Source organism: Pelobates fuscus, chromosome 3 (assembly GCF_036172605.1).
Source record: "Pelobates fuscus isolate aPelFus1 chromosome 3, aPelFus1.pri, whole genome shotgun sequence".
NCBI classification, from domain to species: domain Eukaryota; kingdom Metazoa; phylum Chordata; class Amphibia; order Anura; family Pelobatidae; genus Pelobates; species Pelobates fuscus.
This window is the reverse complement of record NC_086319.1, coordinates 133,828,978-133,901,066: the sequence shown is the minus strand read 5'-3', so window position 1 is coordinate 133,901,066 and position 72,089 is coordinate 133,828,978.

Here is a 72,089-nt window from a genome sequence, read left to right as displayed (position 1 = left end):
GATTGCAAGCTGCATCTAGTTTCATTCATTTGCAAACCGTTCACCATTCTTATTTTCTATTTTCAAATTTTTTTGGTTAAATAATTTACTAATGTATATGTAATTGAGTTATTATCCAACAAACAAATGAAATAAATTAATTTGATACAAAGCATCACTTCGAATCAATGTTTGCATCCGAACACGGATTTTACATTCGGTGCATGTAATTCATAGTCCATTGGACATATCCCAATGACATAATCCAATGAAACACAACGTCTAATTTGTTTTTGAATTATTACCATGTTATGTGTTACAGTTGGTGTATTACGCTACAACAATACATTTAGTATGGATTCTACTTTTCCTAAATTAACATTTATCTAAATCCAAACAAAATAAATTACAAACTTTTTAATATTATCCATTGGATCTGACCTCTAATCACATGTTTCTGTTTCTAATTTTTCAAATAATTATCTTATTCAATATTGCGAACAATAGAATAGACTTATGCAGGCACACATACAACTTCCTCAAAACAAAGTTGTTATAGTGCCATGATTTCAATACAGGAAATATTATGTTCCCTCCTGCCCCAGTCTCTGCTCCTCCCTTGATTTCATCCCTATAATGAATTAATAAATAAAAGGACAGTGCAGCATGCTACGGAGCAAGGACAACACAGAATAAAATAGCTGAGAAGGCACATCCACATTTGCATTTTGCTAATGATGTGGAATAGGTAGCTTTACGACAATTAGTAAGATGTTTAGTCACTGATTGCCTAAGGACATGTCTACATTTATTAATTTTTTAGTAATGACAAGTACAAACGTTGTTTTTCAATTTTTTTTTAATCTCAATAGTGTATTTAGTCGACAGGAAATTCAAAACTCGTCAAACACACAATCACTACAGTTTCAATTAGATCGAAAATATTAGTTCATCGATTAAATACAATTTATAGTCTATTTCAAAATGTAAAATTATAATTTTTAAATAGTTCTGAACAAGAGATAAACAGAATTCTAAAGAAGAACTATTGTCTTGCTTGTTGAAAACGAGAAACGTGTTTCGTTACTAATTCAATGGTGGATGGACGAGGGGTTGACGATATGTTAGAGGGTAATAGACATCTCTGGGACTCCCAATTTATTTCTAAGTTATACAAAGCCAGTTTTAGTACGTCTTCCACCATTGGAAAAATATGATCAATAGTCGTTTTCTCAAATAATTTTTTACTTTGCCAAGCTTTGTTTCTTTTTGAAAAGAAATGTTTGAAACGAAAATCTCCAATTTGGCCACTTCCCTCCATGGATTTCTGGATTTTGGCTTGCTTTCTGTCCACATTGGCATTGTGTGCAAGCACAGCCAATTGTGTCCTGGCTACCATGCCGTCCATTGCGAAGTGCACCCTTTTTGGACGATATTTCAACACAAAGCTGTGAAAAACTTCAAGTGAGCCTGTGTGACCAAATTCAACCAAATGTGGGAAGTCTTTCAATAATTTATCATCCTTCACATAACTACGCAGTTTGGCATATGCAACTCCACCGGGTTTGAGCCATTTTTTATTTCTTTGTGCATTGACAATATATTCTCCATGATCACACTTCTTGAAATGTGTTGCGGAGTCCCACTGGTGAATATCTGAGATATGATAAAGGACCGACTGCCATTTCTCCATTAATAATTGAGTACTTCCTTCACAGGATGAACATGCTGCCCACATGTGATTGATTATTGATTTCTGCCAGGGTACCAACTCCTTGTACAGGGATTGTCTGCATATTGCTGACAGTTTCGAACGCATGCTCTTGCAGTAGTGCCAGATGTCAAACTGATGATTAATATTTTTATATTTTTCACGCATTAATTTTCTTATGCTAACATGTCTGTCCGTTACAAGTATTTGTACAATCAGATTTTCATTCAAAATGTGATCCATGCAACGTGTGAATGCCCTTGCTTCCATTGCAACTGAGGAAGTAGTTTCACTTACTTGAATAGTGTTGCACTCAATGATTTTCTGAGTACTCTCCTCTAAAATTGAATAAGTGCAATACTTTGCACTGAAACCAGGGCTATCACATTGGCCGTCTCCGGCAAGGCATAGAACTTTGTCCTTCAAGCTCTCAATCATGAGACGTCTTTGCTGTGTGTAGTGATGACTGATTACTGGAAAAAGAAATTTCTTTTGATAGATATAATGAATGGATTCAGAAATGAATGCAATACCAAATATCTTGAAGAATTCTTGAACCTTAGTGAAATGTGAACCACTGAAGAGAACTGCTGAGCTTGCCAATAAATTTCCGCATGCACGGTTGCCAATCATGGGCTGGCTTCTCCACTGTTCACAACGATGATTATTTTCACAAATTGTATGAAAAACAAATAAAGTACCTGAAATTATCTTTTCTGATCGAATGACAGGTGCATCGCATGCTGGAAAAAGTTTACAGGTATGGAATTTCAATAATAGTTCATCCAGGCATTTTTCAAATACAATAAATTTCTTGTCTGTGACATATTCCTCAGTCGAGGGCTCTTCATCAAAAGATTGATCGCTATTGTCTGTATATTCATCTTCAGGAATGAAATCTGGATCATTTTTGTCCAATGGCGTCAATGTAGAATCTATGAGAGACGCTATTGATATAGTTGAAATTTCTGATAATGGAGTATCCTGTATTCCAGACAAAGTATCATCTTTGGATCTGGTTGGAGACATAAATTTATCCATTCCAGCATTATTCATAATTTTTTTGGGACCGTATTCAGTGATGTCATATGGCTTTTCAACCTCAATTTTGTTTGATATTTTGTCAATTGTATCCAATTGTTCTTGAGGAACAGTCCATGTCCATGCATTGCACTTTTTTATTAAATCCCAACTGGATGTTGAAACAGTTTTCGTATCAATTTGTATATCTGTTTGGATTCCTATGTTTTTTTTACCATGGTGTTTCAAAGTTCCAGTACCTTTGCTACACATTGGCACTTCGGATGTGTTTGTTTGACTATTATAATATTGTTTTTTCAAAGGCAAACTGTATTTGAATCCTTCCGTGTAGTCATGGTCCATGACCATTGTCTTTTCTTCTGCGCCACTTTGTTCATCAACATGTGATGCAATTCCACATTTTGATATTTCATAGTTTTTGTCACCATCATGAAGTATGCGAAGTGTTTTTGGTTTTTTGAAAATAGTTGGTTTGGCCATTAATTTTAATTTCCGACGCTTTACTTCACCGCTGTAAACCATTTCAGGCTCAAAATGGTCAGAACAAATCCTGAAAGTACATTTATCTTTCTTTTCAATTATTAGTGTAATGGCAGCTTCAATATCTTCAAATTCGTCTCCACTTGCTAAAAGCCATTCTTTTATTCTCTCAGGACTCCTTGGGAAACTAAAGAATGTGCAATTTGTTTTTGTTCCTTCATGACTGTTTCTGCAGCCCATGACAAGGCATCTTGCCATTTTTGATCTAATTAAAGATAAGAAGGTGGACTTTAGTTAATTTTATGATTTAATTAAAATTCTAAATACCAAACCCATAAAATATTAAATTGAATTTCAATTCCTAAAGTTCACTGTTGTCCGTGTAATTGAAAACGCACAATTTTCCACAAATAATGTAATTTTTTTGTGAATAACAGAATTTGCCACCAACACTTCAGGCCACCTAATTGGTCCGCTTGTCGTGTCCTTATTGGCCTTCGTAATTCCAATTTTTACTTTGCATTTCACGTAAGAAGACAATGTCTTAATTTCAGCACTAAGTATGGCTCCAGCGGGTGACTACAATACATCCATTAGAACCACAACATGGGTTTAAAAGAATATTTGTTACAATAACTGCTGCTGGATGTCCTTACGCTCTGCCTTTGTATTTCCAAAGTCAGATTTCCACGTCACCTTCCGGCGCCGGTATCATTACGCGGGGCGCAAGGGAGATGAAGAGGAAGCACTCAGGGGAGAGTGCTCCCTCGTGCACCGGCCAGCCTGACTGCCCGCCGGGTGACCGCTCCCCCAGGAGCCCAGCAGCACCACTGGACCCCAGGGAATCCCCTCAGCATTCCAAAAGGTAAGGAGGCTGTGGGGATTAAATTAAAAAAAAAATGTGTTAGTGTGTGTGTGTGTGTGTTAGTGTTACTGTGACTGTTACTGTGTGTGTTAGTGAGTGTGTTAGTGTTACTGTGAGTGTTAGTGTGTGTGTTAGTGTGAGTGTCTGAGTATGTCTGTTGAGTGTGTGTCTGCTAGTGAGTGTCAGTGAGTGTGTTACTGTGTGTGTCTGTTACGGAGTGTCAGTGAGTGTGTTACTGTGTGTGTCTGTTACTGAGTGTGTTTGTGTTACTGTGTTTGAGCCTGTTTGATGTCTGTTAGTGAGTGTGTGTTTGTCAGTGAGAGTGTATGTTTTGTAAGTGAGTGTGTCTCTGTCAGTAAATGTGTGTGTCTGTTAGCTAGTGTGTATGCATCTGTTTGTGAGAGTGTGTGTGTGTGTCTTCAGCACTTACCTTTCTCCAGCGCCGGACTCCCTTGGCGCTGGTGATCCCTCCGCCGCTCAGCTCCGAATGCGCATGCACGTCAAGAGCCGTGCGCGCATTCAAACCGCCCATAGGAAAGCATTACTCAATGCTTTCCTATGGACGTTCAGTGTCTTGGAATCGCGGAAGCTCCTCTAGCGGCTGTCAGTGAGACAGCCACTAGAGGCTGGATTAACCCTCAGTGAAACATAGCAGTTCCTCTGAAACTGCTATGCTTTCAACTGCAGGATTAAAACTAGAGGGACCTGACACCCAGACCACTTAATTGAGCTGATGTGATCTGAGTGTCTGTAGTGGTCCTTTAAGTGTGTTTGCATCTGCATGCACTGGTGTACATACCGTGGTTGCAGCCCTGCAACCCCTGCGACCAGGTGCCCGCCGCCATGTGTTGCAGCCCCGGCCTGCGCAGAGTAAGCATGCGGGGGGGGGCCCACAGATCAATTTTCGCGCCGGGGCCCCATTGGTCATGTGTACGCCACTGATTCCAGCACAGCTGTCTCACACGCACCACAGTGATAACATAGACAAAAGATAATGTATATACTGCTTACATCCCTACAATCTATGGTGAAATGTCAACCAACATAGACATAGGCACGATAACATGTAATCCCTAAAATATATGTTGTTGGTAAAATGACAAAACATCAATCTGATGCATTCCCTGCTCTGGTGCATACGTCTATGTTTGGTGACGTGGACCCGAACATAGACAAATGCACCAGAGAAAGGAATTTCCTTTACTCATCAATTAATGATCAATTTGTTATAAGACCAGGTCATAGAAAGTGAACTCTGTTGAGTAGTGTGGAGTGTCTATTTTATATATGTGTGATGTATTCTAAAAGAAGGAAATCATTTCAATATATATTATACATATATAATGCATTTAAATGATTTAATTCTAAGTGTACTTATGCTGAAATCATAGATGCAATATATATGCATGATATATTCTAAATTTAATTAAATTAAATTAATAGGATCAAAAACACTGAGCTGACCCGCTGCATCCACATTCTCCGCCTCTGCAGGCAGGTAAATTATAGCAGAGTAGGCACTGTTGGGTAAGCAGGTGCCTACTCTGCTATAACAGCAGCATGTACTTGTGGCTTGTCAGTACACAAAGACGGTCCTTGTGTGACGCAACTTTGACATGCTTGTCCTCGTGTGTCTTCTATTCACAAATATATTGTTTGATGGTCTGAAATGATATGGTCCAACTTTGGAAATGTCCCAAATGGGACACGGGTGCATGATGACTAACAGTGTGAAATCAAAATAAGGAACAGTGGAATGTGCATACTCCAAATAATATTTTTTAGCACCCTGACACCCCAACACACCTATACATGTATGTTATCCTTGTGCTCAGGTGATGATGCAGAACACATAGGGCTGTTTTTGGGCAGTAACCCTAAAACTTCTACGTACATTGATACTTTGAAAAGCTATGTGACTTATATGATCACCAATTTTTATTTATATGGTTTAATTTGATGTAGATTGTTGGTATAATGCCTGCATGAAATTATTCATTATAACACATGGTTCAGATCTTCAGTTGTCATTATGTTTAACATATATACTTGTGAAGCTGTTGTTTTGGGTTGATGACAGATGTCGGTGTTACAATGTGACTTTTTATACTTTTCATATATTTATTTTTGGACATATAAAAGTGCTACATGTGCTTATAGCCCTGTAATCTTCCACATGAGGTAAGGAAATACTACTATTGTGCATTTATAAATTGTGGAAACAATTCTAAAAAGTCTTGGCACTTGTGTTTGTGGCAAGTTTATAGTTTTGTAACAGATTTTGTTGTTGATAGTTAGTCAATGTAATTTCTTTTTACATTACTGCATCATATGTGTAAATTATTTTAATTATAAGTTAGGTGAAATCATGGGAAAATATCTATCTTTATAAATTACTTATGAGGGCGAGAAATAAAGTATATGATATGTGTGACTACAGTCAATGAGTGAGAAGGAAATTACATCAAAATAATCAAAAAAACTAGATTAGAAAATAGCCCTGGTCACAATGTTAGGGTAATAGGAAAACGGCCTGATCAAAAAGGGGTTGCAAAGTGTGTGAGTCGCTGACTGTGATTGAATATGTATTTTCATTGTGACTGTGTGTCTGTAAATGAGGGTGAATATGTTTTTTTCTTTGATTGTGTTTATGTATGCGTGTGTCAGTGTGCGTATCCGTGACAGTCAATGTTAGTGTGTGTCTGGAGGTGAATGTTTGTGTCTGCCAGCGAGTGTATGTATGCATGTCAGTGAATATGCATGTGTGTCTACATTGAGTGTATATGTGTGTCTGTCATTGAATGTGAGTGTATATGTAAATGTGAGTGAATTAGTGTGCATGCATTGAGATGTGTTCTCAATCTATCTGTGTGGGAATGTATGTATGTGCAAGCATCATTGAGAGCGTGTGTGTTTCACAATGGCACAATTTGAATGTTTTTTTTGTGTGGGGTTGAGTTGAAGGGTTTGGGCATGCCTCGGGCAGCTGAAAAACATAAGACACATAGTGTTCAGAATCTAATGTTGTTTTTCAAAAACTATATTGTAAGTTCAAAGCATATCTATGTAAATTACAAAAAATAAATCTTTATATTTTTACCTACCGTGGTTCAAAGCACACGTATCAAATATGAAAAGTCGGACACAGGAGAAAGATACACTGTGAAAGAAATAAATAAAAATTAGATCTGTTCTGAATAGTAGATATTCCAAATGTATATATTAATTAAAGGCATGCCACATTTAAAATTATTATTAATAATTAGCTTTTCCAAAAACGACTAAGGAAAAAATTGATTTTGCATTACCAAAGTTTTATTTCTAGATTTCTTATTTATTTCTTGTGAAATATAAGTCAAATATTTTACACATGAAGGGTGCCTTGGTCAACACAGATACACAATCTCAATATTCAAGGAACAATTGAAGTGCACAGGAAATATACCAGCATATCACTGTTGAGTTAATTACCCATGAGGTAATGCTGGTGTGGCCCGCACGGTTTCACGGGTCCACTGGAGCACATAAGTGATCCTCGTCCAGGAGTCCACACTGGATGCTTATTGAGGTTGCTAAGTTTACCTATTCTGAGTGCCAGAGGGAGGGTGTTTATCAATATGGATACATTGTTAATGTTGAAATATCTTGCAATGGTATTTGTTAACAATGTTAATATTATTTCTGCTCTAACACAGGAGAATTATTAAGGAATATTAAAAATATTAACACATAGCCAGTAGTGACAGTTGTCCTGGAAAAGGCTGCGCTGGACTTCTGAGATTCCTGGGCAGCAGTTTTCAAGCACTGAGAAACAGAGTGGCTGATACTTCAAATCCAGCTATGGATTTGTTGCAGCAGTGACATTTTTGGACAATACCTAAGGGCACGCACAGGAGAGGAGCCAGCGGTAGCCTGCTGCACAAGACACCGGCAAGCTATGCTCCTGAGCACCCTTGAGCACTGGAGGTTGGGGGGGGGGGGGGGGGGGGGGAGAGCATGCACAACTACAGAAACGAGAAAAAACATAAATGAATATCAAAATATCAGAACCACAAGAAACAAATTCAATTTTTTGATAGTTAGGACTTTAAAATAAATTTGATGTTAGTAATGCACTCACCAAATATGGAGTATTGAAGAATTTTGCAATCTTCTGATCAATCTTCTGAAAAACAATACATAAATAAGTATTCAGTTTTTATATTGTATAAACTAACAGAGCATGACTTAAGATATATTTAATTAAATATTATATGACCATTCAATACATGACAGTAAACAAAGGTTTTATGTCAGTAAACATACATAATAATAGTTATTTTTTAAATACGCTATAAACATTTGAAAAATTAAATACATTAATCTACATTATCATAATAAATTTGAATGTACAATACATAAGAATAATGATGTTAATTATTAAGAATAACTGCAATAAATTTACTAAATAATATTATTAATATTATTAAGAAAATAATGGATTTATTGTGAAATCAGAGCAATAATATAATAATTACATTTTAAAACTATTTAATGGAAGTTAATTATGATAATAAAAATGGACTTACTGTAAAATAATGCTTGAGATAGGTCCTCTCCAGGTGACAAACGAATCAGTGACCCCAGAAGAACTTCTTCATTCAAATCTTCGTTTCTTCAGCCACAAATGGCCTCCGAGGAGTCTGTGTAAGCTGTGAACGCGCTCTAGCGCGTTCACAACTCTCAGCTGTCTAATGCAGGCGCGCTCACGTCGGAGCTCCCTGCATTAGACCCACGTGATGTGCGACGTCCTCAAACAGTGCGTGGGGGCGTCGCACGTCGTAACTCACCTTTCCTCTCCTATAGTTGCGGAAGCACCATCTAGCGGCTAGAGAAGAGAAGGCAGCTGGAGGTGGGAATTTCAATTTAATCAAAACACTGCGGTTTAGCAAAAACCACAGTGTTTTGACAAACTTGGTTAAGGGTAGAGGGTCAAGGCACCCAGACCACTCAAATGAGATGAAGTGGTCTGGGTGCCTAGAGTGTCCCTTTAAGGGAGATATTCATGATAGGCAATACACTTTCGCTACAATCTACGTCCCGAACAACAATCAAGCCCAATACATACGCAAAACCCTCCTTAAGCTCTCCTCCTTTACAGAAGGAACCCTGATTCTAGGCGGCGACTTTAACGTACCACTACACCCTCTTGCCGACTCGTCTACAGGACACAGCTGCATCACCCAAGGTGCCCTCCGCAACATACTGAATCCTTACGGAACCTTCGGCTAGTGGATTGCTGGCGCGCACTGCATCCCGATGACAGGGAATACACACACTACTCTACGATCCTCAAACGCTACTCGAGAATAGACTATATATTCATGCAACAAGAACAGTTGACGACAATTCAAACAGCGGAGATAGGTGCTGCACAATGGTCAGACCATGGCCCCGTCATTCCCCGAGGATGCGCCCGACCTCATGGGCATGGAGGCTCCAAGATTCGCTACTGCTAGACCCGACAATCAGGGAACAGGTGTCCGAGGAACTCAACACATATTTTACGCTCAACACGACGGAGGACCAACTCGCGGCCACGATCTGGGAGGCGCATAAAAGCGTTATCCGGGGCACACTAATGCACCTGGCCTCCAAAAAGAGAAGGGAATCACAGCGACACATGACCGACCTTGTGGACCGCATATCTACACTCAAGACACAACATAAGAGATCACACCTCGAGTCGACATACGCGGAATTACTGGAAGCTCGGAGACAGCTACAGACACACATGACGACCCGTCACTATCGTTCATTGCAACGCTCGAAGGCATTCTTTTACCAACATGCTAACAAAGGAGGGAGGCTATTGGCCAGGATGCTTAAAGGTCCACAGGGACTAGCCCAGGTCCACAGTATACGGCAGGCTGATGGTACAACTACACAATTCCCGGATAAGATCGCCTCGGAATTTCGGACGTTCTACTCCTCACTGTATAACATCCCGCAACCGACACAGCCACATGAGATAGCGGATAGAAACGAAAAAATGCGGCACTATATTGCAACCTATGTGGGGTCGAGATTGCAACGAGGGGACTTGGAGATACCGATTACAGAGGCGGAAGTAGCAGGAGCGATCAAAGCAGCTAAAACAGGTCGAGCACCAGGTCCGGACGGCTTCACCCTAGACTATTATAAGAAATTCCAACACATCTTGATCCCAAAACTCGCTAATGCATTCAACGCTCTCATCGGAGACACTCAATTCCACCAGGAATCACTGGCAGCTACCATCACGGTTCTCCCGAAGCCGGGGAAGGATCCCGAACTCTGCAGCAGCTATAGACCGATCTCCCTACTCAATGTAGATATAAAACTGCTGACCAAGATACTGTCCACCAGGATCGGAGGCCTACTGCCGACATTGATCCACCCAGACCAGACAGGCTTCATACCCGGACGTGAGGCCAGAGATAGCACTCTCAGGGTCCAATCCATCCAACATCTGGCGAGACGGTCCAATGATAACCTCCTATTGCTCTCCACGGATGCTGAGAAAGCATTCGACCGGGTAAACTGGTCGTTCCTTACAGCTACGCTACGAGAGATGGGCTTTGGGGAGAACATACTGAAGTGGATAGTAGCGCTATATCATTGCCCAAGCGCCAAAGTAAGAGTGAACGGAGCACTCACCGAACCCTTTCAGATCCGGAACGGAACACGTCAGGGATGCCCGCTCTCTCCCATGCTCTTCGCCCTCACCCTTGAACCGTTCCTGGAAGCTGTGCGCAGATCGGATGAGATCCTAGGATTTCCCAACAAGGACGTTACCCACAAAGTGGCTGCGTATGCGGACGATCATTTATTCATTATCAACAATCCCGAGACCACCCTACCTCGCTTGATGTCGGCATTTGAGTCCTACGGGGAGATATCGGGATTTAAACTGAATATACCTAAATGCAAGGCACTTTACATTTCGGTGGCAAATTCCCGGTCAGATGGTGCCCGAACCACATGCAATACCTGGGCATCGCCCTTAATAGGGATCTGGGAGACATGTACCGGACGAACTTCCTACCCTTGCTACAAAGAATAAGCCGGGATTTACAGACGTGGTCGTACCCATATATTTCGTGGTTCGGCCGCATAGCTATCCTGAAAATGAATGTATTGCCCCGGATCCTATACCTCTTCCAAACGATACCTCTGGCCCTACCGACGGCGTACTTTCAATCGCTCCGGACCGCTATGATACGATTTGTGTGGAGCGGAGGACAGGCGAGACTCAGACAGGAGATCCTATGCCTGCCACGAGCGTGGGGTGGAACAGCTCTCCCGGACCTTCGCAAATACCATCATGCTACAGTGCTACAACGGGTTTTGGAATGGCATGGTCATCCAGTACACAAACAACTGGATAAGAACCACATGGGGTCGTCACTTCTCACTACGGTATGGAACTCGAAGAGACCTCCGACGTCGCCCCATGACTGCTCCTCCACAGTGGTACAAACACTAAAAACATGGGACAATATCAGAAGACTACCGCAACTGTCTCCGACGCCGAGCCCGCTGATACAGCTGTCATATAACCCACACATAGGAGGTGGACTACCACCGACATCCTGGAATATCCTGGGAGGGGAAGACTCCCTCTCCATCCATAAATTGCTGAATAACACAGGCATAATACCATTACGGGAATTGATAGACAACGACCAACCGTCCGCAATGCAAATCTTCCGCTACACACAAATAACACACTTTTACCAAACCTTGCCACACAGAGAATCCCTACATAGAGACCTGACGTGGTTTGAGACACTCTGTGACGAAGGACCAACTTAGCCAAATCCACGTCCCTCATTTACCAGCATCTCCTTACAGGCCATCTGGAGAACGCGGACACCTTTCGCCGACGCTGGGAACGCATCCTGGGTACATCATTCACCGCGACTCAATGGGAAAAGATCCTGGTCCTACACCACAAATGCTCCTCTAGCTCCGGCTATCAGGAAACCAATTATAAGCTCCTATCGTTCTGGTAAAGAACGCCCGACAGCCTACACAGGATCTTTCCGGCGGTTCCCGACACATGCTGGAGATGCGGGGAGGGACGCGGAACGATCCTGCATATCTGGTGGGAATGCCCACGCATCACGCCATTCTGGGACGAGATCAAACGGTGAACGGAGGAAATACTGGGGTTGGACGGTAGATTCGATAGAGAGGCGGCCCTACTACACTCGACACCATTGGGGTGTATAGAAAATCTATACTCCGACATCTGTTGAACGCCGCCAAGGCTTTGATCCCATTACACTGGAAGCAAGATGTAACCCCGGCGATTGGTCTATGGATGGAAAGGGTGGAGGAGATATACAGGGCGGAATCGATCCACGCTTCATTGATAGGTATGGAGGAGAAACATGTCGAGAGGTGGCGGCCGTGGCTGTCTTATGTGGCGGGGCGGGGTGGGGAGAACGGACGGGGGCGTGGCCCATGAGGGGTGCCCCTCTACACCTCCCTCCTCATCCATCTGCGCCCCTGGGCGAGTGGCACTTCATTAACATGGAACACCTCGGTTCCGATCTACAATGGGCACGACGAGGGTGCTCCTCTAGATCCCCCACCCCCCCCTTTTTTTTTTCTCCTTCTTCTCTCTCTTCTATATCCCCTTCTGTTATTGTGCTCTCCTTTCTACACCACTGGCTCTCTTTCCCTGACCCCACGCAATAACCTGTCCCCATTGCCCGTACACACTAGTTTCCACAACAGTCTACTAGGAGGGTATGGTGGGCTGGGGCCTCAGGTGCTAGGCGGATGCTCCGCTAAATCGTCGCTGCCCTGTACTATAGACTGAACCTACAGACTTTACCACCCGCACGACAAAACAGGGCCCACGCGAGGCAATGGGACCCAATAGAAACCCACTATTCTTCAATAATATATAGGACGACGAGTCCCCTCTCAGATTTATATCTTCAGGTCAGCCTTACCACAGATGTTATAATAGCCCCTATCCGCTTCAAAGATACTCCTTGGCTGTACACGGCCATTATGATGACTGGCGTATCTTGACCATACACTACACAGTCACTACCTGGCTCACACAGAGTTGATAAACCTACCCCTTCGCAACCGATTATACGATACAGGTGTTTGCATATTTACTACATGTACTGTAACAAAGTTAACAATGTTGCTACTGTACTACCTTCTGATTGTTAATATTGTTTTGGTGTTCATTTCTTTATATTTATATAGCTGCTCCCGCTGTTGCGAGACCTGCGTGTCTCCTATTTTTCTATCCTATCGCATTGTTATACATTTCCGTTGACACAAATAAAAGCCGTTTGAACACCAGAAAAACGCAAAAAAAAACACGGAACACTAACTTTGGCTAGCATTTGTGCCAAAATGGCTACTACAAAAGACTGCCCATACCCAATTTTGAATACCCTGGGATGTCTACTTTTTCAAATGGGATGCCATTAAGGGGTAATTTTCATTTCTTGGCTGCAATACGGTCTCAAAGGCAGCCTAGACACAGCAAACTAATCTGAAAAATTCCATTGTGAAAAAGCATAAATGGATAAGCCTTATATATGACCCTGTAACTTTTGAAAACCCCATAAAACCTATACATGGGGGGTACCGTGGCGCTCGTGAGCCATCACTGAATAGAACTGGTAGTGTTTCAGGGCAGTAACGTATATACTGATGTTAATATTATCAGTAAAAGTACAGTTTTTATGTGAAAAACGCAAAAAAAAACACGGAACACTAACTTTGGCTAGCATTTGTGCCCAAATGGCTACTACAAAAGACTGGCCATACCCAATTTTGAATACCCTGGGATGTCTACTTTTTCAAATGGGATGCCATTAAGGGGTAATTTTCATTTCTTGGCTGCCATACGGTCTCAAAGGCAGCCTAGTCACAGCAAACTAATCTGACAAATTCCATTGTGAAAAAGCATAAATGGATAAGCCATATAAATGACCCTGTAACTTTTGAAAACCCCATAAAACCTATACATGGGGGGTATCGTGGCGCTCGTGAGCCATCACTGAATAGAACTGGGAGTGTTTCAGGGCAGTAAAGTATATACTGATGTTAATATTATCAGTAAAAGTACAGTTTTTATGTGAAAAACGCAAAAAAAAAAACACGGAACACTAACTTTGGCTAGCATTTGTGCCCAAGTGGCTACTACAAAAGACTGTCCATACCCCATTTTGAATACCATACGGTCTCAAAGGCAGCCTAGACACAGTAAACTAATCTGACAAATTCCATTGTGAAAAACATAAATGGATAAGCCGTATATATGAATCTGTAACTTAAAAAAAAAAACATAAAACCTATACATGGGGGGTACCGTGGCGCTCGTGAGACATCACTGAACATTACTGGGAGTGTTTCAGGGCAGTAAACTATATACTGATTATCAGTAAAAGTACAGTTTTTATGTGAAAAATGAAAAAAACAAAAAACTAACACTAACTTTGGCTAGCATTTGTGCCCAAGTGGCTACTACAAAAGATTGGCCATACCCCATTTTGAATACCTTGGGATGTCTACTTTTTCAAATGGTATGCCATTAAGGGGTAATTTTCATTTCTTGGCTTCCATACGGTCTCAAAGGCAGCCTAGACACAGCAAACCAATATGACAAATTTCATTGTGAAAAAGCATATACGGATAAGCCGTAAATATGACCCTGTAACTTTCAAAAAACCCATAAAACCTATACATGGGGGTACCGTGGCGCTTGTGAGACATCACTGAATAGAACTAGGAGTGTTTCAGGGCAGTTAACTATACACTGACAATAATATTATCAGTAAAAGTACAGTTTCTATTTGAAAAATGAAAAAAAAAACGAACACTAACTTTGGCTAGCGTTTTTGCCCAAGTGGCTACTACAAAAGACTGGGCATACCCCATTTTGAATACCCTGTGATGTTTACTTTTTCAAATGGTATGCCATGATGGGGTAACTTACATTTCTTGGCTGCCATACGGTCTCAAAGGCAACCTAGGCCCAGCAAACCAATCTGTGAAATTTCTATGTAAAAAATAAATAAATAGACAAGACGTATATTTTACCCTGTAACTTTCCAAAACATCATAAAACCTATACATGGGGGTTACTGTTTTACTCATGCGACATTTCTGAATACAAATATGTATGTTTTATTGCAGTAAAACCAAACAGTATTGTGACATTAACAGTTAAATTGACATGCAGAAATTGAAAAATATCAAAATTTCTTAATTTTTCAAACTTTTTTAGATTTTATTCATATAAAATGGAGTTCTATATATGAATGTTTGATATGGAATGAAAGCCCTGTTTCCCCTGAACAAACCGATATATAATAAGTGTGGGTGCACTTAGTATGAAAGAGGTAAATTATAGTTGAACAGACATAGAGCCAAATTCTGTGGTTTGTTTACGTTTTGTTTTGATCACAACTTGTACAATTGGCTCCGTCCTTAACCCCTTAACCCCTTAACGCCGTTATGGCGTTCTATGCCGTCGCGGCTTTAAAGGGCTTTAAAGCCGTTGCGGCGGCATAGAACGCCGTAACGGCTGAAGCCCCCAGGAGGTAAGCTATACTTACCTCCGCCGCGATCCTCTTCTGGGGGTCTGCCTGAGAGCCCAGGCAGCCCCCCTCCGGCAAATGAGGCCCCCGGGGGCCATGTGATCGCTCTCAAAGAGCGATCACATGGCCCCCTATAGCTGGCTATGGATCTGCCAGCAGGGGGACTGTCTAAAATATTAGAGAGTCCCCCTGCTGGTAGGTAGTGTAAAAAAAAAATTAAATACACATGTTAAAATAAAATACAAGTATTTATATATATATATAATATATGTATATATATTATATATATAATATATATACATATTATATATATGTAACGTCATACGTAATGTATTTTAATATTAATATTAGTATATATATTAGTATTAAAATACACTTAGAATGACGTTACATATATAATATGTATATATATATTATATATATAATAGATCTACATATATATATTATATATATATATACGTATAATTACAATAATAAATAAATAAAATAATAAAATAAATAAATAAAATATTGAAACAAAATTTAAAATAAATTATATATTCATATGTAATTTCATTCTAACTGTATTTTGTTATTAATATATATATATTGGAAACAGAATACACTTAGAATGACATTCTATATATATCTATCTATATATAAAATACAAATAACCGCAAATATATATAGATAGATAAATACATATAATTACATGAAAGATTACATTAGTATACACGTAGAATTTAAATACCTATAAATGCATATATATTAAAATTCTACGTGTATATTTAAGTAATTTTTTAACATAATTATGTCATTTAATTAATTAAAATTTGATTGACATGCCTGACAACACAGGGAGAAAGTGCAGAGAATTTAATTCGCAAGCACTATATTTGACCCTGTAACTCTCCAAGACACCATAAAACCTGTATATAGGGGGTACTGTTTTACTCGGGAGACTTCGCTGAACTCAAATATTAGTGTTTAAAACTGGTAAATTGTATTACAACGATGATATTTTAAGTAAAAGTGAATTTTTTTGCATTTTTTACAAACAAACGGCACTTTTATGGACTATATTATTGTTGTAATATGTTTTACTGTTTTAAAACACTAATATTTGTGTTTAGTGAAATCTCCCGAGAATAACAGTACCCCCCATGTACAGGTTTTATGGTTTTTTGGAAAGTTAGAGAGTCACATATAAGGCTCGCATTTCATTTTTTTGACATTGAAATTTGCCAGATTAGTTATGTTGCCTTTGAGACCGTATGGTAGCCCAGGAATAAGAATTACCCCCATGATGGCATACCATTTGCAAAAGTAGACAACCCAAGGTATTGCAAATGGGGTATGTCCAGTAATTTTTAGTAGCCACTTAGTCACAAACACTGGCCAAATATTAGTTTTTTGCTTTTTTCACACAAAAACAAATATGAACGCTAACTTTGGCCAGTGTTTGTGACTAAGTGGCTACTAAAAAAGACTAAACATACCCCACGTTCAATACCTTGGGTTGTCTACTTTTTCAAATGGTATGCCATTATGGGGGTAATTCTCATTCCTGGGCTACCACACCGTCTCAAAGGTAACATTACTAATCTGGCAAATTTCAATTTGAAAATGGAACGTTCTATATTTGACCCTGTAACTTTCCAAAACACCATAAAACCTGTTAATGGGGGCTACTGTTGTACTCGTGAGACATCGCTGATTACAAATATGTGCATTTTGTTGCAGTAAAACCTAACAGTATTATGACATTTACAGCTAAAATGTGAGGCGGAACTACGAAAAAAATTCTAATTTCTTACAGTTTTTTTTATTTTATTCATAATAAATTGTTTCATATATAAATATTTTATATGAAATGAAAGCCCTGTTTCTCCTGAACAAAATGATATATAATAAGTGTGGGTGCATTTAATATGAAAGAGGTGAATTACGGTTGAACAGACATATAGCGCAAATTCCAGTTTTTGTTTTGATCAGAACGTGCACTATTGACTCCGTCCTGAAGGGGTTAAGGACGGAGCCAAATGTACAAGTTGTGATCAAAACAAAACGTAAACAAACCACAGAATTTGGCTCTATGTCTGTTCAACTATAATTTACCTCTTTCATACTAAGTGCACCCACACTTATTATATATCGGTTTGTTCAGGGGAAACAGGGCTTTCATTCCATATCAAACATTCATATATAGAACTCCATTTTCTATGAATAAAATCTAAAAAAGTTTGTAAAATTAAGAAATTTTGATATTTTTCAATTTCTGCATGTCAATTTAACTGTTAATGTCACAATACTGTTTGGTTTTACTGCAATAAAATATACATATTTGTATTCAGAAATGTCTCATGAGTAAAACAGTAACCCCCATGTATAGGTTTTATGGTGTTTTGGAAAGTTACAGGGTCAAATATACGTCTTGTCTATTTATTTATTTTTTACATAGAAATTTCACAGATTGGTTTGCTGGGCCTAGGTTGTCTTTGAGACCGTATGGCAGCCAGGAAATGTAAGTTACCCCATCATGGCATACCATTTGAAAAAGTAGACATCCCAGGGTATTCAAAATGGGGTATGCCCAGTCTTTTGTAGTAGCCACTTGGGCAAAAACGCTAGCCAAAGTTAGTGTTCGTTTTTTTTTTTCCATTTTTCAAATAAAAACTGTACTTTTACTGATAATATTATTGTCAGTGTATAGTTAACTGCCCTGAAACACTCCTAGTTCTATTCAGTGATGTCTCACAAGCGCCACGGTACCCCCCATGTATAGGTTTTATGGGGTTTTTCAAAGTTAAAGGGTCATATTTACGGCTTATCCATAAATGCTTTTTCACAATGAAATTTGTCATATTGGTTTGCTGTGTCTAGGCTGCCTTTGAGACCGTATTTGAAGCCAAGAAATGAAAATGACCCCTTAATGGCATACCATTTGAAAAAGTAGACATCCTAAGGTATTCAAAATGGGGTATGGACAGTCTTTTGTAGTAGCCACTTGGGCACAAATGCTAGCCAAAGTTAGTGTTCCGTGTTTTTTTTTTGCGTTTTTCACATAAAAACTGTACTTTTACTGATAATATTAACATCAGTATATAGTTTACTGCCCTGAAACAGTCCCAGTTCTGTTCAGTGATGTCTCACGAGCGCCACGGTACCCCCCATGTATAGGTTTTATGGTTTTTTTTTTAAGTTACAGGGTCATATATACGGCTTATCCATTTATGCTTTTTCACAATGGAATTTATCAGATTAGTTTGCTGTGTCTAGGCTGCCTTTGAGACCGTATGGCAGCCAAGAAATGAAAATTACCCCTTAATGGCATACCATTTGAAAAAGTAGACATCCCAAGGTATTCAAAATGGGGTATGGCCAGTCTTTTGTAGTAGCCACTTGGGCACAAAGGCTAGCCAAAGTTAGTGTTCCGTGTTTTTTTTTGCGTTTTTCACATAAAAACTGTACTTTTACTGATAATATTAACATCAGTATATAGTTTACTGCCCTGAAACACTCCCAGTTCTGTTCAGTGATGTCTCACGAGCAGCACGGTACCCCCCATGTATAGGTTTTATGGGGTTTTCAAAAGTTACAGGGTCATATATAAGGCTTATCCATTTATGCTTTTTCACAATGGAATTTGTCAGATTAGTTTGCTGTGTCTACGCTGCCTTTGAGACCGTATGGCAGCCAAGAAATGAAAATTACCCCTTAATGGCATACCATTTGAAAAAGTAGACATCCCAAGGTATTCAAAATGGGGTATGGTCAATCGTTTGTAGTAGCCACTTGGGCACAAATGCTAGCCAAAGTTAATGTTAGGTTGGTTTTTTTCCATTTTTCACATAAAAACTGTATTTTACTGATAATATTAACATCAGTGTATAGTTTACTGCCCTGAAACACTCCTAGTTCTGTTCAGTGATGTCTGACGAGCGCCACGGTACCCCCCATGTATAGGTTTTATGGGGGTTTCAAAAGTTACAGGGTCATATATAAGGCTTATCCATTTATGCTTTTTCACAATGGAATTTGTCAGATTAGTTTGCTGTGTCTAGGCTGCCTTTGAGACCGTATGGCAGCCAAGAAATCAAAATTACCCCTTAATGGCATACCATTTGAAAAAGTAGACATCCTAAGGTATTCAAAATGGGGTATGGCCAGTCTTTTGTAGTAGCCACTTGGGCACAAAGGCTAGCCAAAGTTAGTGTTCCGTGTTTTTTTTTGCGTTTTTCACATAAAAACTGTACTTTTACTGATAATATTAACATCAGTATATAGTTTACTGCCCTGAAACACTCCCAGTTCTGTTCAGTGATGTCTGACGAGCGCCACGGTACCCCCCATGTATAGGTTTTATGGGGGTTTCAAAAGTTACAGGGTCATATATAAGGCATATCCATTTATGCTTTTTCACAATGGAATTTGTCAGATTAGTTTGCTGTGTCTAGGCTGCCTTTGAGACCGTATGGCAGCCAAGAAATCAAAATTACCCCTTAATGGCATACCATTTGAAAAAGTAGACATCCCAAGGTATTCAAAATGGGGTATGGCCAGTCTTTTGTAGTAGCCACTTGGGCACAAAGGCTAGCCAAATTTAGTGTTCCGTAGTTTTTTTTGTGTTTTTCACATAAAAACTGTACTTTTACTGATAATATTAACATCAGTATATAGTTTACTGCCCTGAAACACTCCCAGTTCTGTTCAGTGATGTCTGACAAAAGCCACGGTACCCCCCATGTATAGGTTTTATGGGGGTTTCAAAAGTTACAGGGTCATATATAAGGCTTATCCATTTATGCTTTTTCACAATGGAATTTGTCAGATTAGTTTGCTGTGTCTAGGCTGCCTTTGAGACCGTATGGCAGCCAAGAAATGAAAATTACCCCTTAATGGCATACCATTTGAAAAAGTAGACATCCCAAGGTATTCAAAATGGGGTATGGTCAATCGTTTGTAGTAGCCACTTGGGCACAAATGCTAGCCAAAGTTAATGTTAGGTTTTTTTTTTTCCATTTTCCACATAAAAACTGTACTTTTACTGATAATATTAACAACAGTATATAGTTTACTGCCCTGAAACACTCCCAGATCTGTTCAGTGATGTCTGACGAGCGCCACGGTACCCCCCATGTATAGGTTTTATGGGGTTTTCAAAAGTTACAGGGTCATATATAAGGCTTATCCATTTATGCTTTTTCACAATGGAATTTGTCAGATTAGTTTGCTGTGTCTAGGCTGCCTTTGAGACCGTATGGCAGCCAAGAAATGAAAATTACCCCTTAATGGCATACCATTTGAAAAAGTAGACATCCCAAGGTATTCAAAATGGGGTATGGTCAATCGTTTGTAGTAGCCACTTGGGCACAAATGCTAGCCAAAGTTAATGTTAGTTTTTTTTTTTTCCATTTTCCACATAAAAACTGTACTTTTACTGATAATATTAACAACAGTATATAGTTTACTGCCCTGAAACACTCCCAGATCTGTTCAGTGATGTCTGACGAGCGCTACGGTACCCCCCATGTATAGGTTTTATGGGGTTTTCAAAAGTTACAGGGTCATATATAAGGCTTATCCATTTATGCTTTTTCACAATGGAATTTGTCAGATTAGTTTGCTGTGTCTAGGCTGCCTTTGAGACCGTATGGCAGCCAAGAAATGAAAATTACCCCTTAATGGCATACCATTTGAAAAAGTAGACATCCCAAGGTATTCAAAATGGGGTATGGTCAATCGTTTGTAGTAGCCACTTGGGCACAAATGCTAGCCAAAGTTAATGTTAGGTTTTTTTTTTTCCATTTTCCACATAAAAACTGTACTTTTACTGATAATATTAACAACAGTATATAGTTTACTGCCCTGAAACACTCCCAGATCTGTTCAGTGATGTCTGACGAGCGCCACGGTACCCCCCATGTATAGGTTTTATGGGGTTTTCAAAAGTTACAGGGTCATATATAAGGCTTATCCATTTATGCTTTTTCACAATGGAATTTGTCAGATTAGTTTGCTGTGTCTAGGCTGCCTTTGAGACCGTATGGCAGCCAAGAAATCAAAATTACCCCTTAATGGCATACCATTTTAAAAAGTAGACATCCCAGGGTATTCAAAATTGGGTATGGCCAGTCTTTTGTAGTAGCCATTTGGGCACAAATGCTAGCCAAATTTAGTGTTCCATGTTTTTTTTTTGCGTTTTTCACATAAAAACTGTACTTTTACTGAGAATATTATTGTCAGTATATAGTTTACTTCCCTGAAACACTCCTAGTTCTGTTCAGTGATGTCTCACGAGCGCTATGGTACCCCCCATGTATAGGTTTTATGGGGTTTTGGAAAGTTACAGGGACACATATATTAGATGTCCATTTCAAAGTTGGAAATTTTACAAGGTTAATTCCTGGGCCTATTTCGCCTTTGAGAGAGCATGGCAGCCTGGGTAATAACATTTCCACTATTATGGCATACCATTTTCAAAAGTAGGCAACCCAGAGTATTTCAAATGGTGCATTTTAAGATGTTTGATCTAACCACTTTATCAGAAATGAAGGCCCCACATAGCGGTAATAGTTTTATTTGTGCTTTTTTCCACACATGAACTCACTTTTCACAGGACATTTCTTATTCCTGGTATGAGTTATTGCAACAAAGCCTCACAATTTTTTTTTAACAACTTCTCCTGAATATAACGGTACCCCCATGTACCAGATTTTCTGTTTTTTGGGGGAAGTCACAGGGACACATATATTAGATGTCCATTTCAAAGTTGGAAATTTTACAAGGTTAATTCCTGGGCCTATTTCGCCTTTGAGAGAGCATGGCAGCCTGGGTAATAACATTTCCACTATTATGGCATACCATTTTCAAAAGTAGGCAACCCAGAGTACAACAAATGGCAGACCTTGAGATGTTTGGTTTAGCCATTTTAACAGAAATGATGGGCCCATGTAGCAATTTCTACTTTTATTTTTTTCTTTTTAATCACATAAATTGCATTTTCAATAGAAATGTCATAATCCTGGTATTAGTTAGTGCACTAAAACCTCAGTATTTTGATTTAACACTGTCTTCTGAATATAACGGTACCCCCACGTATCATTATTTCAGATTCTTTCCGATAAGTACAGAGCGAAATATATTAGATGTCCTTTTAGCTTGTAAGTTTGACAAAGTTATTTGCTGGGCCTATGTGGCTATTTAGAGAGCATGGCAGCCTGGGTAATACCATTTCCACCGTTATGGCATACCATTTTCAAAAGTAGGCAACCCAGAGTACAACAAATGGCAGACCTTGAGATGTTTGGTTTAGCCATTTTAACAGAAATGATGGGCCCATGTAGCAATTTCTACTTTTATTTTTGTCTTTTTAATCACATAAATTGCATTTTCACTAGAAATGTCATAATCCTGGTATTAGTTAGTGCACTAAAACCTCAGTATTTTGATTTAACACTGTCTTCTGAATATAACGGTACCCCCACGTATCATTATTTCAGATTCTTTCCGATAAGTACAGAGCGAAATATATTAGATGTCCTTTTAGCTTGTAAGTTTGACAAAGTTATTTGCTGGGCCTATGTGGCTATTTAGAGAGCATGGCAGCCTGGGTAATAACATTTCCACCGTTATGGCATACCATTTTTCAAAAGTAGGCAACCCAGAGTACAACAAATGGCAGACCTTGAGATGTTTGGTTTAGCCATTTTAACAGAAATGATGGGCCCATGTAGCAATTTCTACTTTTATTTTTGTCTTTTTAATCACATAAATTGCATTTTCACTAGAAATGTCATAATCCTGGTATTAGTTAGTGCACTAAAACCTCAGTATTTTGATTTAACACTGTCTTCTGAATATAACGGTACCTACATGTACAATGTTTCCAGGTTTTTAGTATATCACAGGAATAGTACAGTACACATACACTTTGATCTGAAGGCAGAGAGAGGCAGATAGATATTTGACTCAGATACTGTAGCATTAACCCTGTGATTAGTTTTTTGCTTTTTTTTTTTTTTTTGAGAAGGCACATTTCAAGTACTACAAATGTAGTATTTTGAGTTGTTTGGTGTAGCCACTTTAGAATGGCTAGCATAAACAGGGACGGGCCAAGGTCAGGGGAATCCAGAAATCAGAGTAGTCGGTAAAACAAGCCAATGGGTCGGTACAGGCAGCTAACGAAGCATAGTCAGGACAAGCCGAGGTCAGGGAATCCAGGGAAATCAAGCAAACAAACTGCCAAAGTACCATACAGAGTGATTTAGTAGTTCAGCTCTGTATGGTAGACTTTGAAACAGTCTGTTACGCAGAGGGCGGGTAGGGATGGACAGGAGGGGCAATAATAACTGGAGTCCTTTCGGACTCCTCTTTTCCAGCAAACACGGCATCTTCGTTGGGGTGACCTTTTACAGGATGTCGGGGGGATTCGGGAAGGGAAATGTTTGCTGGTAAGTCGTTGGACATCTTCTGATTCCAAAGGAGGGTTAGGATTTGGGGTCTGGGCAAATATAATTTGGGACAAAATTTGGACCATAAACTCTAGAAATGGGCATGGTCTACCTATGGCTTCCTTTTTATAAAGCACATAGGCATTGAAAATTGCAATCTGGGTTATGTAGACTGCAATTTTCTTGTACCAGGTCCTACTCTTCCGGTTCACCAGATAGGGCTGTATGCACTGATCAGCCAAGTCTACTCCCCCCATAAACTTGCTGTAATCCACAATGCACTTCGGCTTCTCCAGCTGCTCAGTTCCACCTCTCACAGACACTGGCACTGAAGTCTCGTCGTGCATTGTACACATCTTTCCTATCGGTGAAGCGAAGGGCAAGCAACTCATCCTGGCGGAGCGCTGAAAGGGAGCCTCTACTGCGTCTACCTCTTGCCAGGGCTTGGGGGAAACCTCTACGATTCTTGCGCACTGTGCCACAGGCTACGGTCTCAAAGCAAAATAGAGTTTTAAATAACTCTATGCTTGTGTAATAGTTGTCGACCCATAGCCTGTATCCCTTATTTAACAAGGGAAGGATTAGGTCCCATACTATCTTGCCACATGTACCCACAGAATCAGGGCATCCTGGTGGGTCAAGATGGCTATCCTTCCCCTGATAAATACGAAACGCCCATGTATAGCCAGATTTTGATTCACACAATTTATAAAATTTTACACCGTATCGGGACCGTTTAGAAGGGATATACTGTTTAAAAAGTAATCTGCCCTTAAATTTCATTAAGGACTCATCTATACAAATATTTTCTTCGGGGACATAATTTTGGGAGAATTTGTCTGACAGGAGTTCAATTAGGGGCCGAATTTTGTACAGCCTGTCAAACGATGGGTCGTTTCTTGGGGGGCACAGTGTGTTGTCGTTAAAGTGGAGGAAACGCAGCAGCTGCTCATAGCGATCCCTCTTCATAACCCCAGGGAAAAGAGGGGTCGCCAGGATGGGGTGCTTGTACCAGTAGGACCTGATACTCGGTTTTTTGACAATGCCCATAACTAGAGTTAGGGCCCAAAATTTGCGCATTTCTGCGAGATCCGTGGGGTGCCACATATTACGCCGATTGTAATGTGACCCCGGATTCGCAGTCAGATATTGGTTGGCAAATAAATTGGTTTGCTCAACCAATAACTGAAATACGTCCTCTGACATAAACAAATCGAAATATTTGAGGGGCTCCCAAGCATCCACTATAACCGTGATGCCAGGGGTCGCCGTAAATGGGGGAATATCTGGGGCCGTCAGGTTTGGGGGCACCCAGTCTCCATCTGGCATTGGGGTTGCTGAGCGTCCTCTTGGTGGTGGTGGTGGGGCACCATCACTAGAGGAGTCACTCATAGCCTCAATGTCCTCGGCCGAGTAGTGTCGTGCCATTCTAGGGGGGGGACTACTCAATAATTAATTTTAAAAAAAAAAGGGGGAAATTACTAAATTCCTACCTGCCTAACACCCTACTACCCACCCTCAAAAACCCACAAAAAATAAAATAAATGTACTGATCGCAGTTTAGGCTGCTGCGACCAGTACAGAAAGGGTTAATTTTTATTTTATTTTCTGTTTTTTTATAAAAATAAACCCCCCAAAAAAGTCAGCCTGATCAGAGAGCCCTCTGATCACAGTGATCACTGGTACAATGCTGTACAGTAGCGATACTGTACAGTACAGTGATCACGGCAGCGGGGAAAGGGTTAAGGGTGATTTGGGTTGCTGCGGCTGACAAAGGGTCAAAAAAAAATGTAAAAAAAATTTTTGACCCTAAAAAAAAAAATGAATAATAGTACAAATGTACTAAAATCCCTAAACAGGCTGATCACAGTGTAAAATGCTGTGACCAGCACTGGAAGGGTTAAAAAATTATTATTTTTTTAACTTTTACTTTCTTTTTAACAATTTTCAGGACACAGGACTCTCCAGCAACGATCTCTCTGCCTCTCTCTCTCAGATCGAAGTGAGGTGAGAGAAGGGGCAGAGACAATGTGTCAGCCAGTGATTTAAAATCATTGGCTGACACATTGTAACAGTGATCGCAGTGACTGGCTGTCACTGCGATCACAAACTGCAGATCACTGCGGATTGGCCACAGGGGACCTGCCTGGGTTGCCAGGCAGGTCCCCCAACCGCGATCTGCAGTTTGGGAGGGATCGGGAACATGTGGGTGGGCTTAAACGCCGCAACGTGCTATGCCGTCGTGAAGGCGTTTAAGCCCATAAACGCCGTGACGGCATAGCACGTCGTAACGGCGCGAACGGGTTAACCCCTTAACACCGCAGCCAAATGTACAAGTTGTGAACGAAACAAAATGTAAACAAAACCTGGCATTTGCGCTATATGTCTGTCAAACCGTAATTCACCTCTTTCATATTAAATGCACCCCCCCTTATTATATATCATTTTATTCAGGGGAAACAGGGCTTTCATTTAATATCAAATATTTAGCTATGAAACATAATTTAATATGAAAAACATGGGAGAAAATAAGATTTGTTTTGATTTTTTTAGTTCTACATGACATTTTAACTGTCAATGTCATAATACTGTTTGCTTTAACTGCAATAAAATACACATATTTGTATTCAGCAAAGTCTCACGTGTAAAACAGTACCCCCTATGTACAGGTTTTATGGTGTTTTGGGAAGTTACAGGGTCAAATATAGCGTGTTACATTTGAAATTGAAATTTGTCAGATTGGTTACGTTGCCTTTGAGACTGTATAGTAGCCCAGGAAATAAATTTACACCCATAATGGCATACCATTTGCAATAGTAGACGACCCAAGGTATTGCAAATGGGGTATGTCCAGTCTTTTTTAGTAGCCATTTGGTCACAAACACTGGCCAAAGTTAGCGTTAGTATTTGTTTGTGTGTGAAAAATGCAAAAAACGCCAATTTTGGCCAGTGTTTGTGACTAAGTGGCTACTAAAAAAGACTGGACATACCCCATTTGCAATACCTTGGGTTGTCTACTATTGCAAATAGTATGTCATCATAGGGGTAATCTTCATTCTTGGGCTACCATAGGGTCATAAAGGCAACGTAAGCAATCTGGCGAATTTTAATGTGAAAAAAATGAAACACAAGCCTTATATTTGACGCTGTAATTTTTGAAAACACCATAAAACCTGTACATGAGGGGTACTGTTGTACTCGGGAGACTTCGCTGAACACAAATATTTGTGTTTCAAAATAGTAAAAAGTATTGCAGCAGTAATATCGTCCGTGTAAGTGCTGTTTGTGCGTGAAAAATGCAAAAAACGTCACTTTTACTGGCGATATCATGGTTGTAATACATTTTACTGTTTTGAAACACTAATATTTGTGTTCAGCGAAGTCTCCCGAGTAAAACAGTACCCCCCATGTACAGGTTTTATGGTGTCTTGGAAAGTTATAGGGTTAAATATAGTGCTAGCAAATTAAATTCCTTATACTTTCGGCATGGGTTGTCAGGCAGGTCCCGCTAATTGTAATTAATTAGGATACCTAATTATGTAAAATTATTACATAAATATATGTGTAGAATTAATATATGTATATATATACATATGTGTATATATACGTATATATATATATATTTTTTTTTTTAAATATTTGTATTTATATATAGGTATATATATAGTGATATATACGTATATATTTATGTATATAGATATATATATATTATTTCGTTCTACGTGTATTTTGATATAAATATATATATATTAATATCACAATACAATTAGAACGAAATAAAACACATCTATATATTTTTTAATATTTTATTTTTAATTATTTTTTTTATTTAATTTTTTTACGTATTTACATATTTATTTTTTTTATATTATTTATAAATATATATATAACAATAATTATATATATATTTAATCAGTATCAGTCTACGTGTAATTTGATATTAATATATATATATAATTATATATATATATATTAATATTAAAATACACCTAGACGGTGTATGTGTATGTGTGTATATGTGTATATATATACTTAGATCATATATATATAATATATATATATGATCTAAGTATATATATATATTTTTTTTTTTACACTTTTAACTTTATTTTATTTGATTTTCAGCCAGCAGGGGGACCAACTGTCATTACAGTTGGTCCCCCTGCTGGCAATGCCTGAGCCAGCTATACCGGCCATGTGATTGTGAGGTCCTCGCAAGGACCTCACTCTCACATGACCGGGAGGGACCGGAGGAGGCAGATCTGCCGCGGGGGGGCTCCCTGGGAGTCCCCCCAACCGCGATCGCCGGCGTGGGACCACCGGCGACCGGGTAAGTTAAAAAAAACGGCGGGCGTATATTTACGTCCTGCGGCGTTTAGAGACGCTTTTAAAAGGACGGAAATATACGTCCGCCGGACTTAAGGGGTTAAGGGGTTAAAGTCAATACTTGGTAGAGCCACCTTTTGGGGCAATCACATCTCCACGTCCCTTTGGATAAGTCTTTATGAGCTTGCCACATCTTACCACTGGGATTGTTGCCCATTCATCCTTGCAAAACTGCTCCAGCTCCTTCAAGTTGGATGGTTTGCACTTGTGAACAGCAATCTTTAAGTCTGACCACAGATTTTCTATTGGATTGAGGTCCAGGCTTTGACTAGCCCATTCCAACACATTTACATGTTTCCCCTTAACCCCTTAAGGACACATGACGTGTCTGACACGTCATGATTCCCTTTTATTCCAGAAGTTTGGTCCTTAAGGGGTTAAACCATTTAAGTGTTGCTTTAGCAGTGTGTTTGGGGTCATTGTCCTGCTGGAAGGTGAAGCCTCAAATCACGCACAGAGTGGTACAGGTTTTGCTCAAGAATATCCCTGTATTTAGCACCATCCATCTTTCCCTCAAGTCTGACCAGTTTCCCAGTCCCAGCTGCTGAAAAACATCCCCACAGCATGATGCTGCCACCACCATGTTTCACTGTGGAGATGGTGTTCTTTGGGTGATGTGATGTGTTGGGTGTGCGCCAGACATAGCGTTTTCTTTGATAGCCGAAAAGTTCAATTTTAGTCTCATCAGACCAGAGCACCTTCCTCCATACATTTTGGGAGTCTCCCACATGCCTTTTCGAAAACTTAAAACGCGCCATTTTGTTTTTTGATGAAAGTAATGGCTTTCTCCTGGCCACTCTGCCATAAAGCCCAACTCTATGGAGCGTACGGCTTATTGTCGTCCTATGTACAGATACTCCAGTCTCTGCTGTGGAACTCTGCAGCTCCTCTAGGGTTACCTTAGGTCTTTCTAATTAATTCCCTCCTTGCCCTGTCCGTGAGTTTTGGTGGGCGGCCATCTCTTGGCAGGTTTGCTGTTGTGCCATGTTCTTTCCATTTGGTTATGATGGATTTGATGGTGCTCCTGGGGATCATCAAAGATTTGGCTATTTTTTTATAACCTAACCCTAACTTGTACTTCTCAACAACATTGTCCCTTGCTTGTTTGGAGAGTTCATTGGTCTTCATGACAGTGTTTGGTTAGTGGTGCCTCTTGCTTAGGTGTTGTAGCCTCTGGGGCCTTTCAAGAAAGGTGTGTGTGTATATGTAATGACAGATCATTTGACACTTAGATTGCACACAGGTGGACATCATTTCACTAATTATGTGACTTCTGAAGGTAATTGGTTGCACCTTTTTATGGGCTTCATAACAAAAGGGGGAAAATACATACGCACATGCCAATTTTCTGTTTTCTATTTCTAAAAACAGAAATTTTTACTTACCGTAAGTTCTTTTTTTCTTGATATGGTGGCAGTACCATAGGGTTTGCCCCTTTCCTGTCGGACAAGCATATAACAAGTTAAATACATAGAGCAAATCCCTCCCCCTTGCCCTATAAAGGGCTACCAGGCAAACCTACCCCAGTAAGTAGCAAGAAAACACAAACAAATCATATACTGCAAGTAAAAAATATTTAATATAGAGGTAGGGAAGCCGTACTGCCACCATATTAATAAAAAAATAATTTACGGTAAGTCAAAATTTCATTTTTTTCTGGCATATGGTGGCAGTACCATAGGGATATAGCAAGATCCCAATCCGGGCGGATCCTACGCCACTACAACTTGTAACACCTTACGCCCAAAGGGCGCTTCAGAGGATGAGAATATGTCCACTATTTTGCCTTACAGAGGTCTTCTGGAGAAGCAAGAGCCCTTTCTGCCCATGAGGCAGCCATAGCCCGAGTGGAATGAGCCTTGAGAGCAACTGGAACTTGAAAATCACCTGTCGAATATGCCAATCCAATAGCCTGTATGAGCCAACGAGACAAAGAATTGCGGGAAGCTTCTTTTCCCTTTAATTTTCCCTGGAAGTTAACAAACAGATGGTCAGAATTCCTGTACTCTTTAGTTCTAGAAAGATAAATCTGCAATGCTCTTCTAACATCCAAATTATGCCATTTAAGCTCCTGGGGAGAGGAGGCATTACAACAAAACAAAGGCAAAATAATTGGTTGATTCACGGTCTTTGAGGACAAGACCTTAGGCAAAAAGGAAGGTTTAGGATGAAGAACAAAATTGTCCTTGTGGAACACTGTAAATTCATCAGAGGAGGAAAGTGCTTGAAGTTCACTGACTCTCTTAGCCGATGTGATGGCCACCAGAAAGGCAACTTTTAGGGACAGAACCTTTAAAGGCACCTCTTCCAAAGGTTCGAAAGGTGGTTCACAGAGAGCTTGTAAAACTAGGGATAAATCCCAGGAGGGAAACACAGATCTCCTAGGTGGACGTCTGAGCCTGATGGATCTAAAAAATCTTCTGATTAGCACATGGGATGCAAAATCCTTAATCAGGAAGAAACTTAAGGCTGAGATCTGAACTTTAAGAGTAGATACGCCTAAACCAGCAGAAAAAACATCCTGGAGAAAATGAAGAATGGTGTCCAGAGAAGGATGAACACGCAGGCAATGGTGCTCTTTACACCAATAAAGAAACCTGACCCATATCCGAAAATATATCTTTGAAGTAGACTGTCTAGTTGACCAAAGCAAAATAGCAATTCTGTCTTCTTGTAGACCTTGATTACGAAGAATTAACCTAGCAGTAGCCAGGGCGTCAACCTGAACATCCTCTAGTGGTAGATTCCTTTTAACAATAAGATCGTTCGAGATTGGGAGTTCCCAATGTGCGGAGGCCATCTTCTTCAAAGCCGAGAACCAGACCCTGTTGGCCAGTACGGAATAATAGCCAGTATCACATCTCCATCTGCTCTTATCTTCTGAAGAATCCTTGGAATCTGCTTTAGTGGAGGAAAGATGTAGGCAAGCCTGAAGTTCCACTTTATTGATTATCTGTCTATCCACTGAGGGTGATCTACTCTGAACAGGGAGGCAAATTGGTGGACCTTGTTGTTCGTACTTCTTGCCATCAGATCTATTTCTGGAACTCCAAACCTTCTTGTCAGATTGTTGAATACACTTGGATTTAAGGACCATTCTTTCTTTCCCCTGCTGAGATTGTCGGCTATGAAATTGTCGATCCCTCTGATGTGAACAGCTGAAATATCTTCTAGATATCTTTGTGCCCACTCCATGATTTCTGCGCACAGGAGATAAAGCACCCTGTGCAATTGTCTGAATGAATTCTTACAGCCTTCTGCTGTATCCATGGTCTGAAGTGATGTAGGGCGAACAGTACTGCTTTTAACTCCTTGAAATTTGCGGATTCTCTTATTTTCCTGACTATCCAAGTACCTTGAAACATGATGGTGCCTAGATGAGCTCCCCAACCGGTCTTGGAAGCATCGGTAGTGATCACCCATCAGCTCTTTGGACAGAAAGATAAGCCTCTTGAAAGGAACCCTGAGGTTTTCCACCAAGATAGATGAGCCTTGACATGAGGGGATATCTGTCTAGATCTTCTTCCTTTCTTGACCAGGCTGTCAGAATCTCCCACTGTAGAGGCCTCACATTGGATGTTGCCCACTGGACCGTGGGAAAAGCGGATGTTAGAAAACCTAGAATGCTCATAGCATGTCTGAAAGAACAACTTTCTTCTTTTTGCAGGCTGGAAACTATTCTCCGAATCGTCTTCCTATTTTGTTTGGGAAGATAAACCGACAAGATGTTTGAATTGATCCTGAGACTTAGGAACTCTACCTCCCGTGTTGGAATAAGGACTGATTTTTGTAAATTTAGGAACCAACCATGATCCTGTAACAGCTTGATGGTGATCTGCAGGTCATTGAGAAGCAGCCATCTTGTTCTTGCTATGAGAAGTAGTGATGTCGCGAACACGAAATTTTCGGTTCGCGAACGGCGAACGGGAACTTCCGCAAACGTTCGCGAACCGCCATTGACTTCAATGGGCAGGCGAATTTTAAAACCCACAGGGACTCTTTCTGGGCACAAAAGTGATGGAAAAGTTGTTTCAAGGGGACTAACACCTGGACTGTGGCATGCCGGAGGGGGATCCATGGCAAAACTCCCATGGAAAATTACACAGTTGATGCAGAGTCTGGTTTTAATCCATAAAGGGCATAAATCACCTAACATTCCAAAATCACAATGGATATGGATTGACACCTGACATATGACAAATTGACACCTTGACATATGGATTGACACCTGTCCTCAGAGATCATGATACACACTGACACAGAGCAGAATAGAGACTGTTCCCCCTACATAGGGTCACTTGGCAGATATGGATTGACACCTGTCCTCAGAGACCATGATACACAGAGCAGAATAGAGACTGTTCCCCCTACATAGGGTCACTTGGCAGATATGGATTGACACCTGTCCTCAGAGACCATGATACACACTGACACAGAGCAGAATAGGGACTGTTCCCCCTACATAGGGTCACTTGGCAGATATGGATTGACACCTGTCCTCAGAGATCATGATACACACTGACACAGAGCAGAATAGAGACTGTTCCCCCTACATAGGGTCACTTGGCAGATATGGATTGACACTTGTCCTCAGAGATCATGATACACACTGACACAGAGCAGAATAGAGACTGTTCCCCCTACATAGGGTCACTTGGCAGATATGGATTGACACCTGTCCTCAGGGACCCTGATACACACTGACACAGAGCAAAATAGGGACTGTTCCCCCTACATAGGGTCACTTGGCAGATTTGGATTGACACCTGTCCTCAGAGATCATGATACACACTGACACAGAGCAGAATAGAGACTGTTCCCCCTACATAGGGTCACTTGGCAGATATGGATTGACACCTGTCCTCAGGGACCCTGATACACACTGACACAGAGCAGAATAGGGACTGTTCCCCCTACATAGGGTCACTTGGCAGATTTGGATTGACACCTGTCCTCAGGGACCCTGATACACACTGACACAGGGCAGAATAGGGACTGTTCCTTCTACATAGAGTCATTTGGCAGGTATGGATTGACACCTGTCCTCAGGGACCCTGATACACACTGACACAGAGCAGAATAGGAACTGTTCCCCCTACATAGGGTCACTTGGCAGATATGGATTGACACTGTCCACAAGGACAAGCTGCAGGCTTCCTGGCAGAGCCCATACAAGGTGGTAGAGCAGGTCTGTGACACCACCTTTGTGATCGTGCGGTCACAGGCACGGGAAGCAAGCGCATGCTCCATGTGAACATGCTCAAACCATACCACGAGCGTTGCCCCCCCAAACACACAGCACCCCCCCAAACACACAGCACGCCCCCACACACACCCAGCATCCTCCCCACACACCCAGCACCCCCCACACACCCAGCACCCCCCACACACCCAGCACCCCCCCCACACACAGCACCCCCCCACACACACAGCACCCCCCCACACACACAGCACCCCCCACACACACACAGCACCCCCCCACACACACACAGCACCCCCCACACACACAGCACCCCCCCACACACACACACAGCACCCCCCCACACACACACAGCACCCCCCCCCCCACACACAGCACCCCCCCACACACACAGCACCCCCCCCCACACACACAGCTCCCCCCCACACACACAGCACCCCCCACACACACACACACAGCACCCCCCCCCACACACACAGCACCCCCCCACACACACAGCACCCCACACACACACAGCACCCCCCACACACACACACAGCACCCCCCCCCACACACACAGCACCCCTCATACACACACACACAGCACCCCTCATACACACACACAGCACCCCTCATACACACACACAGCACCCCTCATACACACACACAACACCCCTCATTTACACATACAACACCCACCCCCCCACACACACGCACCCTCCCCCACACACGCACCCTCCCCCACACACGCACCCCTCCACACACGCACCACTCCACACACACGCACACACCCCCACACACACGCACACCCCCCCACACACACACGCAATTGCCGTTTTGGCACTCTAAGGAAAAAAAAGTTGGCATGTATTGCGGTTTGGGCACTCGGGCTCAAAAAGGTTCGCCATCACTGTCCTAGACCAAGAGGGCCAGAGCGGAGACCTGGGAGAAGTACAGTTAGGAGAACGGTTAGACCCCCAGTAGTGAACCCAGGTCCAAAGACTAATTCAGGACAAGGGGGCCACGTTTTCCAACCTACCTGGGTAGGAAACCCTAGACCAGACACCCCTGCGCCAAACCGCCTATCGCATACCCAAAGCAGTTAAAGAAAATATGCGGAAATGATGCAGTTAGGGGTGATAGAACACTCTGAAAGCCCCTGGGCCTCCCCGGTAGTACTAGTACCGAAACGGGATGGCACGACCCGTTTCTGTGTAGACTACCGGAGGCTAAACGATAAAACAACCTCAGACGCCTATCCTATGCCCGGGATAGACAAGCTCCTAGACAAAATGGCCAGAGGCCAGTACCTCACCACAATAGATCTGTGCAAGGGGTACTGGCAAATTCCATTAGCCGAGGACGCCATCCACAAGTTGGCATTTGTCACCCCGTTTGGCCTGTATCAGTTTAAGGTCATGCCATTCGGGATGAAGAATGCCCCGGCTAACTTTCAGAGGATGGTAGATCGGCTACTGGATGGGTTTCAGGAGTATGCCTGCGCCTACTTGGATGATATAGCCATTTTTAGCTGCTCCTGGCCCGAACACCTGACCCACATAGGAGCCGTACTAGACCGGATTAGGGAGGCCGGACTGACCCTAAAGCCCAGTAAGTGCCATATAGGAATGGCAGAAGTTCAATACTTAGGGGGGAGCCTGCTACAGAAACCAGAACCCGCTAAAATAGAGGCAGTTGCCAAGTGGCCAACCCCCCGCACTAAAACCCAGGTCCTCGCATTCCTGGGTACCGCAGGGTACTACAGGAAATTTGTAGCTAATTACAGCACCCTAGCTAAACCTCTCACGGATCTAACACGTAAAAACCTCCCCAAGATAGTAGTATGGGCCCCAGAGTGTGAACAGGCCTTCCAACAGCTCAAGACAGCGCTCATTAAATCACCTGTACTTTCTGCTCCTGGTCCAACTAAACGCTTTCTCGTCCATACAGATGCTTCTATGTTTGGATTGGGAGCAGTACTGAGCCAAGTCGGAGCAGATGGCGGCGAGCAACCCGGGGCTTATCTAAGCCGGAAACTTTTGCCCAGGGAAACTTTTGCCCATTGAAAAGGAGTGCCTGGCGCTGGTGTGGGCCCTCAAAAAGCTGCAACCTTACTTGTATGGACAACCGTTTACCTTACTCACAGATCACAACCCGTTGGTGTGGCTGAACAGGGTGTCAGGAGACAATGCCAGGCTGTTGCGCTGGAGTTTGGCGCTACAGCCTTTTGACTTTACAAGTCACTATAGCCCTAGGAAGCAAAATGGCAATGCTGACGGGTTATCCAGACAAACAGACCTTGAACAGTGATCTGTGAGTACTCCTCCGGACCAATCCTGGCCTGCTTCAGGACGTCCTGTAAGCCTGGGTACTTATGCACAAAGCATTGTACGATCAGATTACACACATGTGCCATGCACGGCACATGTGTCAACTTGCCCAAATTCAATGCCGCCAACAAAATTCTTACGTTGTCAGGGCGGACAGGAGTGCTGGTCCGGTGTGACTCTCTGCTTTCAAGTAAGTCAAACCCAAGACGGCGTGACACTGATGTACCCGGGATGTGGATTAATACCTGGGGAGATGGGGGGGTGCCGTTGATGTGGAGCAAGACGCAGCAGCAGAAGAGGACTCAGCCAAGGAGGTTATGGAAGAGGATGGAGTAGGAGGAGTAGAGGAGGTGGCAGCAGGCCTGCCTGCAAGTCGTGGCGGTGTCACCAACTCCTCTGCAGAGCCATGCATTCCATGCTTGGCAGCTGTCAGCAGGTTTACTCAATGCGCAGTGTAGGTGATATACCTGCCCTGACCATGCTTTGCAGACCAGGTATCAGTGGTCAGATGGACCCTTGCCCAAACACTGTGTGCCAGACATGCCATTTCTTCCTTTTGCACAATCGAGTACAGGTTGGGGATTGCCTTTTGTGAAAAGAAATTTTGTCCGGGTACCTTCCACTGCGGTGTCCCAAACGCCTCAGACTCCACCAGCTTGTATGGTAAAAGCTGGCGGGCTAATAGTTCAGACAAGCCAGCTGTCAGACGCTGGGCAAGGGGGTGACTTTCTGACATTGGCTTCTTACGCTCAAACATGTCCTTGACAGACACCTGACTGTGGGCAGATGAGCGGGAACTGCTCAAGGCGAGAGACGGAGTGGCGAATGGTTGAGAGGGGGCAAGGAGGACAGCAGTGGTTAACGTGGCTGAAGATGCTGGACTAGGAGGAGGATGGCGGCTTTGAGTTTGTGTGCTGCTTGTATTCATGTGTTGATCCCATAGGCGTTTGTGATGTGTGATCATGTGCCTACGCAAAGCAGTTGTACCTAGGTGGGTGTTGAACTTCCCACGACTCTTGGCACAGGTTGCAAATGGCATCGCTGTTGTCAGAGGCAGACACAAAAAAAAAATGCCACACTGCTGAGCTCTGCAATGACGCCATTCTGGTGGTGGACACAGCATGCGTTGATTGGCGTGCTGTCGGGCTGACCCCGGGTGCCGATGCATGCTGTCTGACTGTGCCACTAGCTCCTTGCGACGACCTCCCCCTGCTTCCAACTCATCTCCTCCTCCTTTTTTCTGTCTCCCCATCTGAACTTTCGCCCTGTTCTTCTTCTTGCCGAGCGGGCACCCACGTGACATCCATGGACGCATCGTCATCATCAACCGCTTCACTTGTATCTGACAACTCAGCAAAGGAAGCAGCAGCGGGTACAACATCATCATCACCACACCGTACGTCCATGTGTGTAATGCTGCCTGTCTGAGATATATCCCTGTTATCTACATCCTCTGGCAATAATGGTTGCGCATCACTCATTTCTTCAAACGGATGTGTAAATAACTCCTCTGACATACCAAGCGGCTGTGGTGCTTGTGTTGGTGGTGGTGGCAGGCGGGTGAGTGTTATCTTGAGAGGTGCCCGAAGCTAAGCTGGAGGAGGATGGTGCATCAAGGTTCCGAGCGGAAGCTGTAGAAGATTGGGTGTCCTGTGTTAGCCAGTCAACTATGTCCTCAGAACTTTTCAAGTTCACGGTACGTGGCCTCTGAAAACTGGGCATTATTCTAGGGCCAAAGGGAATCACAGCAAGACGACCACGATGGCCCCTGCGGGGTGGCCTGCCTGTCATTTTATTTTTGGATTAGTGGTACTATGCATGCAAGCTACTGTGAGACCAAATATGAGTGGCAATGTGCACTGGCAGAGGTTGACAGAGTACACGCTGTAGGCCTGACACCCGCTTGAAGACAACTAACTGCTGTTCAATCCATAACAGTGAAAAACTTTTTTTATTTTTAAATGTACGCTATAGTGACACCAGATATGAGTGGCAAAGTGCACTTGCAGAGGTTGGCAGAGTACACGCTGAAGGCCTGACACCCACTTGAAGTACACTGACTGCTATTAGCTTACAGTGAAAAACTTTTTTGCTTTATAAAGGCACGCTATTGTGACACCATATATGAGTGGCAAAGTGCACGCTAAAGGCCTGACACCCGCTTGAATGGCACTGACTGCTATTAGCTTACAGTGAAAAACTTTTTGGCTTTTTAAAGGCACGCTATAGTGACAACAGATATGAGTGGCAAAGTGGACTTGCAGAGGTTGGCAGAGTACACGCTGAAGGCCTGACACCTACTTGAAGGACACTGACTGCTATTAGCTTACAGTGAAAAACTTTTTTGCTTTTTAAAGGCACGCTATTGTGACACCAGATATGAGTGGCAGAGTGCACTTGCAGAGGTTGGCAGAGTACACGCTGAAGGCCTGACACCCAGACGCCTGCAGACAACTAACTGCTATTCAATCTATTACAGTGAAAAAAAATGTTTTGTTTTTAAATGCAAGCTTAAGCTATTGTGACACCAGATATGAGTGGTGGCACTGGGCAAGTGGGCACAGTATCCACTGTGAGCCTGACACAAAAGCTGGCAGACAACTAACTGCTATTCGATCTATTACAGTGAAAAAAAATGTGTTTTCAAATGCAAGCTTAAGCAATTGTGACACCAGATATGAGTGGTGGCACTGGACAAGTGGGTACAGTATCCACTGTGAGCCTGACACAGAAGCTGGCAGACAACTAACTGCTATTCAATCTATTACAGTGAATTGTTTTTTGTTTTTAAATGCAAGCTTAAGCTTTTGTGACACCAGATATGAGTGGTGGCACTGGGCAAGTGGGCACAATATCCACTGTGAACCTGACACAGAAGCAGGCAGACAACTAACTGCTATTCAATCTATTACAGTGAAAAGTTTTTTTTGTTTTTAAATGCAAGCTTAAGCTATTGTCACACCAGATATGAGTGGTGGCACTGGGCAAGTGGGCACATTATCCACTGTGAGCCTGACACAGAAGCTGGCAGAAAACTAACTGCTATTCAATCTATTACAGTGAAAAAAATGTTTTTGTTTTTAAATGCAAACTTAAGCTATTGTGACACCAGATATGAGTGGTGGCACTGGGCAAGTGGGCACAGTATCCACTGTGAGCCTGACACAGATGCTGGCAGACAACTAACTGCTATTCAATCTATTACAGTGAAAAACAAATGTTTGTTTTTAAATGCAAGCTTAAGCTATTGTGACACCAGATATGAGTGGTGGCACTGGGCAAGTGGGCACAGTATCCACTGTGAGCCTGACACAGAAGCTGGCGGACAACTAACTGCTATTCAATCTATTACAGTGAAAAAAACATTTTTTGTTTTTAAATGCAAGCTTAAGCTATTGTGACACCAGATATGAGTGGTGGCACTGGGCAAGTGGGCACATTATCCACTGTGAGCCTGACACAGAAGCTGGCAGAAAACTAACTGCTATTCAATCTATTACAGTGAAAAAAAAATTTTGTTTTTAAATGCAAGCTTAAGCTATTGTGACACCAGATATGAGTGGTAGCACTGGGCAAGTGGGCACAGTATCCACTGTGAGCCTGACACAGAAGCTGGCAGGCAGGCAACTGCAATTACATTACACAGAAAAAAAAAAGAAAAAGCAGACTGATGTTCTAGCCCTAAAAAGGGCTTTTTGGGGTGCTGTCCTTACAGCAGAGATCAGATGAGTCCTTCAGGACTGTAGTGGACACTGAATACCCTAGCCTAGCTAACAATTTCACTATCAAATGAGCAGCAGCTACACTTTCCCTCCTCTATCTAAGAATGCAGCTTTAGAATGAATCTAAAATGGATGCTGTACAGGAGGTGGGAGGGTCTGGAAGGGAGGGTCTGCTGCTAATTTGCTGGAATGTGTCTGCTGACCGTGAGGCATAAGGTAAAAGTTTACTCAATGGTGACGAATAGGGGGCGGATCGAACCGCGCATGTGTTCGCCCGCCGTGGCGAACGCGAACACGCTATGTTCGCCAGGAACTATTCGCCGGCGAACAGTTCAGTACATCACTAATGAGAAGCCAGTCGTCCAGGTATGGGATGATGAACACTCCTATTTCCCTTAAGCGAGCTGTGATGCGAGTTAAAATCTTGGTGAATATCCTTGGGACAGATGATAGACCAAACGGAAGAGCCCTGAACTGGTAATGGACAAAGGTCTTGCCCCTTTTTACCGCGAACCTTAGGAATCTTCCTGATGAAACTGCAATTGGGACATGCAGATATGCATCCTTTAGGTCTAATTTTGCCATAAAGTCGCCTTCTTGCCGGTCTGGAAATACAGAGCCAATCGACTCCATGCGAAACCTCCGATATGGAATAAACCGTTTATGGTCTTCAAATGCAGAATAGGTTGAAATGAGTGGTCTGGTTTTGGAACTAGGAATAGTCTTGAATACACTCCCTGGAAATGTTGATGTTCCGGTAATCTCTGTCCGACTCCTTTTTTTTTTAAAAAAAGTAGAGTAGTTTGGGAAATAAGGGCCTCTGACTTTTTTGATGACGGGTAAGCAGAAACGAGAAATTTTGATCTTGGCTTTTTTATGAAGGGTATATTGTAGCCGTATTGAATTAGATTTAGAATCCATGGATTGCTTGTAGTTTTTTCCCTTGTATGATAGAACCGTTAGATTCTTCCTCCCACTCTTCTGGCGTCAAAACCGTTTACCCTTGTTTGCTCGGTAAGGTCTCTTGAAATCGCCTCTTTGTTCAAAACTTTGATTTTTTTTTGGTTTCCTTTGAAAATAACGAGGCCTCTCTTGGTAGGATTTCCTGTTTCTATACTGGAAGTTCCTGTTACCTGCTTTCCAAGTGAACTTTCTGTCTTGAGGAAGAGCCTTTTTAGTCTCTGACATTTGTTTAATAATTTCCTCTAGGGGAGACCCAAACAGCTTCTGCTTTTCCAAGGGAAGCTCGCAAAGGACATATTTTGATGCGGTATCAGCCGTCCATGACCTCAACCATAAGGCTCACCTTGCTACTGATGATAATCCCATGGTCCTAGATGCCAGTTTCAAAACTTCCACAAACCGCAACCGTTAGACAACCGCAAATTCTGGAACAAACGGATAAGGTGCTTATCCTGATCCTCAGGCATCATGTCTTGTAATGCGTTGAGCCGAAAGCCATTTGCTCTGTCTACCACCGCTCCTGCCAGTAATGCTTTTCACTTGAAACCAGCTGTCTGATAGGTTTGCAGGAGATCTTAGCTCTTTTATCCATAGGGTTTTTTAAGGTTGAAACTTCCCCTATAGGGATAGTGTGTTTTTATTTTTTTAGAAAGTTGAGCTACCTGTACATCCACCTTAGGCAGCTCTTCCCAAATCTCTTCACCTGTGAGCTTCAGCTTTCTTGGATTCTTTAATAGTGTCCAATGTCTGGGCCAAGTTATCCTGAAACCAGACTAGGAAAGATTGCATGTATTTCTGTTTAGACCTTTTCAAGGAATTTGTAGTACACTTATTGCATATATTTTTTCTTTGTGCCACCTGGAAGCGGAGTTGCACACTCACTGCAAGTTAAATGCTTAGACTTCGATGCAGCCTTTCTAGGCGTAGGTGCTGGCATTTTTTTCTTTCTCCATTTCAGGATAAACAGGGCTAGACATATCTGTAAATAAATGAATAATGGCACTTTAAAATTGTGTCCTCATATTCTACATTTCGTTAAATTCTACAGAGATCATTTTACAGCAAAGATTAATTCATCTCACCTCAAAACACCTCTGAGCCATGTGGGGGGCTGGTGACATGGCGTACCTCTTCTGGCAAGCATCCATGCTGTCAGTGGGTACTTGCACCGCTTTTTATACTCAGAAATTTCATTTTTCGTGTTTTTTTTTTAAATACAGTTTCGGTCTGCGCATCCGCAATAGCGCAACCGGCCTTTTAGGTGGAACGCATCATCACCCTGGCGTGCGTTCCACCGCTTTGCGCAGGCACTGGGCTAATTAATCATAACTGCGCCCAGGACCGCCTCCATGAAGAAACGCCGGAACCATTCTTGGCATAAGAAGAATCGCAGTCTTCACTCCGTAACCACAGAGGCAGGAGCATGACCACTCAGCTCACCACCCGGGCAGCTCTTGGGCCGGATCCCCCAGACCAGCAGCCTGTGTGTCTCACCTCCTAAATGCCAGTGTATTTGCTCTATGTATTTAACTTGTTAGATGCTTGTCCCACAGGAAAGTGGGCAAACCCTATAGTACTGCCACCATATGCCAGAAAAAAAATAGTTTTATGTATATATTTTTCTCATTTCACTTCACCAACTTAGACTATTGTGTTCTGATCCATCACATAAAATGCAGTTTAATAAAACATTAAACTTAAGGCTGTAATGTACCACAATAGGTAAAAAGTCAAGGGGGTGAATACTTTTGCAAGGCACTTTACATTTCGGTCTCTGTGGCAGCACAATGCAAGCACTTCAGACATTTTAGCTCATGACAGGTGTATAGTCGCCATTTGGGCAGTCGGAATCCAGGACAAACCACCCCCATATCCTAACCCAATAACACACAGACACTAAGTAATATGGGGAAATTTGTCCACAGCTTTATTAACCAATAATTAATAATAATAATAATAATAATAATAACCATAATAAATTAACATATAAACATGGGTCATTGCCCCCCATACTCCGCCCCCTCGCATCCTGTTCCTTCGGCTACCATACAAAAGGCAATGACCCCCATATAATAACACATATACATATTTATAACATATTTATAACATACACCAACATTCCAAAGTGCCAACCATCCATTAACCACGGCAGGGGTATACCCGGATACCCTTGCCCCACCAGGTTCTGAGCCACCTCCAGGACTCGAAACCTCTCAACCACCGATGACCACAATCTGTTTATTCCACCTCACGTTCATCCAGGGGAGCCTATTTCCTCTCCTTCAGCTCCCCGTCCCGCCGCTGTGAAAGAAACGGGTTAAAATAAACGCATAACAAACAAAGGGAGGGTGGGTGGGACAAACTCAACCAGGTAGAAAGTTAGAATGACTCACCTAAAATGGCTGCTCATTTAAATAGCCAATCCTACTTACCCATAATTCCAACCCTTGCTTACTTCCTCCTAAGCCCGCCTCCTAACCCCTGTCAAGGCCTTTTTCCGCTTAGCTGCGCTTTGGCTACATGGGGCTACATGACAGGTGTATAGTCGCCATTTGGGCAGTCGGAATCCAGGACAAACCACCCCCATATCCTAACCCAATAACACACAGACACTAAGTAATATGGGGAAATTTGTCCACAGCTTTATTAACCAATAATTAATAATAATAATAATAATAATAACCATAATAAATTAACATATAAACATGGGTCATTGCCCCCCATACTCCGCCCCCTCGCATCCTGTTCCTTCGGCTACCATACAAAAGGCAATGACCCCCATATAATAACACATATACATATTTATAACATATTTATAACATACACCAACATTCCAAAGTGCCAACCATCCATTAACCACGGCAGGGGTATACCCGGATACCCCTGCCCCACCAGGTTCTGAGCCACCTCCAGGACTCGAAACCTCTCAACCACCGATGACCACAATCTGTTTATTCCACCTCACGTTCATCCAGGGGAGCCTATTTCCTCTCCTTCAGCTCCCCGTCCCGCCACAAGCTCAGACCTTGACCAGTGGCGTACGTACCGCGGTCGCAGGGGTCGCAGCTGCGACCGGGCCCGGCACTCCAGGGGGCCCGGCCGCCCTGCGGCCCCCCGCAACCGGGTAGCAGTTGCCACGCTTTGCGGCCCCGGCCTGTGCGGCAAACCGCCGGGGCCGCATGTTAAGGGGTCCATCGGGTGGTCCATGCTGTCAGGGCCACCCGATGGACATGGATTGTAAGGGGGCCCGGTCGGCGCTGGGCGCTTTAAGAGCGCGACCGGGCCCCCTGTAATTACATCATCACTGCTGGGAGGAAGTGACCGCACGTCACTCCTCCCAGCATACTGAGAGCCCGCGCGGGAGGAAACAGAAAGGAGGAGGGAGTCAGAGTGGGAACTCTGACTCCCATCAGGCTGTGCCACCACTGGACCCCAGGGAAAGTCACACATGGTAGGAAACATTTTGTGTATTTGTGTCTCTGTATGTATGTCTGTGTCTCTGTATGTGTGTACGTATGTCTGTGTCTCTGTATGTGTGTGTGTGTATGTATGTGTGTGTCTGTGTCTCTGTATGTGTATGTGTATGTCTGTGTCTCTGTATGTGTGTATGTGTGTGTGTCTGTGTGTGTATGTATGTGTGTGTCTGTCTCTGTGTGTGTGTGTATCCGTATGTATGTATGTGTCTCTGTATGTGTGTGTGTATGTATGTGTGTTTGTGTCTCTGTAAGTATGTATGTCTGTGTCTTTGTCTGTGTGTGTGTGTATCTGTATGTATGTCTGTGTATGTATGTTTGTGTCTGTGTCTCTGTATGTATGTATGATTGTGTGTCTGTGTCTCTGTATGTGTCTCTGTATGTATGTGTCTGCATGTGTGTATGTATGTGTCTGTCGGGGGTGTGTGTATGTGTTTGTGTCTGTATGTATGTGTTGGCGGGGGGAGGGGCCCACAGTCAAGGGGGAGAGAGTCAGGGAGGGGGGGGGGCCCACGGATCAGTTTCGCACCGGGGCCCCATGGAGTGTGTGTACGCCACTGACCTTGACCCCTTAAGCTGTCTGAGCTCCGCCACCCCGAAGAAACAGAGCCATCCGTATACCATCCTGCCAACCCAAGTTGAGCAGGTCCAAACCCACCTCCGAGAGGTGAACGCCATCCGAGCGGTAGTATCCTGGCAACCCTTCCTCCAGCTCAAGGTGCCTTACCACCACACCCCCTACCTTCCGCACAAAGCTTGCCATCAAGCTATTTACTTTTTTGCTGCACCTATCCATAGCCACCGGATCCCGAGCGTGCCACCACCAGCGCCTAGGGACAATCTCCGACCAAACCAACATGACCCCCGGAAGCAGGCCCCTCAACTTATTGATGTCCTGCTTCATCCACTTCACCAGCCGGCGTTGCGGCGTAAGGCCCAGGTCATTACCCCCAACATGAAGGACCAGTAAGTCTGGCGTGCATCCCGCCGCCAGCATCCCAAACAGTTTACCACAAACATCCCCCCAGCAAAAACCCCGATACCCAAACCAGCGAACTGCCAACTGGCCTCTCGGAAAACCCAGCTGCTGGCCTTGCGCTCGAGCTGCGGCCCTCCTCTCGGCCCAGAAGACAAACGAATGGCCCACGATCCATGCCTCACGCCCTGGGGGGAAAAAAACAAATGATGAGGGAAGTCCGACAGAGACCCCCACCCCAGCCCAAACAACACAGTGAACCACTTCAGTACAGCCAGTTACAAGTCTAATATTCCCAATTTCTTTTTTTTTTTTTTTTTATTGCATAAAACAGTCTCTCATTACTCCAACAGACCCAACCGGACATAGGAACGGAATCTTACCGATTCCCACCTCCCGATCCGTTTCACCACCTCGTCCCCCAATCCCAACCGAGCCGCCTCCGTGGCCGCCCCAATACGGAACGAGTGCGTTCCAAATCGTTCAGCACGAAGCCCTAACTTGCCCAAGCCCAACCGAAAAACTTTCGTGAACTGGAACCGAGAGAGGGACGATCCGTCGGCATGCACCAACAAAGAACCCCCCATCGCTGGTACTCTGCCGTAGCAGCCAACGGGCACAAAGCCGAGCCCGGCAAGGCCCCCAGTGCCACGTCCCGGCCTACGCCGCGGACGTCTGTTTTGGATCTGCCAAGGTGCACCACCACCTTCCCATCCAAGACACGAACCCCTGAAAATTGCAGGCCCCCCTGCACCATCTTATTAGTGCTCACCAATTCCCCAATTCGGAATGCCCCAAAAAACGCCAAAATAAACGCCACCTTGAACAGCGAAGCCTCAAACCCATCGAAACAGATTTCAGGCAATAAACCCACCAAATCCCCCAGTAGCCGAACCGACACCGGGCGCCTGGTGTCTGGCGACCTGCGTCCCTTGCGATAACCCTTCAGGGCCTGCCTGATGACGAAGGTCTTGGTAAAGTCCTCCTTCCCATGCCACTTAAACCAAAATGCCATCGCCGCCATGGACCTGTCTACCACGGTGGGCAACGCCCCTTTTGCCAGCAACTGACAGGTGTACCACAGGAAAGCATCCCGCAGGGCATCCCCGTTGTCCATGGCCAACCCGTCCAGCGACCGCTCCCACAAGCCCCAAACCTTACTGTACGAGGCCCAAGTGGCCGGTGCCAGGGAAGCCTTCACAAGTCCTCCAAGCAGGATGCTCCCAGCTGCCAAATCTCGTCCGGGCAAGCCTGCCCTGCCTTCGATGCCCCCGGCGCTACCAGCCAGAATCGGGACCACTGAAAACGAGACAGAGCATCAGCCACCTCATTCAAATAACCGGGAACATGCCGCGCGCGAAAAACAACATTCCTAGACATACACAGCAATACCAGTCGCCTAAGCAGCCTAACCACCGGCCTGGAGGCCGCAGACTGACGGTTCACCGCGTGAACCACTGCCATGTTATCCGAGAAAAAGACCACTTTCCGATCGCGCAGCCTGTCGCCCCACAGTGCCATTGCAACGACCAATGGGAACAATTCAAGGAAAGCCAAGTTGCGCATAAGAGGGCTCGAACCCCAAGAGTCCGGCCACCTCTCCGCACACCAGCAGCCACCAAAATATGCCCCAAAGCCCACGCTGCCCGATGCATCCGTGAAAAGCTCAAGCTCGGCCGACGACTGGCCCTCCTGCCGAAACAACACCGTCCCATTAAAGTCCCGCAAGAAGGCATCCCAAATGCCCAAGTCCGCTTTCATGGCCGCCGACACCCGGATGAAATGGTGCGGGGACCGAACCCCCGCAATAGCGGCCGACAAGCTGCGACTGAAGACCCTTCCCATCGGAATGACCCGACACGCAAAATTGAGCAGCCCAATCAAAGACTGGAGCTGCCGCAGAGTAACCTTGCGCGCCCCGGCCACAGCAGCCACCGCCCCTTGAAGCCTGTCCAGCTTATCCCGGGGCAGCCGACATTCGCCCAACCCAGAGTCAATCTCCAGACCCAGGAAACTCAGATACGTGGTCGGGCCTTCAGTTTTATCCGCCGCCAGCGGAACCCCGAAGTGGCCCGCCACCCACTCAACCGTCCGCAGCAGGCGCAGGCAATCTAAGGAATCAGCCGGCCCCACACACAGAAAATCATCCAGATAATGCACAATAAAACGATTCCCCGCTTCCACCCGTACCACCCATTCGAGAAAAGTGGTAAATTTCTCAAAATAGGAGCACGAAATGGAACAACCCATGGGCAGGCACAAGTCCACGAAGTAGGCCCCTTCGAAGAAACACCCCAGTAGGTGATGACAGTCCCGGTGGACCGGCAGCAGCCGAAACGCGGCCTCAATGTCCACCTTCGCCATCAGAGCCCCACGCCCGGCCCGCCGGACCAGATCGACCGCCCGGTCGAAAGATGCATATGACACCGAGCACAAGTCCTTATGGATACCGTCATTCACCGACTCCCCTTTCGGGTACGAGAGATGGTGAATGAGTCTAAATTTACCCGGCTCCTTCTTGGGAACCACCCCGAGTGGGGAAACCCGCAGGCCCTCTAGCGGAGGCACTGCGAACGGGCCCGCCATGCGGCCCAACCCGACTTCTTTTCCCAGCTTCTCCCTAACCACATCCGGGAAGTCGGCCACAGACTTCAGGTTGCGCAGCCTCCCCGATCCCCCTTCCCGCTCCTGAAACGGAATAAAACCCCGTCGCAAAACCCGCCAGGAGCACAGCGGCATCCGCCCTGTTAACGTAGCGGCTTAGCCACGGCTCCATCGCGCTTAGCCTCACTGGTGTGAAGCCCAGGGGAAGCGGATGCACCCCCTCCCCCGGCCGCGACAGCCGAACCGGCGCCACCGGACTTACCCTTCTTGAAGCAGCGGTTGAGCCCATGAGCGCCTCCGCAGCCGGAGCACTCGTGCTTGAAACGACAGGCGGCCCCCCATTTGCATTGGCCCTCATTATAGAGCCAACATAAGCCCTTTGGTAAGGTGGCCGACGCGGCGGACTGCCCCCTAGCGCCGGCCGAGTTCTGAAAGGGCTGCGCCTTTTGCGCCATCATTAGCTTCATCCAGAGCGGCAGGTCCATTTGGTCCCACCGCATACCCGGGTTAGCCGCCAGCCGCTGCCTAAACTGCTCGTCATACCGCCACCACGCCAACCCCCCGTAAGTCCGGTACGCTTCCCAAATGCCATCCAAATAGCAGAACAGAGAGGAGCATAACCCCGGCGATTTCTCGCCAGCACACAGCACACAAAAAGCCCTCAGCCAATTCCCAAAGGATTTCGGAATCTTGCGATACCGCTTCCTCTTCTCGTCCTTCTTATCCTCCTCCTTGAGGTCTATAAAGTCCTCCAATGGGAGGAGGGAGAAGATCTCACAGAACTCCCCCTTCCATATCTTATCCTTCACGTCCTGTTTCAAATGAACCCCCAGCGGGCCCGCAAAAGACACATACGCGTGCTGTCTAGCCGCGTCGGGGATACCCCCAGTCAACTCAGCCCGCTCGCTCCCAGTTTTCCCCTACTTCCTGCGGCACCACCATGTCCCCGCCCGAACTAGGCCCTGTGGAATTCCCAACCCGAGAGCCCGTAGCCACAGCACCCGGAGCCCACACCTGACCAATGCCGCTAGTGTCACCCCCCGCCCCCAATGAGTGGAGTAGTGCCTGAAGTGTGGTAACTAAAGCGCTAGAGTGTAGTGACCCACTGGACTCACCGGCCAAGCCCCCCAACACCGGAACGGTGGGGGCTGCAGTGCAGATCGCCCGACGACCAGGAAGAGGAACTTACGCTGCTGTCTCGCCGACCGGGGAGCCCACCCGGTGACCAGCCTGCGAGGAGGCGGAACGGCTCCGAGATCTAGGACAAGGAGAAGAAGTCCTGGGTAGGGTGTAACGGACATCAATACCCCTCCCGTCACGACCCCGGGAGCGCCTGCTCTGCACCGAAGCCTCCCGCTGACCTCTACCACCACGTGGCTCCCGGGAACCCCTGGGGCTACGACTCCTCCCGTCTCTACTAGTAGGCCGCCCCTGCCGACCATACCTAGGGGCTGCCGCACCTTCCCCTGCCGAGCTGTCCGAGGGGGAGCAGTGCCGACCCGACCTCCCCCGCGCCTCCCGGGACCCCAGAGATCTAACGGGTGAGGGACTGTCGCTACTACTCCCAGAACCCGAGCCCCCCCGCTGCCCGACCACTACGGAGGATCCCAGTCCCCGACCTCCCCTATTCCTCTGCCTGACTGCCTCCGGAACCCCCTTTCCCGCGCCTACCACCACAGCCCCTTTACCTTTACCCCCCTGCTTACCAGACCCCGTCGGCCCAGACCTACCCACCACCCCTACGGGGGACCCGCTCTCTGACCTGGCCGCATCCCGAGAACCCCCCCCGCCCCTGGAACTCACTCCTTTCGATCCACATTTACGCTTAGGGGCCCCAGGACCCTCCCCCCTTAGGACTATGGCCTGGGCGCCCCCCACCGGCCTACTCCCGCCTCTCTCCGTGGCAGAGCTCCCCTTAGCGACCTTCCCGCCAAGAGGGCCCCGGCCGGAGCCCTCTGCACTTGCCTGTTGCCTCCTTGGCCGGCTATGCGGTCTCCCGGATCCAGCCTCGTCATCCCTGTCACTCTCGGATGGGGGGGAAGCCCTCCCAGACCTCCCCTCCGTGGGTCCTGCACCACCAGGGGGCCGCCCGGCCACCTCCGACCCGAAAGCAGCAGCGCCCCCGTCTGTGACATCCTTCTGCCGCCGAGTGCTCATCCGAGGCTCCGTCCGCACGCGGGGAGGCAAGGCCTCGACCACGCGGCTCCCGGGCCTGCTGCCGGTTGCAACCGAAACCCCACTGCTTCCGGGGACAACTTCACCGGGCCCCACGCCCGGGCTTAGCCTCCTCGGGGGCCTCCAGGCCCTGACCGGTCTCCCGCCATCACCGTCCCGATCCGCCGCCTCCGCCAGGGCAGGGCCTAGCTGTGCCCGTAGCCAGTCCACACCCTGATGCCGTGCTGCCGACCTGATCCCCTCCAGCAAACGCTCCACGTCGTCCATTGGCCCTGCAGAGGAGACAAAAGAAATCCGACCAAGCAAGTCCGCGCACACCGAGGTGAACACAAACTCAACCAGGTAGAAAGTTAGAATGACTCACCTAAAATGGCTGCTCATTTAAATAGCCAATCCTACTTACCCATAATTCCAACCCTTGCTTACTTCCTCCTAAGCCCGCCTCCTAACCCCTGTCAAGGCCTTTTTCCGCTTAGCTGCACTTTGGCTACATGGGGCTACATTCTTTAGGACAGCATTAAATCTAGTGTGTCTCATTGTCACTCGTGTTATGTTGTAAGTCCAGTAACTATGTTAGTTTATTCTTAGTGCTAGAAAACAGTTAAACGGACACTGTAGGCACCAATACAACTTTAGCTTAGTGTAGCAGTTTTGGTGTACAGATCATGTCCAACTTCCTCAGGACACTAGAGGGAAATAGCAAAATACAGTATGTACAGATACACTCAGTGGGTAATAGGTGAAAATGACAACAGTAATTGTTGTCATTTTCACCTTTGATTGATGGTATTGTAGACAAAGGACTCCTCCTGGTCCTCAAAACAATATAGAAAATATACCCAAAGGTAATCTACAATAAAATAAAAACATAGCGCAATAATGCTAAAAGGATGAGAGTGGGGGAAAATGGAAAAATAAATCGCACTCACAAACCAACATTGATTGTAGGCATATCACTAAATGATGTTATGGTAGCCTCAGGACTTATGGCACATCGTGGCATGTAAGGAAAGGAAAAAAAGGGAATAATAGTGCAGAGTATCCAAATAAAATAACACTTCTTTAACCCCTTAAGGTCCAAACTTCTGGAATAAAAGGGAATCATGACATGTCACACATGTCATGTGTCCTTAAGGGGTTAATATAAGCCACACTTATATTATATACAGGATGAAAGTGGCAAAAAGGCACATCACAATCTGTTAAACGGGTATTCCAGTCTTAGGATCCAGAAGAACAGGAAAACCAGGAAACCGTAAATACATAAATAAATAAACATAAAAACTCTATACACTAAAAAAAAAGCCCTACGTGTTTTTTTCAATTTCATTTTAACTTCTTCAGGGGCATAAAGCAAAGTTCCTTTCCTTGTGAAGGCATGAAGATACACTGTACCGATCTGTTTTTAAATTCGTCTGACGCTAGCGCGGGAAACTTTGGACCAATCCGTATATGGTAACATACTTTCGGGTTCGTCACTTGAAATACTTCCGGGTGCGTCCCTCGGACGTTTCCGGATTTGCGGATCAAGCCTCTCTTTCATGTTGCGTCCAAATGGACGGACGTCGGCATCAGGTAGAACGATGTGTTCCATTAGTCTGTAAGCATTCCACCACTCAGTGGTGAGTGTAATGAGTCCATAAAAACCATAAGAAATAGAGAAATAAAACAAATATCACAAGACAAAATTGGTAAATAGTCCCAAATAGATGTGAATCGGTCTGACATAAAATAATAGGAATAAACTCTCACAAGATGACCAGAGTCAATTTAGAATAAATAATGAAAATTCCTCATGATAGAGGAATCAATAAAAAGCAATCCAGAAAGACATTATAGTAAAAATATTAAGAAAAAGGACATTATAAAAAAGAAAAACATGATCAAAATTAACACAATTATAAAATAATAATAAAATGTGTCAAAACACCATTAAAGAAAGCACATTAAATCAAATTCAACATTTAGTCCTCTTGGTTGCATTGTTTTTAATGTATGTATCCAATAGCCCTCTCTTTTCCTTAAATGCATCATAAGGTCACCACCTCTTTCATCTAAAGTCATCTGTTCAATGACTATACATTTAAGAGTATTTATGTTAAAGAGGGAGCATGTGTTACAGTGCACTGGTACTGAATGTGTCAACATATGATTTTTAATATTGTTTTTATGTTCCTGAAATCTAATTTTGGCTTTCCTTTCTGTCCTCCCTACATAGTGCAACCCACATTCACATGTGAGGAGGTATACGACATGTGTGGAGGAATACAATACCATATTTTTTATCTTAAATGTTTCCAAAGTTTGTGTACTAGTTAAATTGTTAATGACCTTAAATTGATGATTACAACTTTTACAATTACCACAAGTGTAAAAACCCTACTTGTGTTTAACTTTATCTTTCCCGGAAGGAAAAGTGCTTGGTGCTTGAATTTGTTTAAAATTAACTCCCTTCCTAAAGAAGATCTTTGGGACATGTGGGATCTGTTTATTTAAAAACTCATCTTCGACGAGTAGCCCCCAATGTTTTCTGATGATCCTTTTGTATATCAAATGCTCTTGAATTGGGTGTTAAAGGACAAATCAAAGATAAGGTTTCTGATGGTGGTGTCTTTCTTTCTATCTATAAAGAGATTATTTCTGTCCATTTTCCCCACTCTATAGATCTCAGCATCTAAGAGTTCAGGAGGAGTTCAGGAGGAGGATAACCTTTTTCTAAAAAACGGCTTTTCAGAATTTCTGCTTGTGAATAGAAAGAATCAAGATCGCTACAATTTCTACGTATCCTAATGAATTGGCTTTTGGGGATACCCCTAAGCCAATTGGTATGATGTCCACTCTTTGTGTCGATAAAACTATTAGAATCTATAGTTTTGAAGAATGTTTTTTACTTAATTTCACGATTTTCAATCTAGATCGATAGATCAAGAAAATCGATATTAGAGATGCCTATCTTAGGGGTAAGAATCAAAGAATTGTGGTTCACATAGGTAAAACAGTAATTGAGTCCTTCTATAGGACCACGTCAAATTACAAGGACATCCTCGATGTAGCGCCTGCAGAGCACCAAGTTTTCACCATAGGGGTTATTTGACCAGATAGATAGTCTTTCCCAATAGTCCATAAACACATTGGCATAGCACTCACGTTTTGGGGGCGTGGATATGACAGGGGCCAATCAAATTGAATACTAGGGTATTTATACTTACCTCTCCCTTAACTCCCTGCCCTATCGTGGTTTCTGATTCAGTTCCCTTTAGCGCTTGTATCGTTCAGTTGTGTTTTTTTTGTGCTTGACCTTGGCTTTGTATTTGACTCAGTTTTTCTCTTTATCCCTGCTTTGTCTTGTTTGCCGGCTTCCTGATTCCTGTGTACCAGACCTTGGCTAATTCTTGTTTTCGCAGTCTCTTTGTTCCCTTGACCTCGGCTCGTTCCTGACTCTGTCACTTCTCTGTTCTACGTCGAGTCCGGCCATTCTAAGGTCAGGTAAGACGTATCTGCTTTATCTTGTCTCTTGTTGGGGTACACTACCGTGACACATCTAGGGTTGCCCAAATATAGTCATCCTCACATTCGATTGACTCTAACTCCTGGATAAGGTGCTTAGTGTCCTTAAGGTATGATAAAGCTCCCTGAGCATATATTTGTAGATGAAAATCAATATACTCTGAGTTTAGATGTCAAGGAGTGACTGCCACTAATTATTGGCTTACCAGGGGGTTTATCTTTACATTTACGGATTTTTGGGAGGAAATAAAAGGTGGGCACCTTCGGAAATTCTGAAAAAATAAAAGAATATGAGGAATCATCAAGAGTGCCTGCTTGTTTAGCAATATCTAAAAGTTGTTTAAGCTCTTGATTAAACTTATAATTAGGATTGTTGACAAGTTTAGTATGTGTGGTTGTCGTTTAACAGTCTGTACATTTCCGTCACATAATATTGGGCTGACATAATAACTACACCTCCTCCCTTGTCAGCATTTTTTATAGTTAAATCTTTTCTTTTTTTTCAAATTGATTAAAGTTCTGCTTTCTGCCTGAGTTAGATTCTTATGCTTAATTCCTTTATCTGGATTTTTTCCCAGTTTGTCAAAATCTCTGACAATCATCTTATTAAAAGCAATCCATCACGATTATGCAGGTTGTACCCAAGCACAAAATCGGCCTAGTGCTCTAAAAAAACAAAACCCTCTTTCCTGCACCAAGACTTCAGCCACGCATTGACCTCTCTAATCTCCTGCTGCCTTTCTGCTGTAGCGCATGGCACAGGTAATATTTCTGAAAATATTACCTTGGAGATCCTTTTCTTTAGCTTACTTCCTAGTTCCCTGAAATCATTCTTTAGGACCTTCCATTTTCCTCTGACTTTGTCATTGGTAACAATATGGACCACGACAGCTGGTTCATCCCCAGCCCCTCCCAATAATCCCTCCACTCTGTCGGCAACATGCCGGACCCGAGCACCCGGGAGACAGCAAACTGTCCGGTTGAGTCGATCAGAGTGGCAGATTACCCTATCTACTCTATTAATAATAGAGTCTCCTACTACCACAATCTGCCTAGACTTCCTTACCCTCTCAACCCTACCCATACTAGAGGGGCTGTTCCCATGGCTGTTAGAAGGAACAGCTTCCTGCAGTACAGCTACTCCTGAGCTGATGCTCCCAACATCTTCACTCAAACGGACAAATCTGTGAGGCTGCACAAGATCAGGACTAGCTAAACCTTTTCTCTCCCCTCCCCCTCTGCTTCCTTGACCCACTGTTACCCAGCAATATGACTGCTCACCAACTGTCTCATCTCCTCCCACTCCATTACCCGCACCTACTAAACTCTGCTCAGTGAGCAGTAGACTCCTCTCAAGATTGTCAATCTCCCTCAGTGTTGCAATTTGCCTCTCCAGATCTCCAATCTGAGCTTCCAGAAAAGCCATTTGCTCACACCCACCACGCTAGCTTGTACCAGGTGTAGTGGTAATAAGCGTTTTTTCTGCCTTTTTGACACACAAAGTGAGTTTGCACAGTATATTTTGCAAACATTTTGTGCACCACCACTCTATAATACTTTATATGTTGCTCAGCTATGTCGGCTGAGTACAAAAATACCCCCGTATGTACCTTTGCCAGGTATATGTGGACATCGGAGGGGCACATTTGGGACACAGCCATTCCATTTTTTTCAAACTTTAAATTTTTACGCTGTGCCCATGTCCCATTTTAGAGTATTTTACCAGGCTATATAATCCAAATACCCCATAAAGCCATACCATTTCTTAAAGAAGACATCCCAGGGTATTTCAAAAGGCATATTTTGAACCTTAGCGTGGGATCATTTTTCCGCTAGCTTGTACCAGGTGTAGTGGTAATGAGCGTTATTAAATGTATTTTTTTACTTTTTAAAACTTTTTTTACTTTTTAAAACTATTTTTTAAACTTTTGTTTTGCTTATTCATTTTTTTAAAGTTTCCTAAACTTTCGTAAAACTTTTTTTTACAGATTTAACATTTTTCTAAGCTTTTTCTTTTACCGTTAACCCCTAACTAGCAGTAAGTAGCACTAACAGTAAATTCCCCATTTTCCCATAACTCCCACCCACCCCAGCTAGCAAAATATTGAATTATACAATATTTAAATTAGTTAATTAAATTAATTTACCCCCTGAGGGTTAAAAAAATAAATAAAAGTTAATCGTCAGGGGTTAAAAAAAAAATTAGATCACAGTATAATACTGTGATCTGTATTTTGATCACTGTAGGCAGTGATAGACTGGCAGGCAAGGGGTTAATTTTTATTTGGACTGGGTAAAGGGTTTATTTTTTTTTTATTTTTTACTTAAACGTTATTAAAACTTTTTTTTTACTTAATTTTTTAACTTTTTAAAGCTTATTTTAAAACTTTTTTTAACGTTAACCCCTAGTTAGCCTAACACTAAATCCCCCAATTCCCCACTAACTTCCACCCTCCCCAGCTAGCTAAATTTATAATTTTAAAATATTTAAATTAATTAATAAAATAAATTTAACCCCTGAGGGTTAAAAAAAAAAAAGAATTAACCCTCAGGGGTTAAAAAAAAAAATCAGATCATATTAAAATGTAATCCCTGCCAATTGATCACTGTAGTCAGTGATCAATTGGCAGGGAAGGGGTTAATTTTTTATTAATATGGGTAAAGGGGGGGTGGGATTTTAATTTAACTTTTTTTTTTTAACAGCAGGGGGCAGGATCACTGAAGATCCGTCTCCCTGCACTTCACACTGAACCCGGAAGTGCAGGGAGGCGGAGGTGAGTATACACAGCACATGTGCCCGCTCTGGCATGCTGTCAGAGCGGGCACATGTACTCTGACAGCCCGATCCGGTGCTCCCGGTCTGCCTCTAATGCAGAGGCAGACCGGAGCACCATTAACCCCACGATCGCCGCGATTGCGGCGATCTGGGGTTAATTTTACCGCGTGACGGACGAGGTCCGTCACCCGTCGTTAAGGGCATCCCCAGGATGACGGACCTCGTCCGTCACCCGTCGTGAAGGGGTTAAAAGAGACTACTTGAAATAGCCTTCTTTCAAGCAAACTCCAGTGAGCAAGTTTTGTGAGTCAGTAGTGGGTTTATATTGGCAATACAAATCCCACACAGGTGGAAATTTAGGTGCACTCCACCTGATTAGCTCAGCAGCAGCAGCTCCCACAAGGAGGAAATAAACAGCAAGAGAGGGGAAAAAAAGAGGGAAAACGTTTTAACCCCTTAAGACCGCAGCCAAATGTACAAGTTGTGATCCCAAAAAAACGTAAACAAAACCTGGCATTTGCGCTATATGTCTGTCCAACCGTAATTCACCTCTTTCATATTAAATGCACCCACACTTATTATATATCATTTTATTCAGGGGAAACAGGGCTTTCATTTAACATCAAATATTTAGGCATGGAAAATAATTTAATATGAAAAAAATATAAAAAATGGGAGAAAATAAGAATTTTTGAAAATTGTTTTAGTTCTATGTGACATTTTAACTGTGAATGTCAAAATACTGTTTGCTTTTACTGCAATACAATACACATATTTGTATTCAGCGATGTCTCACGTGTAAAACAGTACCCCCTATGTACAGGTTTTATGGTGTTTTGGGAAGTTACAGGGTCAAATATAGCGTGTTACATATTTCAGTTTTTTCACATTGAAATTCGCCAGATTGGTTATGTTGCCTTTGAGACCATATGGAATAAGAATTTCCCCCATGATGGCATACCATTTGCAAAAGTAGACAACCCAAAGTATTGCAAATGGAGTATGTCCAGTCTTTTTTAGTAGCCACTTGGTCACAAACACTGGCCAAAGTTAGTGTTAAAGCGGCACTGTCATGCCGAATTCCGTTTTTTTTTTAACCCCCCTCCCGCCTCAACTACATCCAATCGACCCCCTAGTCATCCCCAAATGCCCCTATGCCCCCCACATTACCTATTTTTTATTCTTTATTTTCTGCCCCGATCTATATTCAGGGCGCCGCCATCTTTGTGTGGGTAGGTGAAGTCCCTGTGGGACACGTCATCTACCCACACTACACAGACTGTGAGATTACCGCACATGCCCAGTGAAACATCTGGACATGCGAACGGGAATTTCACCTATTCATTCATTCATCAGACAGACGAATGAATGAATAGAAAAAATCAGACGAACAAACTAACACTGTGTATCAGTGTTCGTTTGTTTGTTCGGTTTATTACAAGGAGGGAGCTACCGGCGTGCAGCTCCCTCCTTGCAATATGTAAAGACAGAAGCGGCAGGGAGCAGTGCTCCCCACCACTTCATTAGCCCCCCAGGTCCTCCCCTCACTCTATGGGGGTCAATATGACCCCCATAATAGCACAAGGGAGATTCAAATCTCCCCAATGCCCCTACTCGCTATATCGCGAGTAGGGGCATGTCCACTAAACAGTGAGCAGCCTGTGGCTGCTCACTGTAAAAAAAAAAAAAAAAAAAAGGGTAATAAGGGGGGGACGGGGGACCTACTGTCCTCCCCCGCCGGCCCCCACCCCTGGACGGCGGGTGGGGGCCATAATGGGAATGAGGGGGGACCTACTGTCCTCCCCTCAGGCCCCCACCCCTGGGCGGCGGGTGGGGGCCATAATAGTAATAAGGGGGGGGGACCTACTGTCCTCCCCTCAGGCCCCCACCCCTGGGCGGCGGGTGGGGGCCATAATAGTAATAAGGGGGGGGCCTACTGTCCTCCACCCCCCGGCCCCCACCCCTGGGCGGCGGGTGGGGGCCATAATAGTAATAGGGGGGGGGGACCTACTGTCCCCCCCCCGGCCCCCACCCCTGGGCGGCGGGTGGGGGCCATAACGATAATGGGGGGGACCTACTGTCCTCCCCCCGCCCCCACCCCTGGGCGGCGGGTGGGGGCACTAAGTAAATTCCCCCCCCCCCATCAAGGTGACTAGGGGTGCCCAAGCCCCTAGTCACCCACCCCCCACCCAAATAAAAAATGCCCCTACCTACCCCCCTCACCCTAAAAAATAGTGAGGGGGGAATAAAATTGCTAACCTGTAAAGTAAAATTAAACTTACCATTCGACGTCTTCTTATTTCTAAAATCTTCATTTTTCAGCCCCAAAAAAGGGCAAATAAAAAACCATCATAGCCGTCGAACTAAAAATAAAATAAAAAACCCGAGCGCAAAAAAAAAACCCGACGAAAAAGAAAAAACCCGAGCGCACAAAAAAATAATCCATCTTCACCCATGGAGGGCTCCGCGCAGACTGAGCTCCGCAGGGCGGGGCAAGGCTTATAAAGCCTTGCCCCGCCCTGCAATTAGCCTAAGAACACTCTGATTGGTGGGTTTAAGCCAATCAGAGTGCTCTTTGTCATTTTACAAGCGTGGGAAAGTTCTTTGGAATTTTCCCACGCTTGTAAAATGACACAGAGCACTGTGATTGGATGGCTTGAAATCCATCCAATCACAGTGCTCTGTGTCATTTTACAAGCGTGGGAAAGTTCTTTGGAATTTTCCCACGCTTGTAAAATGACACAGAGCACTGTGATTGGATGGCTTGAAATCCATCCAATCACAGTGCTCTGTGTCATTTTACAAGCGTGGGAAAATTCTTTGGAAATTTCCCACGCTTGTAAAATGACACAGAGCACTGTGATTGGATGGCTTGAAATCCATCCAATCACAGTGCTCTGTGTCATTTTACAAGCGTAGGAAAGTTCTTTGGAATTTTCCCACGCTTGTAAAATGACACAGAGCACTGTGATTGGATGGATTTCAAGCCATCCAATCACAGTGCTCTGTGTCATTTTACAAGCGTGGGAAAATTCCAAAGAACTTTCCCACGCTTGTAAAATGACACAGAGCACTGTGATTGGATGGATTTCAAGCCATCCAATCACAGTGCTCTGTGTCATTTTACAAGCGTGGGAAAATTCCAAAGAACTTTCCCACGCTTGTAAAATGACAAAGAGCACTCTGATTGGCTTAAACCCACCAATCAGAGTGTTCTTAGGCTAATGGGAATGAGGGGGGACCTACTGTCCTCCCCTCAGGCCCCCACCCCTGGGCGGCGGGTGGGGGCCATAATAGTAATAAGGGGGGGGGACCTACTGTCCTCCCCTCAGGCCCCCACCCCTGGGCGGCGGGTGGGGGCCATAATAGTAATAAGGGGGGGGGACCTACTGTCCTCCCCTCAGGCCCCCACCCCTGGCTTTATAAGCCTTGCCCCGCCCTGCGGAGCTCAGTCTGCGCGGAGCCCTCCATGGGTGAAGATGGATTATTTTTTGTGCGCTCGGGTTTTTTCTTTTTCGTCGGGTTTTTTTTTTGCGCTCAGGTTTTTTATTTTATTTTTAGTTCGACGGCTATGATGGTTTTTTATTTGGCCTTTTTTGGGGCTGAAAAATGAAGATTTTAGAAAAAAGAAGACGTCGAATGGTAAGTTTAATTTTACTTTACAGGTTAGCAATTTTATTCCCCCCTCACTATTTTTTAGGGTGAGGGGGGTAGGTAGGGGAATTTTTTATTTGGGTGGGGGGTGGGTGACTAGGGGCTTGGGCACCCCTAGTGTGATTGGATGGATCAGAGCTGGTCAGAGCTGGTCAAGCGGAGGAATCCTCCATAAGACAGAGTCCCTACTTTGTCTTATGATTTTAAAGAAAACTAAAGAAGAATGGAAGAAATGAATAACAGATCCCGAGAGAGGGTGAGAAGAGGAAGAGATTGAGGAAAGGTAATTTCTGCATGACAGTGCCGCTTTAATATTTGAAAATGCAAAAAACTAATTTTAAAGCGAATTTTGGCCAGTGTTTGTGACTAAGTGGCTACTAAAAAGCTGAACATACCCTATTTGCAATACAGTGGGTTGTCTACTATTGCAAATGGTATGCCATCATGGGGATAATTTTCATTGCTGGGCTACCATACGGTCTCAAAGGCAACCTGAAACGCAAACCTTGTATTTGACTCTGTAACTTTTGAAAACACCATAAAACCTGTAAATGAGGGGTACTGTTGTAATCAGGAGACTTCGCTGAACACAAATATTAGTGTTTCAAAACAGTAAAACGTATCACAACAATTATATCGTCAGTGTAAGTGCCATTTGTGTGTGAAAAATGCAAAAAATGTCATTGTCACTGACGATATCGTACCCCCCATGTACAGGTTTTATGGTGTCTTGGAAAGTTACAGGGTTAAATATAGTGCTAGAAAATTTAATTCCCTGAACTTTCGGCCTGGGTTGTCAGGCAGGTCCTGCAAATTGTAATTAATGAAATGACCTAATTATGTAAAATTATTACATAAATATATACGTAGAATATAGTGATATATACATGTATACTTATGTATATAGATATATATATATATATATATATATATATATATATATATTTCGTTTTACATGTATTTTGATATCAATATATATATATTAATTTTAAAATACAGTTCCAATGAAATTACGCATGTTTATATATTTTTTATTTATTTATTTTTTATTATTTTTTTAATTTTATTTTTTAACATATTTATTTATTTATTTTTTATTATATATAAATATATATATATAATGAAAATTATATATATTTAATCAATATAATTGTACGTGTATTTTGATATTAATATATATGTATATAATTATGTATATATTAATATTAAAATACACGTAGACAGTGCATGTATATTTATGTGTATATGTGTATCTATATACTTAGATCATATATATAATAAATATATATATATGATCTAAGTATATATTATTTAATTTTACACTTATTTAACTTGTTAAATTTATTTTCAGGCAGCAGGGGGAGTACCTGTCATTACAGGCACTCCCCCTGCTGGCATTGCTATGGATAGCAATGGATCGCAAGGACCTCGCGATCACATGGCCCTGGGGGGCTGAAGAGGACAGAGGGGGACTCCCTGGGCTCCCAGGTAAGTCCCCCATACCGCGATCGCCGGCGTGGGATCGCCGGCGACCGGGTAAGTACAAAAGATCGCGGGACGTTCTATGCCGTCCTGGGGCGTTTAGAGCCACCAAAATAAGGACGGCATAGAACGTCCTGCGGTCTTAAGGGGTTAAGGACAGAGCTTCAGAAGCTTGTCTTTCACTTAATGACATAATTTTTTGCATTTTTTGCTGTTTGCGTTCAACTGCAATTTGCATTTTACTAATTTATTGCACCGACGCATATTATATACCGTTTTTTAAAGGACAGAAAGGGCTTTAATTTGATGTAACATATATTTATATATATAAATATATATTTATATATATATATATATATATATATATATATATATATACATATATATATATGTATTTAAATGCTTATTTATTATAAAAAAAATACAGAAAAATGAAAAAAAAATGAAAAATGTGTTTGTTTTTTACAGTTTTTGCAATAATAATGTGTGCACAATTAGTGCAGGTTAAGGAAAGTAATTAAAATAAATTCATTTAGTTGTTCTGATTTACAGAATGTATAATGTGTCTGGGATTTTAAGTTTTTTTTTATAGTTACAGGTCACAAAGCACAAGGAGTAAAATAAACGTTTAATGTGGAGCTATTTTAGAATTTGGTATGTTTGTCTTGTAAGCTTAATAGCCATAAAAGAAAACAAAATTGCCACACAAAAGTATATATTTATATAAAGTAGACACCACAGGCTATTTACCTAAGGTTGTTTTGACACTTTCTACGTAGCCATTTCACCGCCAACCTCTGCTAAATATTGGAGTAAAATTGTGTTTTTTGGGGGTTTTGGCACACAAACTTATAACAAAGAACTTCTCATGTGTATTTTGTAAAGTTGGTGTGTGCTATTCCTGTACAAAGTTTTATTTTGTGTTCAGTTACATCTGCTGAGTAAAATGACACCCCCATTGTATGTCTTTGGCACTATTTCGGGAAGCTACAGTGCCATATAGGAGACCAAGCCATATCAGTTTTTACCGATCTTTGAATTTTGACGCTGGGCCTATGTGCAATTACCAAGCATCTTCACAGGTTTTAAATTCAAACTACCCCACAAAGGCCTACAATTTCTTAAAGTAGACACCCCAGGGTATTTCAAAAGGCATATTTTGAACCTTAGCGTGGGATCATTTTTCCGCTAGCGTGTACCAAGTGTAGTGGTAATAAGCGTTCTTTTTTCTGCCTTTTTGACACACAAAGTGAGTTTGCACAGTATATATTGCAAACCTTATGTGTGCTACCACTGTATAATACTTCATATGTTGCTCAGCTATGTGGTGTGAGTACAGCAATACCCCCGTATGTACCTTTGCCAGGTATATGTGGATGTTGAAGGGGCACATTTGAGACACAGCCATTCAGTTTTTTTCGCTGTGTCCATGTTCCAATTTGGAGTAGTTAAGATGGTTGGTTATTGAAAACTTCACCACAAACACGAACTATTTATTAAAGAATACACCCTGGGGTAATTCAAAAGGCATATTTTGAACCTTAGCATGGGATAATTTTTTTCTCTAGTTTGTTCTAGGTGTAGTGGTAATGAGCGTTTTGAAATGTATTTTTTAATTTCATAGAACTTTTTTTACTTTTTAAAACTATTTTTTAAACTTTTGTTTTGCTTATTAATTTTTTTAAACTTTCCTAAACTTCCTTAAAACTTTTTTTACAGATTTAACATGTTTGTAAGCTTTTTTTTACCGTTAACCCCTAACTAGCAAGCAGCACTAACCGTAAATTCCCCATTTTCCCATAACTCCCATCCACCCCAGCTAGCAAAATATTTACTTATACAATATTTAAATGATTTAATTAAATAAATTGAACCCCTGAGGGTTAAAAAATAACTAAAAGTTAATCGTCAGGGTTTTAAAAAAAATGAGATCACAGTATAATACTGTGATCTGTATTTTGATCACTGTAGGCAGTGATCGACTGGCAGGGAAGGGGTTAATTTTTATTTGGACTGGGTAAAGGGGCTTCACGTAGGAAATCAGCAGTTGACCCGTCGGGAAGTGCCGGAGGGTGGCTGTGATTTCTACGTATCTCCTAAGTGTCTTGACAACGCACAGTTTGGGATCTGATTCAAAGTATGGGTAGGATACAGAGGACGTATCTGATTTAGTCCGTTTCGCAATGGAAAAAGTGACTCCCTCTGGAGTGAGAGAGAAACCGTCCACATCAAAGGCCCTAATGTCATACACCCGTCGGAAAGAGACGAGGCATAGCCAAAGGGCCAGTTTTGCTGAGAGTTGTTTCAGAGATAGAAACGGGTTGTCCGGCCAACCTCTCAGGAAGTCCAGCACTCCATTCACCTGCCAGAGGTTGGAGTATTTGAGTGCTGGGGGTCTCGTCAGTCTGGCGCCTCGCAGCAGGCGACATACTGTGGTGGAATCTCGGTAAAAATAAATTTAGTAGGCCGAGATTACCACGTGGCATGTGTACGTGCATATGCTGACGTATCGATCAGTTGGTTGCACGTGGCAAGATACGATCAGTAGTGTACGGAGCATGTGCAAGAATACAGGATGTAGTATTCCCCTCCTCCATTGTGCTGGACAGGCCATGCGGTCAAGCAGGAAGTTAATTCTTATTTGTATTGATTGGTCAAGAGAATGTGCGGGTGGAGCTTATTATGGGAGGAGTTATGTGCCTATATAAGGAGCCTGCACTATTGTCCGGGGCTCAGAACTTGCTGTATTTTGGTGACATTAGTCCCTCTGAGTCCCGATCGGTGAACCGAATAAAGAATCTCTTCCTTCCTGAAGAAACCTGTGTCCATCTCTCTGTGCTTGGCTTCCGTCAGTTTCTCCAGTATCATTTGGTGCATTGGCCGGGAAGCTCATCTTTCAACGGTAGCTGAGAGGCAGAGGCTTGAGACGGTCTATCTTTGCCCACGTTCTCTACGGCTGCACCCCTGAACTTCTGCATGGACCTCCCTTCGTCTCGGCGCCACTGGTCTGTTGTCCAGGAGATCATCGGCCTCTACGTAAGAAGTGCTGGGGTGTCCCCGTCGATGAGTGTGAACTCAGGTTCTGGAACGAGGAGGTAAGACGACCGCTGTTTTAGATGGCGGACCCAACTAGGGGTATACCGATTGTGCGGTAGGCCCATAAGGGGTTTAAATCTGTGTATGGAATCTGCCCCCTCTGTCGGAGGGAAGGAGCGAAGGCGCACCACTCAATCGAACGCTCTTTAGTAAGACCGTTTGATTTGGTTTGGAGTCAGGCGGGGTTCTGTGTAAATAGCCCTAGCCGGACACCGGTGTCTTGTCTAGACTAGCGTTCTAGGGTGTACAATTTGTTCGCTAGGTCGGAGGGACCGGGATACTAAGCAGACTCTGATGTACATTATCGTTTGCTAGATCTCAACCTATCTTGGCTAAGTGGGAAGGCGTGTAAATTTGGAACCCACTAGACTATTGATAGAGTAGAAAGACTAAAAGGGTTCTGTTGTAAATTCCGCCCTCTAGTTCGCTATATGTGGTGCTTGGGCAGTGTGGCTAACCAAAACGGATGTAGATAGTTTTAGGTAGTCCATCAAGGTACTGGTCAATAGTTTAGTTGGGATTGTATATGTGTTAAAGATTGTTAGTAAAGTGTATATCTTGTTAGATAGCGCGAGCTCAGCCGTCTAGCGAGAGTGTTAATAGTGTGTTGCTGTATTATAGTGCACGGTACCATAACCCTGTATATTTACTGACACTGTATATAAGTACTAATCATTGTCGTCTATTGCATGTTTAACACCATAACCACTAATAATTGTATTGTGACCTTAAATTGTGCTTTGACCTATGCTAACCGTACTGTAACTACTATTTATAAAAGACGATGTTACTGGGGTGTGTTATAGACGGGTAATTCATATATAGAGAATTATAGCGTGGGTGACTGTATAATTTCGCCAAAGGGCATAATATTGATTATTTAGTGACTGGTGTAACAGCTGTGTGTGTACGGGAATTCCCTGAGTGTTTATTGTGTTATTGTGTAAGTTTCACTTGGTAACTGTACCACGTGGTGCTGTTGCCGGAAGAAACGGGTGTGACTGTTGAATAGAACGTATGCATAGTATTCGTTGTCAACGACGCTCCATTGATAAGTATGGGCGCATCGGAGTCAACGATTTTGGATCCCTTAGGTTGTATGGTAAAGAATTTTAAAAAGGGATTTACAACATGTGATTTTGGGGTTAAAATGTCTCCTGTACGTTTGGTCAATTTGTGCACTAGGGAGTGGCCTACTTTGGTTGCGGCATGGCCGCCACGTGGCAGTTTGGATCCAACTCTGGTACAGCGTGTACACGTGGCTGTATCAGGTAGGCCTGAACTTTACGGACAGTTTCCATATATTGATTGTTGGAGACAGGCCGTAAACGACTCGCCAAGATGGATTCGGATATGCCACGAGGAGCAATGTCGCCTCATGGTGGCCAGGACTTGTTTGTCCACTAGGACTATGGTTAGGCCCATTTTGGACATGCCCCCTGAGTCCGAGATCCCTTTGCCGCCCCCTTACTTCCCTGTAGAAGGAAGTGATACGAGTACAGGAAGTTCTACACCCCTTCCCCCATTGTCCCCATCCGCTTCCGCTTCCTCCTCCAGTTCATAATCCACCCCCCGTCGTACTAAACCTCCCCTTCCGGAACCAACCCCCGTTAGATCCGATTATCCTGATTTGGCGCCACTTCAAACTTCCGGTCAAGCTTCTTCTAGCTCGGCTCGGAATATTCTATTCACCGACCTTCCCAAAAATCAAGCTTCTACATCCTCATGTCTTACTACCCCCCGACCAGAACCTCTAACCGACGCCCCTCCACGTAGCCCTATACTAACCCGACAACTGACCGGTACCCAACGACCCAAACATTATCAGATGCCTCTTCGTTTGAATCCCAGTCTTCGTATATGTCCTGTTCACGACTACCGATCTCTTGAATTGGAAGACCCACAATTCCTCGTACACTGAGAAACCACAAGCTATGACCGATCTGTTCACCTCGATAGTTCAGACACATAATCCGACATGGGCTGATTGCCAGCAGTTATTAATGACATTGTTCAATAATGAGGAAAGGACTAGGATTAACCAAGCGGCCATTAAAGCGCTAGAGGATGAAGCCCGTACTTTAAATCAAGCCAATCCAGCAGCATGGGCGCAACACATTATCCTAATACCGATCCCGACTGGAATGTTAATGGCGCAGATATGGTTCAACTAAAAGCCTATAGAGACGCTATAATTGCTGGCATGAAAGCCGGAGGGAAGAAAGCCATTTATATGTCGAAGACAGTTGAGGTGATTCAGAAAAGTGATGAAGCGCCCAGTGTCTTTTATGACCGATTATTGGAGGCATACCGCTTGTATACCCCCTTTAATCCGGAAGACGCTGATAATTCCCGAATGGTAAACTCCGCCTTTGTCAGCCAAGCTTACGGAGATATTAAGCGCAAGCTACAAAAGTTAGAAGGGTTTGCAGGAATGTCCATCACCCAACTAATGGAGGTAGCAAATAAGGTGTACATGAATAGGGAGTCAGAAAGTAAGAAAGAGGAAGAGCGCAAGATGCGTAAAAAGGCTGATATGCTAGCGGTAGCGATTGCAGGCGTAGATAGACGGGGCCCAGATAGAGGCGATAGTAGGTGGAATAGGGAGCCCCTGAGTAGGAATCAGTGCACGTATTGCAGAGAAGAAGGGCATTGGAGAAGCGAGTGTCCGCAAAGAGAGCAGTACGAGAGAGACCCACCCAGGGCAGGTTATGGAAACTTTAGAGGCAGAGCGAGAGGTAGAGGAGGCCCCGGAGGGAGTAATGGTAATAGAGGGAGTAATGGTAACAGAGGAAGTGTAAGAGAAGACAGGTACTATCCAGCAGCGCAAAGGTCCCGCGATAGAGAAGGTAGGGACTTTGTAGGATTGGCTGACATGGTCATGGAGGACTATTGATACCGACCGGGCGCCATCCCCCTTGGTCGAGCGGAGCCTATGGTCGATGTATCAATAGGGGGAAAAAGGAGTGCATTCATGATCAACACTGGTGCTGAACATTCGGTGGTGACTAACCTAGTTGCTCCTCCATCTGGAAGAACTATTACCGTAATAGGAGCAACTGGAAGAAGTGCTGCAAAACCGGTTCTTAAAAGTCGACTCTGTACATTGGGAGGCCACGTAGTAAAACATCAATTCCTTTACATGCCTGAATGTCCAGTCCAATTGCTGGGACGTGATATGCTTTCCAAATTACAAGCGCATATTACGTTCCTACCAAACGGAACAACATCCTTAAAGTTTAATGGACCTTCAGGTATTATGACATTATCCGTACCAAAGGAAGAAGAGTGGCGACTTTATACAGCGTTGACTAGCCAAAACCCTAGGAGTGATGAATCCTTATTCAACATACCAGGAGTTTGGGCAGAGAACAACCCACCAGGACTGGCCCGCAATATTCCACCTATTAAAATCGAACTAAAACTTGGGGTTTATCCAGTGAGCCTACGGCAATATCACATCCCGCAGAAGGCTAAGAAGAACATTCAATCTTATCTGGATAAGTTCATACGGTATGGTATCCTAAAATTCTGTACTTCCCCCTGGAACACCCCATTGCTGCCTGTTCAAAAGCCCGGTACAGATGAGTATCGACCTGTGCAGGACTTGAGAGCAGTCAATGATGCGGTTGTTAGTATACATCCAGTTGTACCCAATCCGTATAACCTGCTTGCTTTAATTCCGGGCGGGGCTACTTATTTTACAGTCTTAGACCTCAAAGATGCCTTCTTTTGCCTCCGAATTGCCGCAGAAAGCCAATGTATCTTCGCTTTCCAATGGGAAAACGCTGTAACGGGCTCAAAACGCCAAATGACTTGGACAAGACTGCCCCAAGGGTTTAAAAATTTATTTGGTTCAGCTCTAAGTCAGGATCTACTGGATTTCGAGTCCATCCCAGGAGAGTGTGTATTGTTACAATATGTAGACGACTTGTTGATAGCAGCAGTTACAAAGGAAATATGTCAGCAAGCAACGCACGATCTACTACACATTCTCTGGAAGGCAGGATACAAGGTGTCTAGAAAGAAGGCTCAGTTGTGTTTGCCAACTGTCAAATATCTGGGATTCCATATCTCTGAAGGTCAAAGAATTATGGGGCCAGAGAGAAAAGAAGCTGTGTGCCAAATACCGATACCCAAGAATAGAAGACAAGTGCGAGAATTCTTGGGGGCAGCAGGCTTCTGTAGGATATGGATTCCCAGCTACGCGATACTGGCAAAACCTCTGTATGCAGCTATCAAAGGTACAGAGCACGACCCCTTCTTATGGACTCAAGAACAACAAACGGCATTTGAAGATGTGAAGAAGGCTTTGATGAGTGCCCCAGCATTAGGTCTACCTGATCACACACGACCATTCTACCTGTATGTACACGAGCAAAGAAGAATGGCTGTGGGAGTATTGACACACTACTTGGGATCATGGCAAAGACCTGTTGCCTACATGTCTAAGCAACTGGATGCAGTGGCCAGCGGACTTCCACCTTGTCTAAGAGCCGTAGCTGCAGCCGCCCTGCTAGTAGCTGAAGCCGATAAACTCACTCTGGGTCAAGAACTTTATGTACGAGTCCCACATGCAGTACAGACGTTGTTGGATTACAAAGGAAATCATTGGTTTAGTAACAGCCGTATGACCAAGTATCAAGCAATGTTGTGTGAAAACCCAAGAGTGCATTTAGAGACTGTTAATACCTTAAATCCAGCTACCCTTTTGCCACAACCTACTGAAAGTCAACATGATTGTTTGGAAGTGATGGATGAAGTATTCTCAAGTAGACCAGATCTTCGTGATTTTCCCATCCAGAACCCTGATGTTCAATATTACACAGACGGCAGTAGTTATGTGAAAGAAGGGATCCGCTATGCAGGATATGCAGTAACAACAATAGACAAGGTGATAGAAGCTCGGCCACTGGCAAAAGGAACATCAGCACAAAAAGCAGAATTGATAGCACTGACACGAGCGTTACAATTGGCTGAAGGTTTAAGAGTGAACATCTACACGGACTCCAAGTATGCGTTTTTAACCACTCATGCCCACGGAGCTTTGTATAAAGAAAGAGGACTATTGAATTCAGAGGGCAAAGAAATCAAGTACGCAGCTGAAATCCTACAACTATTGGAAGCAGTGTGGGAGCCGAAAGAAGTCGGTATCATACATTGTCGAGCGCATCTGAGAGGAGATGGTGATGTAACCAAAGGAAATCGGATGGCAGATAATGCAGCTAAGCGTGCCGCTGAATCAGGAAGACAGGAATATGTGGAGCATATAGCTGCTCTTATACCAACTCCACTGTCTCAATGGACTCCAGTTTATACAGCTCAAGAAGAGGAGTGGTTAAAGACTGAACCTGGAAAGTATTTGGAGAACAAATGGTATCAGTTAGAAGATGGGAGAATAGTCATTCCAGCATCACTAGCGGTAGAAATTGTCCAAAACTATCACAACGGGACACATTCTGGGAGAGATAGTACAGTAGAATCTCTCAGAAAACATTTCTACATACCAAGATTGTCCAACTTAACTCAAGCCATTGTACGGAGATGTGTAACGTGTGCTAAAAATAATGCAAGGCAAGGACCAGTAAAGCCACCAGGAGTCCAGTTTATGGGGGGACTCCCCATGTCTGATCTACAGATTGACTATACAGTAATGCCTAAATCTGGTGGACATCGCTACCTACTGGTAGTTGTGTGCACCTATTCAGGCTGGGTAGAAGCATGTCCTACTCGTACAGAGAAAGCAGGAGAAGTTGTGAGATTCCTGCTACGAGAAATAATACCCCGATATGGACTACCCTGCTCTATAGGATCGGACAATGGTCCAGCTTTTGTTCATCAGTGCCTACAACAACTGACTCATATGCTTGGTATAAAGTGGAGTCTTCATACGGCATATAGACCCCAGAGTTCTGGTAAGGTAGAGAGAATGAATAGAACTATTAAGAACCAGTTGGCAAAAATGTGTCAGGAAACCCAACATAAGTGGAACGTTCTCTTGCCCATAGCTCTATTGCGAATCCGCAGTACACCTACCAGAAGGATGGGCCTCTCTCCTTTTGAAATCATGTATGGGCGACCACCTCCCGTACTTGGTAACTTAAGGGTGGATTTGAGTCAGTTGGGAGAAGGAATTACCCGGCAGCAGGTTGTAGAGTTGGGTAAGACTATGGAGGAGGTACAGAAATGGGTACAAGATAGATTACCTGTGAATATTTATCCCCCAGTTCATAGTTATCACCCAGGAGACCAAGTGTGGATTAAAGAGTGGAATAATGTACCGTTAGGGCCCAAGTGGAGAGGTTCTTATGTTGTTCTTTTGTCTACCCCTACAGCGATAAAAGTGGCCGAAGTGACTCCGTGGATACATCACTCCAGGGTTAAACCAGCAGCAGTCGATTCTTGGCAAGCTACAGCAGATCCAGAGAATCCCTGCAAGATCCGGTTAAAGCGCACGACTCAGTCGGAGTGACGAGGAACCTTGTGGATTACAAATTTTATTGTTTCAGGGATTGGTAAGTGAGTAAGAAGGCCATAATAAAGCCTGTCCACTCACCAACGTGTAGTTTAAAAGTCAGGAAAAGTCTCGAAGTGACCCCTTTGAAGACGAGCAGAACTCCATTCCCTGCAGCCCTTACATCCTGGAAGCTGAGGTGCCATCGCACGGACGAAGACTGAGGATGACGACGAAAGATGTGTTTCTGATAATGTTTTTATATGTGTATTTTTATATTCAGGAAGGTAGAGGTACCGACACTCCTAGCTGTGAGGTATGCATTAAGACTACAAGAACAGGTAACCATATTTCCCAGACCCTAATTTGGCATTCGCAATACGAGTGTAAAGGAGATGTATCAAGATGTAGATACTTAAATATAGAATATAGTGTGTGCCATTTAGGAGTAGGAGAACCTAAGTGCTTCAGTCCAGAGTATCAACCCCGTACAATTTGGTTGACTCTCAGGAATGGAGATCCTCAGGGGACCCTAATTAACAAAACGGTATTAGAATCCGTATATTCTTCAGGTGTTCTGCTATTTGATGCGTGTAAGGCGATATCAAGTGGTAGAAAGCCGTGGAATGTATGTGGGGATCTTAGATGGGAGAGAACGTATGGGTCTAACGATAAATATATTTGTCCCAGCAGTAAAAATAAGTATGTGAGTCCTAGATGCCCAAATAGAGATTATAACTTTTGCCCATATTGGTCTTGTGTGGGGTGGGCAACTTGGGGACAGACAGCAGACAAGGACATGATTGTGACTAAGTTGCCTACCAATCCATACTGTAAGTCTATGGAATGCAATCCAGTCCATATACTTATAAATAACCCCGACAAGTTCTTAGATAAATATGGTAATTTATTTGGGTTTCAAATATATGGGACGGGTTTAGACCCTGGGACAGTATTGTTTATAGGGATAGAGACCGATACGGTAACCTCCCAAACCCATCAGGTATACCATTCCTTCTATGAAGAAATGAGTATAGATAATAAGATCCCCCATAATGCTAAAAACCTGTTCATTGATTTAGCTGAAAGTATTGCTGGTAGTCTTAATGTTACCAACTGCTATGTGTGTGGAGGTACTAACATGGGAGACCAATGGCCTTGGGAAGCAAAGGAGGTAATGTCCGGTTCTGAGGCAGTTGAC